The 60948-nt window shown below is 38.4% G+C and overlaps 1 protein-coding gene across 2 annotated transcripts; it reads left to right on the top strand.

Moving 5' to 3' along the window:
* Nucleotides 1-14814: 14814 nt before the first annotated feature.
* LOC127527415 (putative defense protein 3) lies at nucleotides 14815-60323 on the top strand. 2 transcript variants are annotated; one of them, XM_051926093.1, is made up of 6 exons: nucleotides 14815-15095; nucleotides 20049-20231; nucleotides 28781-29203; nucleotides 45973-46085; nucleotides 51538-51647; nucleotides 60148-60323. In XM_051926093.1, the coding sequence occupies exons 3-6, from the start codon at nucleotides 29017-29019 to the stop codon at nucleotides 60230-60232; spliced, it is 495 nt and encodes a 164-aa protein (XP_051782053.1). In that variant the 5' UTR covers nucleotides 14815-15095; nucleotides 20049-20231; nucleotides 28781-29016; the 3' UTR covers nucleotides 60233-60323. The 2 variants fall into 2 exon arrangements, with proteins under 2 accessions (XP_051782053.1, XP_051782054.1); XM_051926094.1 differs by having other exon boundaries at nucleotides 20049-20223.
* The last annotated feature ends 625 nt before the right edge of the window (nucleotides 60324-60948 follow it).

The raw sequence follows: 60948 nt of genomic DNA on the forward strand, positions 1-60948 counted from the left end.
GGGGCAAATAGTTTTTCACACCACTGTATATAAGATATATTTATATATAGATAGAAAGATATAAGATAATATTTGTGTGCTGCTCAGATTGGTTTGTTTTAAGTTATGATGTACACAGTAAACTGTAATGTCTGAACACAAGCTACACCTAATGACTCTGCTTATAGCATTAGCTTTTCCAGTTGGCTGGTTATGACTATCAATCTTTCCACACTTTCAAAAAGTATCAAACATTCATTAAATAACATTTTTTAAAGCACCAGTCATTTTCTGTCTATCACCTCAAGTGCACTGCAACTAAGCAAAGCATTATAAAACTTCAGGTATGTGTAAGAGTGAGTTTCCATGTTTGCAAGTGACTCTGTTATTTCTGAGAAGAAAAGAGAGGGAACTATTAAGGCAGGACTGTTTGAGATCAGTCTAGTCAGGTCTACCAGCGGAGCTGAGAGAGTTTCATTCTGCATACACCTACTACAGTGCCTACGTATATTGATGTTAATTATATGTTTCCAGCGCTGGTTCATTTGCTGGAAATCGGTGCCATGTTGTCTGTATTAACAGCAACTGCTGAAGTTTTTCTAAACTTAATTTGACCAATTCCAGACTCAGAAATCTATGTGGACAAGAAAAGCTTCTGATTCTGACCATAGAAAAAAAATTTTGGAAGTCTATAAAAAAATACAAGATCTTAAAGGAAACATTTATTATATATAAAGCCCAAAATCTAACAACACTGTAAAACGGTTATTATTTTTCCTGTCCTGTAAAAATTCCCCTTTTGAGCCACTGCCCACCAAAAGGTCTGTGCACATCGTTGGTTTTAATTGACCCATAACCTTTCATAGACACGCAGAGCATTAAAAAAACATTATCACAGAAATAGAGCATTCAGATTTGGGAGGCAGCAGTTCTAAACACTGCAGCACTGGACCTCCCCAACATGACATGTTAGCCCAAGGTGGTAAGGAAGAGGTTTGTTCCAGCATGGATGTAAATTCCTACTGAAGCCACTAGTAGATCGATATAATTAACGGTATAATTAATTCAGGTACAGAGAGTATCACTAAACAAGTGTTCCGGAAACAGGAGTAAGGAGTACCTCAGGTAAGCTGATGCATGTTTTGTATTCAGGGCTGCCCTTCGCCAATCTGGGACTCTGAATCTTCTTCTTATCCAATCCCACTCTGAATCCTGCATTAATATTTCTTATAACAGCTTTAATTTGAACATGAAGTATACAAATAACGTTTCCTCAATGCAACAACAGTCAGAGCACTTCACATTTCAACTAACGTTAGCAGCCTCTAATAATGTTTATAAGTCCTGAGGTGTATATGATCATAATAAATTATCCTCAGTCTTGTGACACCTAGGTACTGTAACATCAGGTAATATTTGATAAAAGAACTCAATATCAAAACTATTGCACATTATGCTACTTCATTGCTACTCTAGTAAACTGCTAGTTTAGTATAGTGGCAACTAATGCAATGTTACAGTAGCTAGGTAACTGCAACTCAGACAAATTTCAATTTCTAAACACTGCTGCGAGTGCAGAATGAGCTGCTTCTGCTTGCTTTTTTTGTTCTTTGCTGTAATTTTGACTGGTGTTGACTTGAAGCCATCACTCTACTTGAAAATGGAAAATTATCATCAACTGTGACTGTCAATGACATTAATTTGTGACGTTAATTCATGAAACAGCAAGAACAGTCTTAGGCAGGGCCCAGGGTTGGGTTTCTCATAAGGCTAACCTAGGCCATGGCCTAGGGCGCAGCAGTCAGGGAGGGCGTATATACAGAAGAAATAACCAAATATTTACAAATTTTTCTGTATTATTTTGAAAGGGCCATATAAAATGCTGTTTTTTAAATTTACATCCATGTACATTAAATAAATTGAGTGGTACATTTACGTTGCCCGTCTCTACAGCTTGCACTGTCTTGCTCAGTCACAGGCAAAAAGCATTTGCTATTTCTCTCTCACACACTCAGCGTAAACCACGTGTTAAAGGAAAATTCCAAATTTGCCGTTAGGGTGCAGACCTATAAATACCTAGGAGTGCAGCTGGACGATAAATTAGACTGGACTGCCAATACTGATTCTCTGTGCAAGAAAGGACAGAGCCGCCTGTACTTCCTTAGAAGACTGGCATCCTTCAACATCTGCAGTAAGATGCTGCAGATGTTCTATCAGATGGTTGTGGCGAGTGCCCTCTTCTACGCAGTGGTGTGCTGGGGAGGCAGCATTAAGAAGAAGGATGCCTCACGCCTGGACAAACTGGTGAGGAAGGCAGGCTCTATTGTTGGCATAGAGCTGGACGGTCTGACATCCGTAGCAGAGCAACGGGCACTCAGCAGGCTCCTATCAATTATGGAGAATCCACTACATCCATTAAACAGTGTCATCTCCAGACAGAGGAGCAGTTTCAGTGACAGACTGCTGTCACTGTCCTGCTCCACTGACAGACTGAGAAGATCATTCCTCCCCCAAACTATGCGACTCTTCAATTCCACCAGAGGGGGTAAACGTTGAACATTATTCAAGTTATTGTCTGTTTTTTTATCTGCATTTTTTATTACTCTTTAATTTAATATTTTTGCTGCTGGAATATGTGAATTTCCCCCTGGGATTAATAAAGTATCTATCTATCTATCTATCTATCTATCTATCTATCTATCTATCTATCTATCTATCTATCTATCTATCTATCTATCTATCTATCTATCTATCTATCTATCTATCTATCAATAGTGATTCCAAGTGACTCATTATGCTCATATCACTTGACTTCTACATATCTACTGATAGTAGGTATGTAAAATATATTGCTACTACTTTTAAATACTGTTTAGTTTACTCAGGGCCGTAAGCCTGAAAGCCGTAAGCAGAAAAGTTGATGGGGTGTTCGCCAAATTATAAGGGGGGGCTGATATTTTTATTACAAAACATGAAACATACACAACTTTAGTCTTGTTTATGCAGCATCATTTAATGTGGTGTAATGTAAATTTGACACAAAATGCAAAAGATCTCAATAAAATTCTGTAATGTCAGATGAGAATCAATGTAAATCTTTTGCATTTTATGTCACTTTTATTTGCTGTTTTTCGTATTGAATACACCATCTGGGTGAATAATTTGAACTAACCAAAGAAGTAATCTTCGAAGTGGCTACAAGAAAAAGGTCTACAAACAGTTTATCCAAACGTTCACATTTAGTAAAAATGTTTGTCTGTACGCCAGTGACGAATTCCTTGCCTGAAAGGTCTTTTTCTTCTCTGAACAGAATCAAGGATCATGTAAGATCTACGATGCAGCAAAATAAGCTGAATGCCCTTGCACTTCTTTGCATTGAAGCAGATTTAACAAGATCTGTCGACTTCAATGAAACAAGTGAAGCCTTTTCATGGACAAAAGCGCAAAGGAAGAAATTCTAATAGGTATTTAAGACGACTTGAAGAAATTCGATGGAAAGTTTTTTTTGTAGGTGTTAAGGTTATACAATTTCATAAGTAGTGTAGTAGTGTAGTTTTGAATTAAAAATATAATGTGGTTCAAGATTATAAAGGTTGTATTAAGTGCTATATGTTTCAAAATTAAACTATTACATATTAAATTGAAAATTATAAATCAACTTTTTGAGTGGGGGAGGGGCGCGTTATTATGTGCTTTGGCCTAGGGCGTAGAAATGTGTAAATCCGGCCCTGTCAGGGCCCTCCCCACATCATAGTGCTGAATGAAGCCCCTATGGAGCCCTAGACAGTGGCTGGAGGATCAGGATCCATAGCACAGGCCTGGTTGTTGGGTGTAAAAGTCCAATTGAGTTGCATAAATGGTGCACCTCAGTGTCCATAGTGCACATTCAACATTTCTAGACTTCCAGGATGGCGGATTGCCTCGCGGTGTCCAGATCATGCACTCCTTCAGTTACTAGAACAGCACCACTGGGTTAATTTTCATAAATGGTGGCCACCTAATGGATTGACTGGCTCTGCCACATCAGTCCTTCAGTCTCAGGACCCCATGTGTGATGTGTGATGTGCGTTTCGGAAAGGGTGACTCTGTTTGTGTTCAATAAAATGAGGTTCTGTATTTTGGTCACTTGTTGCATGTTGGTCAGATGTCCAAGTAACAGCTTTGCTGCACTCTCTACATGTAAAAAAATAGGGTGGACCATAAACCAAAGCAAAGAATTAATGTTTGTAGAATCAGTTTCTCCACAAGGCGCATTTTTGACCAGTAGGAATAGCTTCTAAACCTGTGAAATTTCAGTCTGATTGTGAAATATTTAAAGATCACTCCATTCCGAACATTTAATGTGTATTGTCAAAACATCTGTACTCTTGCATAGGGTTCATATCTGGCTAAACGACTAGCAAACATTTAAAAAGAAAATGGATCATATAACATTCTAGTACTAAGGTGGAGTTCCCAGAACATTCTAGTAGTAAGCGGAAGTTTCCAGAACATTCTAGTATTAAGTAATAATTTCAAGAACATTCTAATATTAAGAAGGAGTTTTTATTTTGTGATTAGTTTATTTGGGGTCTGCACAGAAAGTGTCTGATAATGACTGTTGCCAATATAAAGTGTTGAAAACTTCACAACTGATAAGTCATTGCACACAACAACCAGCAACACAGGGTATCATAAGGGAGCATGCATTAGAATTGAACAAGCTCTAGGAACTGAAATGGTCTGGATTGTATGCTGTCATCTCATTACGGAAGTAGTGCTGTCAGACATCTTCTCATGTTTATTCGGTCAAGGCCGTCAACTGCATTGTTCAAGTGATTTCGAAAAGAATGACCATCAGTAAAGCAAGATGCATATACTGTGGCTACTGATGACCTGTTTGAGGACCCAGTAATGTGTAATCTGCACATGAAATGCTTGACTACTTACCACATGCTCTTGAAACCCAGCAGCCAATGGACAATTCTCAGGAATGTCTACGTTTATCTCTCTTGTTTTATGGTGTACACAAAGGCAGTGAGTCCTTTCAAGCTTCAGGTCTAACACGTCACGGCAGGTGGATGGGATATGGCCTTTAAGCATTGAAAATATACTGGTTTTAAGGCTCAGTTCAGGATGACCGCAAGTGAATCCAAGAATATTTCAGATTTTGCTCTGCCAGTCTTCATCAGTTCTTAACACTTAAACAAACCAGACTGTTGCTGGTAATGGATATGCAGCACTTTCAAAGGTACCTTTGTTTTTTTTTTTGTCTGAAAATTTGATAGGCTTAGCACTTCAGTAGAGACAAAGGAAAAAATTGCATAAAGCCTGCAGTGTCCAATGTTAACAGAAATTCCTCAATATCTGAAGCTGACAAATTGATCTGAACAGCTGATGTTAAAGGATCTGGTAACAGAAAGAACAACATCCTTCTTTGATGTCCACATGGAAAACTGCAAAGATAGATCTCATTTAATTTTCAAGATACCACCAGAATAGTGGAGAGATGATCCAATCTTCAACAAATGTCATGAATTGTTAGCACACATGACAATAGTGAACAACACAACTGAAAGAGGAATAAGTCTCATCAAAACATACAATAACATAGTGACAAATAGGAGGAACAGGAACAGTTTATTCTTCAAATGGCTGCAAATCATTTCCAACTTCATCAATGACAGTACTGATGCTGTAGACCTAAAACTGTGGAACAGTTGTCTGCTGTTCAGTTCAATTCAGATGACATAAAAGCTGCCAAATGGAGTGACCCCTGTGAAATGATTAGACTCGACAAACTCAAAAAGGTTTGGGGAAGCCACCCGTGTATTATCCCAGGCTGCAGTGGGTTTGAAAATCAGACAAAAGTGTCTTCAATGGAGTCCAAAAGCGAACTGAGTACATGTTGTAAAAATGGCGGCTTTAAATGCCAGGATGGTAAGTGACATATAGGGACTGGAAGTGACCTTCTTCTGATGTCATAACCGGAAGTGGCATCGTCCTAGGCACCCAAACCAGAATCCAATCCTCTACAAAACTTTATGGCTCCCATTCTCTAGAAACCTTTCTATATTTTGGCTCAGTAAGAGAGACTCCAGCATGACCAACATTCTAATCACACATGAAAAGTTCATGTTTTCTTTTGTTGCATTTTACTTAGTGGCTATTTTATTAGTTAAATCACAAATCTATGTCTCTTGAGACTTTAACCAGAGCATCATATGTACAGAGAATGCCTTTTAAAGCAGATATTCAGAAATTAATGGGGTATGTATCGGATTCAAAGGGAGAATGGAAAAATGTAATTATTTGTTGCTGAATGTGTCATGGTAATAAAAGACAAACAGGAGTGTTTACCCACCCTGACTATGTGGGTCATGCTGGCAAAAAAATCCAGGATCTACATGCATAGAGTGGAACTGAGACACAAAATCTGTAATTTTGTTGCTATTCTGGGAGGGACAGTTGTGTTGAAGACTGGGCTAAAATCAATAAACAACATCCTTACATTGTAATTTTTAACAGTGTCCAAGTTGGAAAAGGGGATTGTAACACCTGGGAAGTGGCATCATCTTTTAATCTTTTTGCATACTGTACTATGCAAACTGAAATAGAACATTGTCTTTAGGAGAGCAGGGGCAGATGTGGTTCTTATTCGGACGTTCTAAGCATTTCATAATTACTGAGGTGATCCTTTTGAAGCAATCAGGCACTTACAGGCAGGGCCAGAGATTTGTTAAATATAGTGGTAAACACAGGTGTTAGCTGGTTAGCACAGACCTTCAGCACGTGACGTTTTTAACCATCAGGCCTGCAGCTTTACTGGTGTTCACTCATATCAGAGCTCTTTTCACATTGTGCTTAGATACAGGAAAAAGCTGGTTACTTCTGTCTATCGTTACAACTCCATCGGCCATGTCAGGGTTATCTGGCAGGCTGCTGTTGCTATGATCAGCCTCAAACTGTGCACAGTATAAGTTCAGCTCCTCAGCTAGGGTAATGTAAGTGTTTGCCATTGTAGGGGGTCTTCTACGATTTGCCACAAGTGTCGGGAGTCATGCTGGTCCCTCTGCTCTTCCACCTTATCTCTGTATCGTTGTTTTGCCTGCTTCACTGCCCATCTTGACCTGTATGATGCCACCTTGTATTTCTCTATGTCTGCTGATACAAACCAGAATTAAGCTTTCAAAGCAATCTATCAACCCACAGTTTCTTTTATTTATTTATTTATTTATTTATTTATTTATTTATTTATTTATTTTTGATCTTTTATTGAATTTATTAAAAACATATAACATTCCATAAAATCAAGTTAAAACTTAACAAAACTAAATTAAATTCAAATAAACCCCCACTCATGTCAACCCAAAATTTCTGATTAGGAAAGCTCCTAATGTTAACCGATAGGACAATTTTTTCTTTCATCATTGCTATGAAAGCTCATCACCAATTCCATAAACCCGACATCAGTTGAGCTGGATTGGAACATGTCCCTTGCCAGCAAAACTCAGAAACGGTATATCTACAGTGGGCTAATAAAATAATCTACTAATCTAAAAATAATCCACTGACAGACTGAGAAGATCGTTCCTCCCCCAAACTATGCGACTCTTCAATTCCACCCGGGGGGTAAACGTTAACATTATTCAAAGTTATTTTCTGTTTTTTACCTGCATTTTTATTACTCTTTAATTTAATATTGTTTTTTGTATCAGTATGCTGCTGCTGGAGTATGTGAATTTCCCCTTGGGATTAATAAAGTATCTATCTATCTATCTATCTATCTATCTATCTATCTATCTATCTATCTATCTATCTATCTATCTATCTATCTATCTATCTATCTATCTATCTATCTATCTATCTATCTATCTATCTATCTATCTATCTATCTATCTATCTATCTATCTATCTATCTATCTATCTAATCATGGTGCACTGGAAAACCTGGCTTGCTGAATCCTGGTTCCTGCTAATTCAGGATGGTGGAAGCACAACAATACAGAAAATACCCAGTGAATCATTGGATCCATCTTTGCAAAGTGTCAACAAGAGTGAAACTTTAAAAACTGTGTGTGTGTTGTCATACATGTGAGATTGGGAGACATCTAAAGGGCTTGAATAATAGTAGTACCACACCACACCAGGGGGTGGAGAGCTGCACGGCCTTTCTCTCTCAATCCTCTGCAGGTCATCCATGGGAAATCCCACTAGGCCCCGGCACCACTGATGACATCACTCCCGGTACTGGTACAGATGATGATGTCACTTCCAGTGCTGGCGTCAGTGATGACGTCACTTCTGATCTTGAAGACACCACTTCCGGTTCTGGTCCCCGATGACATCACTTCCTGTCCTGGCCTTTAAAGCTGCCATATTCTCACACTCAATCAGTTCTGTTTTGGACTCAAACCTGTGAACATCTCAAACAAAATCACCCATTTGCAGCCAGGGCACAATATACGTGTGGATGCCCCAAACCTTTTTCTATGTCTTTGGACTGTTATTGTGACAGTGTATTCTTGGCATATATCGGATCCTATGATAAACTCAGACCATTTGAATTTCAGTGGATATCTGAGTTTTGTTACCAATTAAGTGCATTACTAATGGAAGCAATGTACCAAACTGAAACCTGAATATTTTTTATCAGTAGAATGCCTTATGACATAAAGCTAGAGATATCCTGGAATGGTTCTAGGATTCTAAGCCAGAATTTAGCTTAATGCTTTGATGTATTCAGTCACTACATCTCAATCAAAGTGCTCATATCCACACTTTTTGGAAAAGAAGTCCACCTCTATTTTGAACAACAGTTGTGCACCTTGAGTCAACACATTTTTGAGTCCACTCTTCATCAAGATGTTTTGATACCAAATGTGGAATAAGTTGATAGTGTAAGGTGTACTATTTAAAATGATAATTAGAATCACAATTCACTTTATTTGGACAGGTATACTAAAAAATACTAGATATTTGTCTCAGTAGTATCAATGCATACAAGGACAAAACAAAATATGAAAAAAAGATTAAATTTGATGTAGCATAACAGGACAACACAAAATATAAAGGGATCAAATTGGAAATGCATATAAAAATTTAATCCAGGTAGTTTGGTGTATACATAGATGCTGAGTAGAAGCTCAGACTTGCTACTCAGAATAACTGTTTGTGGAAAAAAACTGTTTGTAGGTGACGTGTTGTTTTAGCTTTCACTGCACAAAGGCGTTTGCCAGAGGGAAGTCTTTGGAATAGGTGATGTCCTGGGTGAGCTGGATCAGGAATGTGACCCACCTTCTTACTCTGGACTCATGTAGGAGTTGAATGTGTGAGGTAAGTTATAACCTCCAATCTTTTCACAGGTTCTGATGATGCACTGCAAATTGAGCTTAATCTGAACAGAGACCAAACCAGACAGTTACAGATGAGGTCAGAATGGACTCAGTGTTGGCTGATGACCAATATTGCTTGGTGGAGATTAAATTTCCTCAGCTGACACAAAAAGGACATTCTCTTATGGGCTTTCTTAATAATAAATGTAATGTTACTGTCCCATTTAAGGTTTTGTGACATCACAGTGGTCAAGAACTTAAACCACTCTGTTATCCAAACAGCTGAGCCATTTGAAGCAAGTGATAGGTGAGCAGGTGGCTGTTTCCTGAAATCTATTATCACCTCCGGTCTAAATTGTTATGGTTGCACCATACAGCCAGATGTTCCACCTCTCATTTGTATATACACTTATCATTGTTTGAAAAGAGGCCTATTAACGTGATGTTATTAAGATGTCACCTTCTGAATGTTTAAAGGGATTTCAACCTCGGTTATTAATCTTTTCATCCATTTTTGACTTTGGCACCCAGCATCACAGACCATCTCTGTAATGTACATGCTAAATGGCGGTTGGTTTGAGAGAACCTTAAGATGGCAGGTGACTCTGCCAAGCAGTTTCCAGACTATCAAATGAGAGCTTCTCCTGTGTACAAAATTGGCCAGAGAGTGTGGCTTGCAATGTGAGATATATGCTTGCAGGTTTCATCCTGTAAATTAGCACCTAGGTATATAGGTCCCTATGTTATTCAAAGACTTGTGGGTCTGGCCTCATATACCTTGGCTTTACCAGCCCATTTCAAGATTCATTCCACTTTTCATGTTTCTAGATTATAATCAGTAAGGCATAATCCATGCTATATTTAAAACCCCCCATTTTGATTGATGGTTCTGAGGAATTCGAAATCCAATCTATTTTGGATTCCCATTGTCGATGTAACATTATGGAATATTTTGTCCACTGGAAAGGGTATGGTCCTAAGGAATGTTCATGGGCTAGTCTGTATGATTTTCATGCCCTTAAGTTGCTGTCCAGATCCCATCTTTGGCTCCCTAATTAACCAGATGGTCGCATGTCATGACTGACATTTTCTATAAATTTTCCTCAATTCTCTGTATGTTCGTAAATTATATTTTACATGTTTTTTGGGAATTTTCATACGCATAATTAATTTCTGTGATTAGTTTCTTGATTGGAAACTTTATTTAAAAATGTATGATATTTTAGCATCAATCTTAAAACCATTTTGTTTTGCTGATGGACATCACTGTTTTCTGATGTTTGTGTCACCTGTTTCTATGGAAACAATCTCATAATGCATTGGGGGCAGTGTGGAGATAACTTCACCAGCACCCTGGTATAAAAGTTTCCAGAGCTGTTCCACAATATCTGAAATATAATTTTCTACTTTTTTGATTCTTTTGGTATTATTCATTTTTTACTTTGATTAAGAAAACAAGAAGCAATTCAAAACAGAGAAAGCAGTTGTTTAAGACTTAATGAGGCAGTTAAGAGTTGGAAACTTAACATAATATCAGAAATTTGACAAATGAGAGGAGACCAGCCACCCAAGCTTGTTTGTTTAGCTCATAGCCAAACTGTTTCAGATATTTCTTAAAGGTTGTCAAGGTTTCATATTCAAATATACGCCTCGGTAGTTTATTCCAGGTTCCCTTTGCATAAAACAGTGTTTCCTGGCTAAATATATTTCCTCTTAATTTCCACTGGTGTCCTCAAGTACATGATTCACTATTAATCTGCTTTATCAATCAGTTTAATTCTCTAAGTCTGTCAGAGACTTAAGTCCTGGGATTCACCTGATTACTCTCCTTTGCACAGCTTCAAGTACTGCTGTGTCTTTCTTGTAGCGTGGTGACCAGAACTGCACACAATGCTCTAAATTTGATCGCTCTAGCGCATTATATAGTATGAGCATAATCTTGCTCGATTTCTGTTCAACAGTTTTCGTGATATAACCATTTATTTGCCATTTTAATTGCTTCTGCACATTGCCTAGATGATGAAAATATTGTGTCAACATAAATTCCTAGATCCTTTTCAGAGGTTGCTTCATGTAGGACACTGTCTCCCATCTTTTGTTTATATTTAATGTTTCTTTTTTGCCCATGTGTAGCACTTTGCACTTTAACAATTAAATCAACTAAATAAAGCACAAAAATGTTGCTTGAACAATATTTTTTAGAAAAATTGTTAAAATTGGTTTGGGTCAAAAAGTTGTAACTGCTGTGGCCCTCCAGGGCTGCACTCGTGGACCCTGTCATTGTATTATCATTTTACCAGAGTGAAATTATGAAGACACGGCACATTAGAACAGTCAAGATGGGAACAAGTCATTCAGACCAACAAAGCTCACCAGTCCACTTAATTCTTCCAAAATAACATCAAGTTGAGTTTTGAAGGTCCCTAAAGTCATACGGTCTACCACACTACTTGTTAGCTTATTCTATGTGTCTATGCTTCTATGTGTGAAGAAACACTTCCTAATTGACCTGTAACAAGTTTCCAACTGTGTCCCCGTGTTCTCACTGAACTCACTTAAAATTATCAGTCTCGATTCACTGTACTAATTCCTTTCATAATTTTAAACACATTCCAGCATGCCGTTGCTTAATCTCCTTTTGCTTAAACTGAAAAGGTTCAGCTCCTTTAATATTTCTTCATAATTCATCCCCTGTAGTCCTGGAATCAACCTAGTGACTTTTTTGCTAGCGCTGCTATGTTCTTTTTGTAGCCTGTGTCATTAAAATACTGTCTTCAGTCAGTGTCCGCTAGTAGTTCATAGCCGGATGGCACTCAAGGTACCCCAAAACCCAGATAAGGTACAAAGTCTCTTGAAATCAAATGTCACCAATGTTTATTGCGAAAAAAATGATAAACCAGTATTTGTGGGTGAGATAAAGGACAAAATCCACAACAACAAAAAAAAACAAATAATAAAATGTAACAATCCAGAAGAACAAAATAGTCGAATCCAACAAACCGGACAAATTCAATAAATTACTGAAAAAATTTGTGCATAGTAATGAATAATGAACCTTTACAATACGCAGAATAGCGACACCTATCCTCAACCCTCTCCTCTTACTAATGGCACTGAGCATTTTAAGTATTTCCTTCCCAGTTGCTTAAAGGTAATGGGTTTCTACCATTCAGACAGAGGGAGAGGAATACCTCCTTATCCTTACTTTAATCTTACATATACACCATTTTACATACATCTCACACATCCCCGGGGATTACATCGAAATTCATAAACAACAACAAGACATAAAATACATGAACAAATGGAGTAAAACTATTACCATACCCACATTGCGATTGCTTTCCTCCTTTCCCGTTTTATTCTTCCTGACTATTGCGAAATCAGCTGCTTGCCAGCTTTTAGCAGTATAGAGGGAGTACACAGCCACGCGTGTGTAGAATGAAAACTGCCCATCAACTGACCACTAACGTTGCTAGTCCGCTTAAGAAGAGGACTCCGCTATGCCGTTAAGTGAAGGCATTATCTAAAATCAAAAAATATATAAATCTGATATTTACCGGAATGATGTGCTAACATTAAATGCCTTATGGGGAATCTTCACTTTTCAAATCTTTCAGTACTGTGCCTGTCAACTGTTTACTGTACTTTATTTGGTTAAATAGCAGCTGCTGCTGGTTCTTCCGGCTCCCCACACCGACAAAAGACCCAGTGACGGCTCTACTATCGTCACAGCCTGGAGACCAAAACTGCACACAGTACTCCAGATGAGGCCTCACCAGTGCATTATAAAGCTTGAACATAACCTCCTTGGATTTGTACTCTACGCATCGTGCTATATAACCTAACATTCTGTTTGCCTTCTTAATGGCTTCTGAACACTGTCTGGAAGTTGGTAGTGTAAAGTCCACTACGACTCCTAAATCCTCCTCATAAGGTGTACTTTCGATTTTCAGTTCTCCCATTATGTATTCAAACCTAACATTTTTACTTCCTGCACATAATACTTAACATTTACTTACATTAAATTTCATCTGCTACAAATCAGCCCAAGCCTGTATGTTGTATGCTATAAACCTCTGTAATGGTTTGATGGATTCTAGATAATCTGCCAATTCACCTAGCTTGGTGTCATCTGCAAATCTACCAGCTTGTTACTTATAGTCCTAAAAATAGCAGCGGCCCTAGCACTGACCCCTGTGGAACACCACTCTTAACATCACCCATTTCAGATAAGGTTCCTTGCACTATACCCCTCTGCTTTCCTGTGTCTGAGCCAATTCTGCACTCATCTACAAACATCACCCTGAACTCCCACTTCTTTTAGGCTGATGTCCAACCTCTCATGTGACACCTTATCAAATGCTTTCTGAATGTCACGATAAATAATATGCTCCACATTGATCATGCCCTTTTGTTGCTTCCTCATAGAATTTCAGTATCTTAGTAAAACACGACCCTCCCTCTTCTGAACCCTGCTGACTGTTTAGTAAAACTCTTGTTCTTTCCATGTGTTGTCCCATCTTTTCCTTAATAATTCCTTGCATTAATTTACCTGTTATGCACATTAGGCTTACTAGCCTATAATTGCATAGATCTGCCCGATATCCCTTTTTGTATAACAGGATAATATTTGCCATTTTACAGTCTTTCAGAATTTCCCCAGTAAGATAAATAAGGCTGACGCTGGGCCATTAATTTTGTCCAGTTTATTCACTGGGAACATCAAGTTCTAGAGCTGATTTCTTTAGCAAAGGACTGACAATATCCATTTTAAGGGAAATCAAGATTATCAATACATATGTATTGGTTATTTTAAGCATGGACATAACAAATTCTGTTTGTTTTTTGACAGCCTGATTAGAATTGATTTCAATGGAGAGAAACTGCAGTTTGCTACTTATGTAGGTACAAAATCCTGTTCTGTTATCTTAAGAAATTAAATAATCTTAATTCAGGATGCTTACAGCATCTGCTTCTGTGTCTTTGGGCTTCTTAAGATTATGTTATCACTTTTATAGTTATTTAGACAGGAGTGCCGTAAACTCAGTCAATAACGAGCAGTGTAATGTCAGAAATGTGTGGTTTAATACAATTTTTGATCTGGTTTTAAATCTAAAAGTATCACTGGAAATGATGTAACCTTAGAAAGAACACAGTATGTGAGTACACACGGTCATTATCTATATCCAAGTTCATCCTTTACTAACAACAAATTAAAAAAAAATGTTTGTTTTTTCAGGCAAACCAAAGATACATGAAGTATATCTGCTTTGATCTGTGGCTTATTTAATCTTCTCTATGCTTTAAACCTTACAGTAGTATCCTGAATAACCTTTGCCAGTCCTTTTGAATGTCATATATATTATAATTTACACAGTCACACACTCATGCACTTCAGGTGGGCTGATGAGAGCAGATTATTTTAGCCCACTTAACTCAAAGGTGGTCTGCCACTTACCTTCAAAGATGTGTGAATGAAACGTAAAGATCACTAGGCCTTCAAACAAGAAAGCTCAGTTTGACTTTTCAGTTTTCCCTTTCATTTGTGGACGACTTGATCATTGTCAGAAACGAACCAGCTAGCCCGGGTGTTTAAGTAAGAATGTGTGTCAATCAGTTTAGGCATGGGATGCACTCCGTCGAAATCTAAAACTACCTACACCCACAATAAAATCTGGAGAGACTTTGATACAAGCTCCACCATTCTTTCTGGCCTAAAAAGTTCTGTATCGACTCCTGAAAGGCCACCTCAGCGAGCCTCTTTAGAAAGCAACAAAATTGGTCAAAACCTTTTGAGTGGTAAGTAATTTACATATATAAATATTCATAGTAAATTAAAGATTTTACTATTTTTACAGTATACTTCTATCTGAATGCATTAGGTATTAGGTATGAATGCTGTATGGTATCCTGAGATCTTTTGGTATTTTTTAGATTTTATAAAGAAAGTAATCTAATATGTGCCAGCTTTTGGAATGTGCCTAAAAGTGAAGATTTAGGCAATAGTAAAGAATTTAGACCTTCATGAAAGAAAATAACATGGCTATCATTACATGGTAGTGTCTACTATTTAAAATTTCATGATAAAAAAGAATGGAAAGTCTTTTATTCTTGGTAGTATAGTGTTTGCTAAGATGCTAAAGAAAAAAATCAGTGTGTGCAAATCAGTTCAATTTAATTCTTATTTGTAATTCTTGTAAATCACAAATTAACAGAACCCAACTTTTCTGACCATACAAGTTTATAACAAAGAAATCTTCTCACTGTGTAATTCACATGGTTCTCATTTACATCCTGATAATCAATATCAAGGGTAATACAAAAGCTCATTCTGTTTTCATCAATGAAAGCTCTGTTATTTGGGTATGTAAAAACCAAAAGGAAATAGAAACGGCTAGGCTTATCAGATTTATCACACTTTCTCAATTTGTATTACAATAGTGAGATGTAAAAATATATTGTCTGATTTGACCAATACATAAAAATGTAATTTAAAATATAGTGTATTTTTGTAAGGATTACAGATAATGTAAAAATATTGAAAGGAATTTAGAAATGAGACGGTACAAGAGCAAAATTAATTCTTGAATCATCCATTCATTTGTTTTTAAATGTCATCTTATTTTTGAATTCTTAACACATTTCACTTTATAGTCTTCAGTGATAGATAGATAGATAGATAGATAGATAGATAGATAGATAGATAGATAGATAGATAGATAGATAGATAGATAGATAGATAGATAGATAGATAGATAGATGGTACTGTGCAGCCCTAGACTTTTTAATAAGAATTATGTTTTTGAAATTTATTTTGTTGTCTGTATTAGTGTGTCAGTAGAATAAAACAAGTTTCAGATTTCATTCATTTATCAAAACATTAATGTTAGAGAAAGTTGTGTATTTTGTTAAAGAAATTAACATCTTAACTAATACACCACTTTTCAAATAAAAAATTAATTACTACACCAGATCATAATTAAACAAAGCTTCTAATGATCAATGACATTAATCAGAAATACTGCTGAATCACATTAGGTTTAGAACGAATCATACTGGGGACCGTACATCCAAACTAAAATGTGAGGGTGTCATAAAGGCGACAGTTTAACTTTCAAATCATTCATTCTTACACTGTGGCAAGAGTGAGAATAACAATAAGATACACAAATGGTCATTTTGCATTAGCAAGACATTCTGTGTCAGACAGGAGTGTCAAGATGTGCTGTCCAAGATCTTTTGAAGAAGCATAAGAAATTGGCAAGGCTGAGGACCAAAAACACTGTGGTCGGACACAGGAGCTGAGAGCAACCAACAAGAGATGTAGTATAGTAAATTGGCATCTCTTCAAAATTGAAAGAAGTACAGCTGAAACCACTGAAACTCATGTGCTTACCTAGTTCGCACCTCTAAACTTCAGCAAATCTTGTCAGAAGTGGTCTTTATGGAAGAGTTGCTGCCAAAACACATTTTTCTGAAATGAAAAGAAACCCAAGGGACTTACCTATGCACAAAAACTCAAGGACTGGGGTGATGAACAATGGTAGTAAGTCTTATATGAATCTACAAGTCAACGTATTTAATATATAGGTCAAACAGAATTCAGATTTTGTTGTAGACCAGGGGTGGGCAGATTCAGTCCTGGAGGGCCGCAGTGGTTGCAGGTTTTTGTTCCAACCCAGTTGCTTAATTAAAAACCAATCCTTGTCAATTATTTAATTTCATGGCTTTTTAGTGCTTTAACTTTGTCATGTCAGGTCATTCTCATATCCTAGATTTATTTTCCTTTCTAAGGATATCATCCAAATGATTTGAAGTCTAAAACAGATGAGTAATTCTCAGTGCTTCAGTTTTTTCTCTTCACTTTCCTTCCAAGTATTAAATTAAACCAAATAGTGCATGATAAATACACACAGGTGTAAATGAAAACAAGCTAAATGGAGAAATGCTGGTCTCTTTTGTCATTTGCATGGTATTGCTAATTAGGAGCAATTAAAAACCAAGAATACAGCTGTTTAAGACTAAAATAAGCAATAAGGGTTCAAAATCTTAACAAGCGAGACAACTAAAGTGAAGCTGAAGTGTTACTTGAGCAATAAGGGCTTCTTATTAAGCAATTGGGTTGGAACAAAAACCTGCAGCCACTGCGGCCCTCCAGGACTGAATCTGCCCACCCCTGTTGTAGACAACCTGAAGATTGCTAAATGAATGTCTTCAGCCAACACTGAAACATGCAGAAGGTTCCCTGCTAATTTTCAGCTGCATTTCAGAAAAAAGGAAATGGTGATCTGGGCAGAATTAATGGCATCCTCAATGCTGAGAATTATAAACAGATTCTAATCCATCACACAGGGAGGCATCTGAAGGGTCTCAACTTCATTCTGCAGCAGGACAATGAACACCCAACAAATGGCCACGCTCATAAACAACAATCTGCATCAAACATAAGAACAAAGAGTTCTGCAATAGATGTTATGACCTTCAGAGTACCCTGATCGTAACGTCATTGAAGCTATTGGATATTAACTGGAGAAACAAAAGCAAGTGAGACTACCAAGGTCTACAGAAAAATTGTGTCTTGTTCTCCAAGGTGCAACCTACCAGTTGATTTTTTATAAAACTCCACAATAGTGGACCAAAGTGAACTGATATAGTTTGAAAGGCAAATGTGGTCATACCAAGTATTTATATGATTTAGTTTTTTTCTCCTTACTGCTCAGTCAGTCAGTCAGTCATTTTCCAACCTGCTATATCCTAACTCAGGGTCATGGGGGTCTGCTGGAGCCAATTCCAGCCAGCACAGGGTGCAAGGTTGGAACAAATCCCGGACAGGGCGCCATCACACTGCAGGACACACGCACACACACCCACATCCCATGCACGCACTAGGTACAATTTAGGATCGCCAATGCACCTAACCTACATGTCATTGGACTGTGGGAGAAAATCGGAGCACCCGGAGGAAACCCACACAGACACGGGGAGACCATGTAAACTCCACACAGGGAGGACCCGGGAAGCGAACCCAGGCCTCCTTACTGTGAGGCAGCAGCGCTACCACTGTGCTGCCCTGCCCCAATATACTGATGCATAAATAAAGCACACTTGCAACCATAGACTAACACAACATACAGTAGGTAGAAATGTTCCATCTATGCCACATGATCTGAGCATTCAAAGGAAATAAAGTTGACTCTAGCATTTTTTTTATTACAAGTTTCATGGGTTGAGCTCCAAATCAAATTTTAGTCCCAGTAGCATCACAGGGTCTTGTATACCTAGAGTACCTCACTTCTGCTCCCTGGAAGTAAGAGAAACTAACTTTACCTGAAGTCCTCAACCACCATCTGCCTTGGCTTTGAGAACACTGAGCAGCAGATGGTTCAAAATGCACAACTTACATGGCATCAACAAGCCCTCTTGCATTCCTCCTTCTATGTACTACTTAAAATTCCATGATTAAACATTCATTTAAAAAGTTTAGTGGGTTGCATGCCTACAAATTGTATTTGAAGTATAGCATATATAAAATGAACAGGATGGAAACTAGGACAGTTCTTTTTGTGGAGGTTCTTATGTTGTAACTCATAAAATAAATCAAAAAATACAATAAATTGGGTGGATAAAGAATATATAGTTACTTGCTGGGACACTGGTTTATGGCCTGCATGCGACTTGACATTCATAATTCTTTGCTAAATTTATTCTGGGTCATTGATTTAGCCATTCAAAAACATTTGATTGCATTCTTTAGTCACTACACGTCTTTAGCTGTGTGTTTAGGGTTTTTGTTGAATGATAAAACTTCTTTCCCAACTTTTATTTTCTTGCAGATGGCAGAAAGCTTTACATAAAATTTGAAATTTGCTCCATCAAGTGTACCTTCTATCCTGACAAATGCTGAAACACCCTCAATAACAGAAGGTCGCATCAACTGTGTTATGTAGTAGTAAACTTTTGGGTGATGCACACTGTAATATATTTCTTAAAAAACATTTAGTAATATTCTTTTAGGCCAAAAACATGTGGAGTCATTGGATCACAAAATGTTTTCCTCATGTCACAGGAATCTACAGATTGTTTATTTCCATTCTTCAAGCAAGTCTCAATTTGAACATTTTCATTGCTTTTTCTTCTACACCCACACTTACCATCCAGCACAGTGGAAAGCTTGAAATACTGCTCTAACTTTCATTCATATACATTATAATCACATTTTTTTTTTTTTTTTTTTTAAGGGCGCCTCCTTACTGCTCATTATAATTATTATTTCATTCTTTTTGGAAGCATATTCACTTTACACACTATTTTTGCATGTGCATAAGACTATCACACCATACTGGTATCCTAATCATGTGAATTGCCTTTGCTAAAGATGTCTGCTAAATTTAAAAATTGAAATACACAGTATAATGACATTTTTAATTGCGTTTCTCCCATAAGTACTAAAATACCAACTGCAGACAATGAATACAAACATAAAGACTGCAATATCAGATATTACAGAAAATACAGTATCAGACAATGAATAAAGGAAACAGTCAGACAGATTTCAGAAAGAGTGGCTGTTGAGTATTTGTCCATTATGACATGATGTCGTGGATAAAAACTGTCTCTGAATCCAATGGTGGAGAATGGTAAAGATCCAGTATTGTTACAATAATAATAATACTAATCATAATACAAAGATTGCTTTGTTTCATACTAAAACAGAAAACCTCTTCAAACTGAGTACTTTCTCATTCTCTGCAGTTCCTTGTCACGACTATGCTGGTCGAAGATTAAGCCAGTTGAGCAGTCCTGATGTGTGGAGCCCAATGTCCAGCCAGAGCAACAGCAGTCCCCTCATCAAACCTCGACAAAGACTGAAAGCAAGCAGCAGTGATATGGACTCCTCTGACAGCGAATCTCCTGGCCTTTATAAAAGGTGATAAGGTACTATAGGACATTCTGCTGCCACCTTTAATCTTTGAATTCTCTTTTTATAAAACCTGAAACTACAAATTTCTGTCTTTGTAACTTGAGGTATGTTGGAAATAATGATCACTATATCACTATTTGAGTATACATGCAGTTATTCAAAATGATATATATTCACTTATTTCACTGCACAAATATCACATTTTCAAGAAATATAAATTTTTCAACTATTGTGCCATCTGCTATTAGAAGATGTTGAGTTTTGTAACGCATGTATTTATCAGATTTTGAAATTAAAGTGCTTTTGGCAGGTCAATGGGTATTCATTATTTGTCAATGCATAACCTAATTATATTTATTTAACCAACTACATTTATTGTGGATTTGTTGATCACATGCTACTGAATTAATTAGTTATTTTCTATATGACATAGAATCAGAAAAAAAACAAATGAATATGCATTCTTGAATTATTTTTCTAATAACATAACCTCTTTGAATCCACTCAGTCCAAATCAGGGCTGCAGGTGGCTTGAGGCCATCCCAGAAGAACTGGTCATAAGACCCCTCCAGTCTACCACATGACCTAATCACATTCTCATCCATTTCGCATTCTCCAGTGAACCCAAATGGCATTTATTTGGACAAGTTGGGGGAGAAACAAAGTCTCTGGAGGAAAAACCCATGGGAAATAACGAGAACACAAAAACATCATGTGGACAGAGATTGGACATGGGAGTCAAACCGGGCACTGTGTGGCAGCAGCACAAATCACTATGCCACTGCAATGGCATATTTTAAAGTGCTGTATAATGTTCGACAACTAATATTTATAATATGGTTTTGTACACATTAACCTGAAACAAAGAGTGTTTTTTCTGAAAGAACAATGTTTCTTAAACTTTTGCTTAACCATTATGTACCCAAGTTTTTTTAAAACAAATATGAAAAAGTTATTTACATCAAATTAATTATAAATGGAATGGATTAAAGGACAATAGTGTTTTTAAGAAGCTGTCCTCTTAAAAGGACACTGGGATATAATGTGTTAATTATCATTCACTAAATAAATACTGACTTCCGCTTTTGTAAATTTTCAAATGTATTCACTGCATTTGTATAAAAATATCAAAGACCTGCTAATAATAAATTTTTACTTTTTAATGTGTTATAGTATTTATGTTTAAATTAAGTTTCAACAATAAATGTCCTTGTTTGGGTTCCTTGAGGGCACTCTCGAGCTAACCCCATACCTAGATTAAGGTTAATTCTCTTCCAGAATTCAACAAAAAAGTGATTCTTGGGGAACGCAAGGCATCCAGGAAGAGAATAAGTGAACTGAAAGAACAGAAAAGAAATAAACACAATGAAGACAAAGATTGCACCCCTCATGGTCCTAACTAAACACAACTCTTGCATGCCTTCCTACCTCAAGCTTTGTTCCATTACTGTGGCCATTCCTTATCCTCCTTCTCCTTCTCCATACTTGCTTCTATGCCGCTCTCGACTCTAAGCTCATCTGTTAGAAGTGCCAGGCATCTTTTTAAGTACTGATGGAGTGTGAGGGCATAACTTGTGTCATGTCTACACTGCCAAAAAGTACTTTTGGGACAGCGCAGACATCTTATGAGAAGCAAATCCACTCACCAGAAGCTCCCTCAGATGCTTCCACCTCCCCAGTGGACTTCTTACTATTAAAAGACCAACTTTCTGGCTCAAAGACTGAGTTTCAATCCTACATTGTCCTGCAGCACTCTTTTATTAGTTTTAATCGTGTCCAGGAAGTGCTCTCAACAACTTCCCTGGTAAGGCTTTGTTTTGTTCCATCCAGGGAGTATTCTCAGTAACCTCCATGTTAAATCAGCCTAGTCTGTGGAATGGCTGTGTTTCAAAATGTCAAAGTATAATGTTTATAACATAATGTAATTTAATGACGTGTTCCTCTAAATTGTTACATAAGTTTGTGTGCTTTAACTATTTGTTGTATCCTAGTCGATTCCATAACTATGATTACATTTCAGTATCTTACATATTTTATCGCAAACATTCGTTTTATGTATTTTTGCTATGCTGATATCTTATATTATTATTACAATAACTAATCTGCTGTGTGCAGCTGGAAGTGAAGGACATTATTCCATCATTGCTGGTGTATCATCAACCCCATTAAATGCAATCACATTAATAAAAATGCACTAAACTAGATGCATTTCTTGTTTGCACAGAGCTCTGCATGTGGCACAGATTTCCAGCAGCAGTGGCATCAGTTTGAACGTTGCATGTTCAATGGCACTGTGAGCGTCATTGTCTCTGTATGCTATATTTGTATTTTTGGATAACACTTTAGTTCAGGTACAGCAACAAATGCATCTATTACTTATTTATATGTAGCAAGACCTTATCAAAGGCGTCTTTTGGTTTCATAACAATTATAAAACATCAGTAGCTAGGTTATTCACCTCTGTGCAGTGTGGCAAATTGACATGATGGTAAAATTACTTGTTAACTGCTCTGTGATATCAAAAGAAATGTGTCTCCGTTAAGCCACCTCAGGCCATTCCAAAGTGAAGTTTTGTTATTAGGTCACATTGCAGAGATGAATAAACATTTTACAGATGCTTTGTAAGTGTTATGATGACCCAAACAAGTACAGTATATGCTAAAGTCTTTTTACATAAGAGTAAATGAGAAATGGATGCACAAGCTAAACTAAAGTGCTACCTTTATTTTTTATTGAATTCTGGCCAGGTTTGGTTCCTGCATTGCATTCTGGGATGGCTACTCCTTCCATGATCATCAACTAAAATAAACAAGTCCAACAATGGAGAAATTAGTGAGGAGGAGCAGAGATTAACACGAACAAATATAAGGTGTATAGTTTTAGTTCCAAATGCTTATGCCAAACATATTAGGGTGAATCTGACACATACATTAGAAAAATAAGGTGGCATTATTATTTATCAGTCAATCAATCTTCATTTAATATAGCACCTTTAACAGCATGCCCCATCACGGTGCATTGCAAATCAAATATAACAGTTAAAGAGTTCCAATAAAATCAGAAAGTAAATACAGAGCCAAAAAAGTTGAAAATATATTTGAAACAGCAAGAGCTGGATGCTGTCAGAGAGGCACGCTATAAAATGACAAATAGGACAATTGGCAGTAATAACAGAAAGAAAAAGATTACATAAGACAGTACATAAAAGAATATAAAAGAAAGAAATAATGAAAATAAACACTAATACATTTCGAATGCATTTTACATCTCTAAATGAATTGCAGTTGCCTGATAATAAATTTCAGTGCTGCCATGGTGGATGCTGTTTTCACAAGGATCCAGCATTCTGAGTTCAAATCCTGCATCTGGCTGCTGTCTGAATGTAGTGTGCAAATTTTCCCCATGTCTATGTGGATTTTCCTGTGAGTTCTCCCGTTTTTGTCCCACATCCCCAAATATGTATGCTGTAGATGGATTGATGATTCTAAAATCTCCCCAACATTGCTATATTTGTGTGTGTGCACAGCAATGAACTGGCATCCCATTTAGGGTTGATTGCCTTGTACCCAGTGCTTTCAGAACAGTCTTTGTACCCCTAAGAGGCTGAATTTTCTTAATCAGATTTCAGAATGTAAGTGGGCATGGTAAGATATCTCAAATGTGAGTCATTATGTTTACTTTGAAGTATCTCACCTGCATATAACAATAACTTTGTGAATTTCTAGATATCTTGAAATAACTTTGGGAAATTTATTTGAGATAGCTTAAAATACCCTCATCTTTGTTTACCTGTGATATCTCAAAATAACTTCCTGCTCACTGTAGGAAATCTCAAGTGAGCTTCAAAATATCCTGAATCATGGTGATTCCGCACAGAGTGAACAGGAGTCCCTTGTATTGTGAAATGGCATTGCAGACCCTTTGTCATCAAGACTGCTGCCTAATCCACATGTTCATTTGAATATTTACCTGTTTCTTTGAAATTATTTACTAGACATACCTTTACATTTGCCTGACTTGAACTTAATTTTGTCGAATTATACCTTTTTCTATTTTCGAACGGAGACAATTGTGAATAGTACAAATCCAGGTTATTCTTATTGTATTTCAGAGCTCATTGTTCCGACTTTTTCATTTGTGGCAAATGCATGAATAGCTTTCACTTCTTCTCAGGTTTCCCAGTGTGTATCACTATTATATCTTTAAATGTACACATTCTTGTTTTTGTATGTTTAATAACAGTGAAAAGTGATATTGCTGCTGTCTAATAGTTTCCTTAACTTCTCATACATAAAAAGTGTCACGTCATAGATATTGTGCATTTACTGTATAGTAGTTTGCCATGAACTGGGGGTAAAATGAACCATTGTCATCACAGTTTCTATAACAGGTACTGCTGCATCTCCAGCTTGTTTAATGTGTGTCAGTTCATCATAAATCAATGAATTCAGTCTAACACTGAAACATCATCCATCCCTGAATCCATTTTTGCCAAAGTTTAATCCAAATCATTGTTTCTGAAGAAAAGAATGGGATGCCATTCAGTCACAATGCGTAATAGACATTTGAAAATATTTGGTGTGTGTTTTTTTTTTAAAGAGTTCATTACTTTTGTTTGATATGGTAGCTTAGCAGTTAAAGCATTAATTCTACCTGTATATGTTGACCCACAATTAGTTATGTATATGGGCTTGGATATATGCTCACCCTGCCATAGATTGCCATCTCAACCAGATTTAATTTCGGCTGAGGTCTAAATCAGTTCAGCCCTACTCCATATAAATATTCTGACCAGAAGTGACTTATCAGCATGGAGTTTCTAGATGTATTTTTTTTTTCTTTGTTTTTTTTTAAACGTATTATTTGCAAAGAGCCATTAAGCTATATCTATAGCTCTGAGACACCACTGAAACATAGTCTGAATGATGTAATAACAATGAAGCTCCAGTAAGCACAAAAGCAATAGCAATTGCCCAAAGCAATAAGGCAATCCAATACAACCAAAAGTCCCAATTTGTCAAAAATATGGTAACTATAAAACCACAAGAACTCACCACTCCTAAGCACATTCAAAATGAACCGCCAGGAATTGTGGATTTAAAGGGTGGAAGGTAGCTACACCTCCTGGGGGACCACCCACAAACACGTGGAACATAACAAAGGCAGCTTACATTCTGTACATAGACAAAATGAACAATAGCACACAAGATCAACATACACAAAAGAATAAAGAATGAACAAAAGAGACATAAGACATAAATTTCAACCAAACCCAGAAGAAGGATCCCTGGCTGATGTTTGACACTATAAAAGGATCCTTCAAAAGATTTTCAGGCCATCAATCTGTGAGTTGAACCTTAAGTACAACTAGATCTTGGAGAAAAGTAATAAGCTGAAACAAAGAATTCATAATCAGGATGGTGTAAGAGTTTGAGTGACTAAGGCTGGACCTGAAAAACTTCATGCTTAAAAACCCACCAATGTCTGGGCAAGGAAGTGCGAATCACAAATCCTTCTTAATTCTGTAAGAGACTGAGCAATAACTACAGGAAACATTGGGTTGCAGTTATGCTTAACTTTAATGTAAACTGTTACTGCAGTAAAAAAAAAACAATTTTAGCAGTAGTACTGGTATTGTTATGTATAGAGTATAGTGAAATTCTTATTTCCATGCATGACCAACATGCAACACATTGCCACGTTCTGATGACATGAATAACATGAACTTTATTTTATTTAAGAAAAACACTACAAAACTTACCTGATGAACTTCTTACCCACATAAAAATCCATAATTGTATGTGTAAAAATCATTGTAGGTGTTATGATCATTGAATATTGTACAGCTTTAATAAACATGTATTAAAATATATACAGCATAAATATGGTATATACATTTAAAGCATATAAAATGTTGTGTTCGATATTCACAAAGGAGCATTATTATCTACTATAATGTTTTGACTGAAGATCAGATATTATCTATTCATTCATCCATCCACAAATTCCAGCTTTTGATCATGTACTGTAGAACCAGTATCTATCCCAGCAGCTTAAGTGATTAAAGTAAAATTCAACTTTGGTTTTCACATATCTCATACATCTGGGATATGGAAGTGGGAAACTGGTATATATCTCCAGAATAATACACATTGACATCGGGAAAATAAACAAGTCGGTGAAGCACGCAGTGTTGTATTATTTCTGGTCAGATCAAATACAGCCTTTCTATTAATCTGGAGAGCGAAGTAAAAAAACATTTAAGAGGGCATTATATATCAAAGATTTAAATATATGAAGAAGGCAGGTGATGGTTTGACACGCCAAATTAAATATCTAATTGAATGGTCACATTCCCGATACTGTCTCAGAAAGATGTACTCCTTTGAACGTTACCAATGTCAACTAGACAGTAGATGTTGAGGAAATGCTAGTTTTGTTTTTTTGTTTATGGAGTCCCCAACTTTCATGTAGTAAAGGAAGTGTTTTGGTGAAAGGTTATACTTGAGGCTCACTTCATCAAATGATGCAGATACATATACAGTATGATCGCTAGCCTATGTTACCTGCAATTTTCCAGATACATTTCTTTGCAATTTACTTTCCGTTTCTGAACTCCTGCTATCTAGACTCTGCAAGCTTCCCTGGATCTATAAAGGTACCATTATGATAAAGTTTTGACAATGGTATGGTGTTCTCTGGGCTGAAGCCATCCATAGTTATGATGCAATGAACTTCACAGAGTTTATTCTTCACCTTTAGGTCAGTGTGTGCAGTATACCTTCAGTTGGCCATCCAATTTCTACTGATAGTTCTTTAACAAGCTCATGGTCACGGATTCATAGATTCCGATTTCTTGCATCAAATTTGGGGACAACATAAAATCAAAATCATGCAGGCAGATTTCAGAATGTGATCTGGGAAGCATACATTTATTAGGACTATCCAAAATTCTAAGTCCAAAAACCAGAAGAGTAGTTTTGACTAGATCAGGTCAATTTCTTATTTTTACAAAATGTTAATGAGTTTAGAGTTGAAGAACTTGAAAGTGCTGGCTTCAACTACACTACTTACTAACTTGTTCTCTGCACAAAGAAATGTTTGCTCCAGTTTTAACTCTTCATCACATTGATGAGCGCCTTAGTGTTTTGTTAAGAAACACAATTTAATGTATTAGCCTGCATCCAACCTGTTAGCTTCCATTTAAGATATTTCAATTATGTCATTACCTACTTCTCACCAGTGAAGCCTGTTCCCTCATCATTTTGCTACAAGAGAAATTTCACTTATAAAGACCCCAAAATCTATAATTATTTACTCGAATAAATAAATAATAACATTAAATTTACACGGGTGGCACGGTGGCGCAGTGGGTAGTGCTGCTGCCTCGCAGTTAGGAGACCTGGGTTCACTTCCCAGGTCCTCCCTACGTGGAGTTTGCATGTTCTCCCCGTGTCTGCGTGGGTTTCCTCCCACAGTCCAAAGACATGCAGGTTAGGTGCATCAGCAATTCTAAATTGTCCCTAGTGTGTGCTTGGTGTGTGTGTGTGTGTGCGCCCTTCGGTGGGCTGGGATTGGCTCCAGCAGACCCCCGTGACCCTGTAGTTAGGATATAGCAGGTTGGATAATGGATGGATGGATGGATTAAATTTACACATGGACCATCATAGCTTCTCTGTTAGGATTAGGACTTGTTGATCACTCCTCATGTAAATCTTCATTAAATTACACACATTATGCCACTCTGTAGACAGGGATACAAGTGTAGACATCCTTTTATCATCACAAAGGAATGCAGAGTATCTATAGCCACTCTTAGATTACATGGAAACTGATAGACAACAGATAGACACGTAGTGTCTGGAACAGACAGGTTAACTTCTTGTGAAGGGATCTCTGTTTCATACACAACAATAGAAATAATTGATTATCTTAAACATTTTGGAAAAAAAAATGAAGTAACATATCATAATGGATTCTTTTTGATTTTATGGCAATGGAGAGTGGTGAGGTATTGCATATTTGCCGGATGCCTCAGTAAGCATTTCATTGTGCTCTGTACAAATGAGTATACTACTACTGCTACGACTTACACTACTTATGAAGATTTACTATGTTTTATTATTAACCAGATAATAGCTAAGACCTTAAAGATTTGTTGCCATTATAAATGTTAGATTCTACTTGTCACTTGTCAAACAATGCCCTGCCAACTGCCCGTCTGAAACTTTCAACAGTCAACTATCACCTTATTCAGCACAATCGGTACACCCCATCCTCTGGAGGCATAGGTGGTGTGTTATGTATCCGTCAACATTTTATTATTTTGATCAAACGTTTTTTCCAGATTGGCTATGCCAAGGGCTGGTACCACAGATTTGAAAAATAAAATTATGCGTGGAATACAAAAAAAGTATGACTCTAGCATTTCTTTTTTTCTTTTTCCAGTAATTCATTCTTAGTTTTTGCTTCTTTTTTTGCCCTTTGTTGTGTTTAAAGGAAAACTTATTTTTTCATCAAGATCATAATGACGCTTTGTTTTTTGTTTTTGCTTTTTTTTTAGATTTTTCTTGCCAAGTGGCACATCGCCAAAGGTAGCTCTGAGGCTCTGTCTAGGATATCAGGTCTCAGTGCCATGTCTATTTATCCCCATGCCCCTGTGTATCCTCTCGGTTTAATTCCACTTGTTCATGCCAGCTCATCACACCTGCCAGTGACACCTGTGCCAATATAAAGGAGCCTGCCACTCCAAAGCAGACCTGTCTTTTGGAAGGAAAGAGGAAAAATAGCCATATAAAAATGATGTTCAATTGTCTGATTTATTTGCTGTTTTATGTTCCTGGAGTATTGTCTTATTCAACAGGAGCTCCGAGTATCCAGTGCAGAGACATGATGCCAGGTCATGATGTTCTAGCTTCATCGAGCACTCCTGTCTACAATGTTAGCATCACTGTGAGCACCTACAGACCGGGCCAGACTGTTTCAGGTAGGGGCAGACATTGAGTGTCAGCTGTAAAACTGTACCAGTATACTGTATGTAAAGGATTTATTAGAGTGGGATTCAGCGGGTTGGAAAATGGATGGATGGATGGATGGATGGAAAATGGATGGATGGATGGATGGTATAAAAATTGCTAACACTTCATAAAGACTTTGATTGATAAATCTTAACAGTTGTAGTGTAAATTAGGCACAGCAAAAAGATCTACAGATCAATGGATAAATGGTTAACAATTAATGAATGTTATTATAAAGTATTACCAACATTTAAATAATTATTTAATGACATATAACTATTTTAACGTGCATAAAACAATAATCTGTTCAATATTACTCTAATGTTTCCCGGGTCCTCCCTGCGTGGAGTTTGCATGTTCTCCCCGTGTCTGCGTGGGTTTCCTCCGGGCGCTCCGGTTTCCTCCCACAGTCCAAAGACATGCAGGTTAGGTGGATTAGCAATTCTAATTCCTGCCTTGTGCCCTGTGTTGGCTGGGATTGGCTCCAGCAGACCCCCGTGACCCTGTGTTTGGATTCAGCGGGTTAGAAAATGGATGGATGGATGGATGTTTCTTAATGAAAATTATTATAAAATGTAATCATGTTGAAGATACACACCCCACAGAAATGCCCAAGTGAAGCAAAAAGTGATACTCCTTTGTGTAAACTAAAACGGTATTTTTTTATGAACTGAAATATGTATCATTTTTCTTTAAAAGATTACTATCAAAGTTTTGGTGATATATAAGCACCATTTAGTCACTAAAAGATATATTTTGTTTAGTGAAGTGATGCATAAAGGGAATTGTGCTTTGAGATCTAATTTTGGTGTATTTTATAGATATTAACAAGTAATAATTGATTTTATTCCCCTATTCTACAGTCATTTTTGTGTTTAATTTAAAGGGGTAAAATTTCTATCAGGTTAGTGATCAGTTTTATTTAAATTTTCCTGGATGTTAGTAGTAGGTTGACTGGTATAGTGGTTAGCACTTCTGTCTCACAGGTAATGGGGTCAATAACCTGGCTGGGCCTCATCCATGTAGAGTTTGCAAGTTCCATCAGTGTCCTTGTAGGCATTCTCCAGTACTCTAATTTCATGAGGTTTCAGATATTGACAAGTAAATTGGCACATAATAAATCAGTGTAAGTATGCTTAATTTTCTATTAGTGTCCTGTTGAGGCCTTGTTTTTGTTTTCCATCCAGCTCTGTGGGGATAGGTTCCTACTTGTCACAACCCTGGATTGGAAAAAGTGAGTGAGAAAGTTTTGACCAAAATAGCTTCTCTTGAAATATGCTAGATATAATGAATAGATCATTTTTGAAACTCCTCAAACTTCGGGTGCGCAGTGGTAGCACTGCTGTCTCTCAGTCAGGAGACCTGGGTTCACTTCCCGGGTCCTCCCTGCGTAGAGTTTGCATGTTCTCCCCGTGTGGGTTTCCTCTGGGTAATCTGGTTTCCTCCTACAGTCCAAAGACATGCAGGTTAGGTGCATTGGCGATCCTAGATTGTCCCTAGTATGTGTGTGTGTCCTGCAGTAGGCTGGCACCCTGCCTTGCGCTCTGTGTTGGCTAGGATTGGCTCCAGCAGACCCCCGTGACCCTGTGTTCAGATATAGCGGGCTGGTTGATGGATGGATCAAAACCTCTTCATGCTTTTTATGCCCAATGTGTGCTTCACTTTAACACACCAACAATGGAGGAGAGCATTATTGTAAACCAGCACAATTAATACTTATTTTGGCAGTATGTACCTGAATCCAGCAGGAGGCGGTAGCCCCCTGGTTGGAATAAATTCTTTTGCAATTGCAGCATGTTACATATCTCGAAACTAGTGATACAGCGGTAAGAAATCACATAGGAAAAATAACTTAGCTTTCTTTAATGACGGTTTATGCGGCATAACAGATGAGGAAGCCATGACAAGACCATCATCAAAGTGGGTGCCCGATGTATACAGTCTGCCATTTTCGGCGCTGTGTTGGAAATATTTTCCGGATCGGATGACAGTATCTCCCATCTGTCCGTCAACTTAAAAGGTGTGCCGGGCAATGTTCCAAGCCTTTATACTCTTTCTCCATGTGCAGGCCCCCACTTAGGTAAATCATGCCATTCCACACAAGGAAAAGAAGATCCAATGTCATGCTGACTCTGACAAACAGAAATAGAACAATGCCCATTTCGCAGTTGTCCCTTTCTTGTCTTCTAATACTTGCCTGGCAGTTCTAAATGATGAGCCCCTGTGTGCTAAATCTGCCCTTGTGTTAGCTGTACATGTGAGTGGATTTATAAAATATTTTTTGTACAGAGCACAGTGACATATTAAACTTATATACTATATACTTATTACAGTACCTAATAAGTGCCACATGTACAGACTACAGTGAATTTCTTACCTGCATGTATCACAAACATGTAACATCTTCACATAGGCACAAGTCTTGTAAAATGCCTCAAAAATAAGCCTTCCATCTCTGTCCTTCCCACTGCCAGTCAACATAAACTGTACTTCCACAGGTCAACCTGTTCATTTTCATGCCATAAATGGATTGATTTGACTTGGCCCTGGGCATCACACATGTTTTTAAATCCAAAAACCTCAACAATCTTTAGACCCTTGACCAACCTTTCTATATAATTAAAACAGTCTACTTCACCTTGAAGTTCTCAGGACTCCAGACTTACCTGCTTTGAATTATAATTTTTTCCCAGATGGACAGTAAATAAGCTGACGAGATGGGAAGCTAAAAGGGGTACAGGCCACATAATAATGAGATTAGCTTGGCAGCACACCGAATTCACAAACAAACATGAGATCCTCTGCAGTACATTTTCCTAAATCCAAAGCTCTTGGTGATACTATTTTTGGGGTCTCACATGGATACTCTTTTTCTACTGATTCATAGTGGATTACAAAAGTCATTGATTGTAATATGAACACATAAATGTGAAGTATATCACAATCAGTGGTGGCTGTTAGCTTTTGAAACAGGGGAAGCTCATATTAGGCCTTCCATCCATCCATCCATCCATTGTCTCCCGCTTATCCGAGGTCGGGTCGCGGGGGCAGCAGCTTGAGCAGAGATGCCCAGACTTCCCTCTCCCCGGCCACTTCTTCTAGCTCTTCCGGGAGAATCCCAAGGCATTCCCAGACCAGTCGAGAGACATAGTCCCTCCAACGTGTCCTGGGTCTTCCCCGGAGCCTCCTCCCGGTTAGACGTGCCTGGAACACCTCACCAGGGAGGCGTCCAGGAGGCATCCTGATCAGATGCCCGAGCCACCTCATCTGACTCCTCTCGATGCGGAGGAGCAGCGGCTCTACTCTGAGCCCCTCCCGGATGACTGAGCTTCTCACCCTATCTTTAAGGGAAAGCCCAGACACCCTGCGGAGGAAACTCATTTCAGCCGCTTGTATTCGCGATCTCGTTCTTTCGGTCACTACCCATAGCTCATGACCATAGGTGAGGGTAGGAACATAGATCGACTGGTAAATTGAGAGCTTCGCCTTGCGGCTCAGCTCCCTTTTTCACCACAACAAACCGATGCAGCGCCCGCATTACTGCGGATGCCGCACCGATCCGCCTATCGATCTCACGCTCCATTCTTCCCTCACTCGTGAACAAGACCCCGAGATACTTGAACTCCTCCACTTGGGGCAGGATCTCGCTACCAACCCTGAGAGGGCACTCCACCCTTTTCCAGCTGAGGACCACGGTCTCAGATTTGGAGGTGCTGATTCTCATCCCAGCCGCTTCACACTCGGCTGCGAACCGATCCAGAGAGAGCTGAAGATCACGGCCTGATGAAGCAAACAGGACAACATCATCTGCAAAAAGCAGTGACCCAATCCTGAGCCCACTAAACCGGACCCCCTCAACGCCCTGGCTGCGCCTAGAAATTCTGTCCATAAAAGTTATGAACAGAATCGGTGACAAAGGGCAGCCCTGGCGGAGTCCAACTCTCAATGGAAATGGGTTCGACTTACTGCCGGCAATGCGGACCAAGCTCTGGCACCGATCGTACAGGGACCGAACAGCCCTTATCAGGGGGGCCGGTACCCCATACTCTCGGAGTACCCCCCACAGGATTCCCCGAGGGACACGGTCGAATGCCTTTTCCAAGTCCACAAAACACATGTAGACTGGTTGGGCAAACTCCCATACACCCTCCAGGACCCTGCTAAGGGTATAGAGCTGGTCCACTGTTCCGCGACCAGGACGAAAACCACACTGTTACTCCTGAATCCGAGGCTCGACTATCCGACGGACCCTCCTCTCCAGGACCCCTGAATAGACTTTTCCAGGGAGGCTGAGGAGTTCATATTAGGCCTTCATCATAAAATTCATTATGTTATTTGTACGTAAATTCTGCCCTCCGTTCCTTTTGCAGAAAATGGTCTGTGACCCTGTCGTACCAAAAGACCTGTTATTTTTTCCTGATTTTTGCACCAGATCAATCTTGGGCGTTGGTCTGCCGTTTAATTCTGAGTCTCTCCTCGTAAGGAAGACTACTAAATGGTTTTGCCAAAAGCAGGTCAACAATATTAGCACTGTTTGCGTCTGCCATTATGCACAGCTTGCTAGCTGGCTAGTTTCCCCTTCCACAAGCTACTTTAATTATATGAACGAACTAACTTTACAATGCTGAAACAAAGAGCAAAGTCAAGAACGCTATAATATTTTTTTTATTATTTAAAGAATGATTTGTACAAACAAAAATGGTTTATATCACCAGCAAACAATACAGAGTGCAGCAGTTTATCGTACGACTTCACCTGCAAATCCGCATGGGATTGAACTCGAATCTCTGTAGTGCTGATGTATACTTAAGACATGCTGTCAATCAAAAAAGGGGTTAGCTTCTCCAATCATCATGCAGCAGCCCAGCATCCTGGCCCGCCCACTGCTCCATTCACTCCCAGAGAAGCTGAGCTTCCCTGGAAGTGACGATTTTGTTGCATTTATCCAATTACCGTCCAGCTTTTCTGCAGTGAAAAAAGCTCCTCTGTGCTTGCCCATAGAGCCCCAGTGAAGCTGGGCTTCAGGAGGGTTTAACGCGCTGTGCTGCACAGAAATGTATGACAAGAAAATCGCGTCAAACAATCTACAATAAATACCTGATACTGAACGAGCTAGTCATGAAGTTGAACGCGTTCTAGCGCACTTTTATTAAAACCAATATAAATATGACAGTGCATATATGAGCATTTATTTTCTGACATAGTAGAGGAAGCGGAGCTTCCCTTGTAGTCTTAGAGCAGTTGCCACTGATCACAATGTTGCACTGGATAAAAAGGTAGCCAGCTTATATATTGGACTCCAACAGAAGAAACACATGGGGAAACGGACTCGAAACTTTAGCATTTGTCCTTCTTGCAAACACCTTTGTTCTGTGCATTGAAGGATAGTTAATAAGAATTCAGTGAAGAAGTAGCTTCACATTGTGCAGCCCCTGACATTTATATGTCACCCTACATAAATTGTGGGACACCAGAGAGCAACTGGTGTCAGAATTTTCTAAAACAGTGGCGAAGACCTAAGAAGTTAAAAAACAGTACTGAAGTTTACTTTTCAAACAGCTCACAAGTCATATGCTATATTGGATATTGAACGCACGGCTGAACAATTAGCTAAAATATACCAAAGATTTAAATCACCTTACCATGTGAAGATGAACCCAAAGTATTTTACGAATGCAATTCATCTACTAATTTTTTTAAATATGTTGTCACTAGTATAAGGTTTTCAGGAAGACACCTTATCTCATCCATAAAGCAGAAACCAATTTAAAAAGCTAACAATTCATAACCAGATTCATTAAATCACTCATAAAATCACTCAGGCCAGGGTAGCATAAAAGTGCCAATCAGCCATCTTGCTAATTTTTAAACAGCAGTTTGTATTTATGTACGTTGAAAGTAAAGGGTTACTAGATGGATGTAGATAGCAAAGGGTGCTACTAATAGAAGTCTTACCAAGCCCCATAATAACAACAGGAGTTATAGGACATATTGCTCATGTGGCTATAATAGTAAGCTGGAAGATAGTTTGCTGTTGAGATATTTTTTTGCAGGGTCCCCCAAATCAATTCTAAAAGGGGCACAGAAAGAGAAAAAGTAAATGAATGGGTTCCTGTGAACTAAAACTTGCTATTAATCAGTATGGACAATCTACTTTGGGGTTATTTGGATCTTTAAGTGTGAGCCTCTGCGGTGGGTTGGCACCCTGCCCAGGATTGGTTCCTGCCTTGTGCCCTGTGTTGGCTGGGATTGGCTCCAGCAGACCCCCGTGACCCTGTGTTCGGATTCAGCAGGTTGGAAAATGGATGGATGGATGGAAGTGTGAGCCTGGGCTACTGTAGCTCAATTGAGATCCTGGAAGCAACTATGGAAATTACCACAAAAGTGGGCACAGGATGAGGATGAAAGTTGCCTCATCTCTAGATGCTAACTAAACTTGCAGTCTACAGCACAAGGGTTCAACAGGTCAGAAGGATAGAGGCCAGAGAGTGAAGAGAAAGGTATGGAAAGGTGATAAAGAAGTGTTTAATTGTAGCATTTTGGTGGGCTCCGCCACTACACTATAAAGGCAGGATTTTGTCCTAATATGTATGAATGGTCAAAGAGACAACGGAATTTCATATTTTTTAGTATGTACTTTTTGATATTTTTATACTATTACTCTTCCTTGTATTGTTTTATGTCTAATAGCTGAAGTACATTGCCTGAGTATATTTTTATGATAGGTTAAGATAATAAAGCAAATATGTATGTGCTTCTTAAATGTTGGATATTCTGTCAGTGCTATCTGAAAGTGTCGCATCCATCATCTTCACTACCTGCCCGTCAATTTCTCTATTCACATGAGTCGAGAATTTGTTCTTTTTGTGTATGTTTGGATTCTATAATCTCAGTAATTATTTGCTGGTTAAAAACTCAATTTCTGTTTCTTTGTATTTTCAGTTTTAGTGTGTTTTATCATACATTTAAAAGATGGATGGTTTGTTGAATAACTGAATCCATGGGTTGAGGAAAGCACTTAAATTAGGCTGAGGATGGGGATGATTGAGGGTCACAGACATCACTCCAGGACTCTTCCCTATTACAAGAGACATTATCAGTGGTGGTATTTGATAATGTTATAAAGATTAATTAAATTTCATTCATTCAACTTTGATTTAAAATCGCTACAAATCATAATACTGTATTGGCATCAAAGCCTAAAATTATTTCTGCCTCAATATAAAATTGACTTACTGTAAATAAATGACTTACATCAAGAAACAGTAAAAGTTACTAAAATCATCCTGTCTTTTTTTGTACTATTTTCTGAACAGCAGTTCAGCATGTGCTAAAAAAACGACAGCTTCTGGCCTCTGTAAATTTAAAAATGGATTAAGAAGCTGCAGACAGAGATTGTATCTGAAGTAAAGATACAAGATACAAGATAAAGCTTGTATACCATGCAACACATATGATGGTGGCTGTACAGCCAAAATATTGAGCCCTGTATCTTCTTTCCTTTCAGCGTGGAAATACTGTATCCTTTAACTTTTTTTTTTTTTTACTTTGCAGATGCGCACTGATGCAACCTTTCTTTATACAGTACAGTATATACATATAGATTGTGACTAAAAGGTGGTGTCACTGAGCCCCAGGCCTCAAACACAATATCACTCAACACATTCCTGGGTTCAAAAAAATTTTTTACTACAAATAAATCACCAATTATTCACAAACAACCAAACCACAATTACAAAGCAAATTAATCTTCATTCTCTCCTTCTACTCCTTTTGTTGAGTGTTGCCTCACATGGATGAGTAAGGAGGCAGGGTGCTCCAGTGCCTCCAGTGCCATAGTGTGTCCTCTTGGAAACACTTTGTCATGTGAAAGGTACACAGGGCATATTACAATGATTTTCGGAATATATAAAGTCAGCGTTGAAATATATAAAGTCATTCCTGCATATATAAAGTCAAAACGTGAATATATAAAGTCATTCCTGAATATATAAAGTCAGCATTGGAATATATAAAATCATTCCTGAATATATGAAGTCAGTATCCGAATATATAAAGTCAAAACTTGAATATATAAAGTCAGCGTCAGAATATATAAAGTCATTCCTGATTATATAAAATGTCAAAGCCTGAGTATATAAAGTCAGCGTTGGAATATATAAAGTCATTCCTGAATATATAAATTTAAAGTCAGATTATATTGATATTGATTGAAACGACTCAGGCACAATTTTAGTAAACTCAATGAGTTCCTGATACAACCTAATGAAATAAGTTAACAAAAACTTCTTCAGAAAAATATATAAAAAAAAAACACTGTTCAGTTAATGTATTCAAAATAATGTATATGTCTGGCATTTTGAACACTATATTTATTTATTCTTTTTGTATGGATGCATTTTTGGATGAAACTTACAAGCCCAATCAACTCTGAGTGGCTTCTGTTGAAGTTTACCTTTCACCAGAATAAAATCACAAGCACAGAAATTAGAGAATATTTAATGGAAGTGCAGTAATCCCTCACCTATCGTGGGGGTTACGTTCCAGAGCCCCCCGCGATACGTGAAAATCCGCGAAGTAGCAACCTATATTTATTTTATTATTTATACATATTTTAAGGCTTTATAAACCCTTCCCACACTCTTATAAACCTTTCTCACTCTCTTGTTAACCTTTCCCACACTCTTATAAACACTTCCTATGCTCTTAAACACTTTCTACATTCTTAAACACCGCAGACCAACACTGCACACTGCACGCAGCGATCAGACGTCGATCTGTCTGCACTCGCTTTGTGAAGGGGGGCAGCTGAACTCACGCTGAGCAGAAATTGACTTTGTGCTGCTTCTGCCAAAATGCCTGCTTGTCGCTCTGCACGTTTGGAAGGAGGAGGAGTGTGTGTGTGGGTGTGTGAGGGCTGAACGCACGTTCGCTCAAACCCCCCTCCCCGGAGGCGCAGTTCACATTGTCAAGGGGGTGGGGAGCTGAATGAACGCTAAGGAGAAGTGGACTTTGTGCTGGCTTTGTGCTGCTTGTCGCTCTGCCTGTCAATAATTTAAAAGCCTGTACATCACCAATTTTCCTGTCTCACTGTCTTGTCTTGCGTGAAGTTAAAATGTTTTATAATAGTGAGATGTTACTCATATCCTTAGCCCGACATCCACATATCATATGTGTTAACAAAGTGTGTTTTATAAGTTTACATGTGTTTAAAGCATGTGGGATGGTATTTTAAGGCTTAAACTATAAAAATGTTTATTTATATGGTCTTTCTATATCGCGGATTTTCTCCTGTTGCTGATGGGTCTGGAACATAACTTCCGCGATAGGCAGGCAATCACTTGTATTTAAAAACCCGCGAAGTCGTGAATCTGCGAAAAGTGAACCGCGAAGTAGCGAGGGATTACTGTAGACCTTTTTATTTGTGAATTGTTCTAACTTTATATATTTGGGAATGATTTTATATATTTAGACCAGGGGTAGGCAACGTCGGTCCTGGTGAGCCGCAGTGACTACAGGTTTTCATTCCAACCCAATTGCTTAATTAGAAACCAATCATTGCCAATCTCAGACCTTATTTAATTTTATGGCTTGTTAGTCTGTGCAATGTAAGGCTCTTATATCGTAGATTGTTTTCCTTTCCAAGGATATCATCCAAATGATATGAAGCCTAAAACAGATCATTTTCAGTCTGTCACATTTTTCTATTAAGTGTTTTATTAAATCAAACCGTGCATGATGAACACACACAGATGTAATTGGAAAAAAGCTAGCTGGAGAACTGCTGGCTGCTTTGTCTTTTACATCTTATTGCTAATAAGGAGCAATTAAAACACTGAATGCAGCAGTTTAAGATTGAAATAAGCAATTAAGGTTGGAGAACCTTAACAAGCGAGACCACTAAAATGAAGCATTAAAATGTCACTTAAGCAATATGTGCTTCATCAACAATAATTGAGTTCTCGTTAAGGAACCGGGTTGGAACAAAAACCTGCACATACTGCGGCTCACCAGGACCGACGTTGCCTACCCCTGATTTAGATGATGATTTGATATATTCAAGTTTTGACTTTATATATTCCGATGCTGACTTTATATATTCAGGAATAACTTTATATATTCAGAAAATCATTTTTATTGCCTGTTTGGCACCCATATTATGTATATATATATATATATCGTGACAGTTTAAAGGTCCCCGTGACCTTTTTACCCTCAGACTACACGTCAGACACCAGATAAAAGTCCAAATATTGAATTTATTATAATAATAATGTGCACAAAGCACCCTCCTCTCCACAACACTCATATAAATCAATACTCTGTACAATAATCAATTCACCAATCCTCCACTCCCAGACGCTTAGCCACCCTGCCTCCCAACTCAGCTCAACTTCTGGGATTTCCCATCGTCCTTTTATATTCCCTGACCCGGAAGTGGTTCCAATCCTACAGTCCATGATTCCTGATCACTTCCGGGTCAGATTTTCTTCAACCCGGAAGCACGTTGTTTCTTCTGGTCATGTGATCATGACGCACTTACGGGTTATAGGGCACATAGCACTCTGTAAGCCTCCCTACAGCGGGTCCTGGTGGTCCCCATGGTATCCAGCAGGGTTGTTTATAAAAGCTACACCGTCCATAATGCCCTGCTGGAATTTGGGGACCTTCCATGCTGCTGGGAGGACTCCATCTAGTGGCCTGGAGGTGTGGTCGCTCCGGGAAGCCTTTCTTGTATAGCTGCCCCGGCTCGATCGGTCCTTCCCCTGACCACTCGGTTATCATTCCACACTCTCTTGTAGGGCTCGCCGTGGTTTGGCACCCGCTACTTATCAAATGCAGGCCCATTTCACACTGCGTCCCTATTTCATTATATACGGTACCGGCATTTCCTACCTGTACCGCCAAATCATATAACATGGGACGCTCACACCTTAGTCGCTGCAGGTATTCCTCCACCTTTCTAAAAGGCGCTTCGGCTGCTGCTCCCAGATCCCCAACAATCTTCTTTATCGTCGTCACAACCTGTAAGAAACTGTGCACAGGCTGAAGCAACTTCTCCAGCTCGTGCACGTCCACAATATTATTTATTTCGGCCGGAGGCAAGCTTACTTACGTATTCGTCTTACCTGCCGACCGGAAGCCAATGAGCACGCCCGCTCCTGGCACGTGCTCTGACGGGTTCTGCAAGGGAGCCTGGGATTTGGAGTTCATTTCGGAAGTCCGCGGTGCCGCTTTTGGCTGACGCCGATCCGTCTGTTTCAATTTATCGACGGACCACTCAGTCATTTCCCGGACCTCCTTACCTTTTCGTGGGTTGAGCAGTGCTTCGCTCGCCTCCCCTTTCCTTTTCGGAAAAACCAAGTCCGTCTCTTCAGAGACGAAGGCGCAAACAGCGGGAAGTGGACCTCCTCCTTCCCAGATCACACCGGGGTTGATCACGTGTCCCTCGCCGGCCGCCGACATGCGGAAGTTGTCTTTAATGCTCGTCGGCTCGAACAGGAGCGTGCCACTATCTTGGGGAATATCTGCTTTTTCCTGCGGAGCCTCCAAGTGATCTTTTCCGAGGTACATGCACGGGACAAAGTGAGTTATCTTAAATGGATTATTTGTTAAATTCCTAGCACGTACCTCAGAGTGATCGTCTGTACACAGAGGTTTCTCCCGACTTGTGTAGCTGCTCCGTAGCTCCTCCTTAGTGTCAGCCATTACGAGCGTGGCTCTCCCGCTGGCGATGCCGCTCTGCTTGTCCTTCTTCTTCCCCATATCAGACATGGTGAAGGTAGGTTCAGGCGACGTTGCTGCGTTTCTGGACGTTGTCCTCTTAGGGTTCTGTCCACAGTAAAATTTTTTAAATACAGGTCCTCTGCCAAACTGACGGCCAGAGAATCCTGCCGGCTACGCCAACTGTGACAGTTTAAAGGTCCCCGTGACCTCTTTACCCTCAGACTACACGTCAGACACCAGATAAAAGTCCAAATATTGAATTCATTATAATAATAATGTGCACAAAGCACCCTCCTCTCCACAACACTCATATAAATCAATACTCAGTACAATAATCAATTCACCAATCCTCCACTCCCAGACGCTTAGCCACCCTGCCTCCCAACTCAGCTCAACTTCTGGGATTTCCCATCGTCCTTTTATATTCCCTGACCCGTAAGTGGTTCCAATCCTATAGTCCATGATTCCTGATCACTTCCGGGTCAGATTAAAAGTCCTTTTCTTCAACCCGGAAGCACGTCGTTTCTTCTGGTCATGTGATCATGACGCACTTCTGGGTTATAGGGCACGTAGCACTCTGTAAACCTCCCTACAGCAGCTCCTGGTGGTCCCTATGGTATACAGCAGGGTTGTTTATAAAAACTACACCGTCCATAATGCCCTGCTGGAATTTGGGGACCTTCCATGCTTTTGGGAGGACTCCATCTAGTGGCCTGGAAGTGTGGACCAGAATACTCGGCCGGCCATCCCTCACAATATATATATATACTAGCAAAATACCCGCGCTTCGCAGCGGAGAAGTAGTGTGTTAAAGAGGTTATGAAAAAAAAAAAAGGAAACATTTTAAAAATAACGTAACATGATTGTCAATGTAATTGTGTTGTCATTGTTATGAGTGTTGCTGTCTTTTATATATATAATATACACACACACACACATAAACATATATATACATATACATATATATACATATCTACATATACACATATCTACATATACATACGTATATACACATATACACATCCACATAAACATATATATACATATACAAATTTTACATATCTACATATATATATATATAGACATACATATATACATACATACATTCACTATATATATATTATATATATATATATATATATATATATATATATATATATATACTGTATATATACATATCTACTTATTGGCTCCTGTATTTAGGATATAGCAGGTTGGATAATGGACGGATGGACATTTGTATGCATAGCCCCATTTGCCCGTTTTCATTTTTTTTTCTTTCTTCAGTAATATTTCAGCAAACCCGGAGCTTGTCAGTTCAAATCCTGGTACTGACACCACTGTGTGACCCTGAGGAAGTCACTTCACCTGCCTGTGCTGCAAAAAACAAAAGTAATGTAACAAATTGTACCTCAGATGTTGTAAGTTGGTGGAATAAAGGCATAAGTAAAATAGATAAATATGTATTATACACATAGGAACTATTCATTTATTTTCAGTTAAGTCATCTGCAGCAAACTTTTATAAATGAGGGTTTCTCCTTTTTAGATAGTGCAAACTGTTTCTTCTTCATTGACGTTTTGTCTTGGAGAGCTTTTTTCATTTCATTGAAAATGAAAGCAGCAGCTGCCAAAATATGTAGCTTTCTTATTAATTTTTCAACATTGTGTAAAATAAATGTATAAAGTAACATAAAAGGTTTAAATACTGGTTATCCTTTTACACTAAAATATTACTAAAGAGATACAAAAAAAGTAAAATGGATATGTTCTTTTTCTTTAAGGAGATTAAATATTACTGAAGAAAGAAAAAAAAAAATTAAACAGCCAAATGGGGCTATGCATACGAACTTAAAAGGTTTAAATAAAACAGAAATATATATTTTATTTTTACTTGCTTAACTTGTGGAGGGTGTATCCTGTAGCAAAACCCTAACTTTTTTCGTGAAAGCCCGTTTCAGTAAATAAGTGTTAAAAACAGGTGTAAAGATATTGACAATAAGCTACGCAAACCCAGGAAGACATGGATCGTTTAAATCAAGTATCATTACATCTTCCTTTCTTAAAGAGAAGTAAGGCAGTACTTATAAGCTTACATATTTATATATAGACATACATATATATATATATATATATATATCTGAAGCCGTGCAAGCACACTCTTGAGAATGCAACGTATAGTTGTACAGAAGAAAAGCAATCTTGCCTCAAATGAATGGCAACCTTTTGTAGGTCTATGAAGTTAATTTAAACTTTAGGTTTACACGGTGCTTTCTTTCCGAAGTACCTGCACTCATGAATATGTCTGTATGTGTCAGTCGGTCAAATCCACGCGCTTCGCACCGGTGAAGTACCGCTTTTAAATTTTTATTAAGAAGAAAAATAAAACGTTTTTAAATTGAGGGGAAATATACTAATAACAGTTTGTTAAGGATCAGTTTTTTTGTGAAGCTGCCTTTACTCGAGTGATCACTTCGACCTGACTTGGTGGCCAAGTATAAGCATTACCTGGTAGCTAACCACCCATACAATCAGATTGTGAATCAGACTACGAATGCCGTGAATGTAATTACACACTCACTGCACTTGCTTGCGGTAATCGAACCTCGGACGTCAGCGCTAGAGGGGCTTAGCAGCGGTGAAGTATTGCTTTTAAATTTTAATTAAGAACAAAAGAAAACCTCAGAGGTTCGATTCCCGAAAGGGAGTGAAGTGAGTGTCCGGTTACCTACCAGGTAACGCTTATGGTTGGACAGCAAGTGACGTAACATCAGCCACGGTGCCTTCAGTTGTGAGAAGCAGATCATAGAATGATTGAAAATAGTTTTGCATTTACCTTTTAGTAAAAGGCGAGCTTTTAAGCCTGAGAAATCACCCCGTAAATGCACACGTTTAATTGCACATGTGTTAATATGTATGGTTACACAGTATTAAAAGACAGTGAAGAACGTGATTTACCTTTGTTCCCGCGTTTCATAAAAGGCGAGCTTTTAAGCCTGAGAAATCACCCCGTAAATGCACACGTTTAATTGCACGTGTTAATACAGTATGTATGCTTACACAGTATTAAAAGACACTCAAAAATTAACGTCATTTACCATCAGCCACGGTGCCTTCAGTTGTGAGAAGCAGATCATAGAATGATTGAAAATAGTTTTGCATTTACCTTTTTAGTAAAAGGCGAGCTTTTAAGCCTGAGAAATCACCCCATAAATGCACACGTTTAATTGCACATGTGTTAATATGTATGGTTACACAGTATTAAAAGACAGTGAACAACGTCAGTTACCTTTGTTCCCGCGTTTGATAAAAGGCGAGCTTTTAAGCCTGAGAAATCACCCCGTAAATGCACACGTTTAATTGCACGTGTTAATATGTATGCTTACACAGTATTAAAAGACAGTCAAAAATTAACGTCATTTACCTTCGTTCCCGCGTTTGACTCGTGCTGTAAATCTCTTCCTTGTTTTTAGTTCACGTGATTACGTAGGAGGCGTGATGACGCGATACGTGACTCCGCCTCCTCCATTACAGTATATGGACAAAAAATATGTTCCAGTTATGACCATTACGCGTAGAATTTCGAAATGAAACCTGCCTAACTTTTGTAAGTAAGCTGTAAGGAATGAGCCCTGCCAAATTTCAGCCTTCCACCTACACGGGAAGTTCGAGAATTAGTGATGAGTGAGTCAGTCAGTCAGTCAGTCAGTCAGTCAGTGAGTCAGTGAGTCAGTGAGGGCTTTGCCTTTTATTAATATGTATAGATATATATATATATATATATATATATATATATATACTGTATATATATATATATATATATATATATATATATATATATATACTGTATATATATATATTGTAAGAATAGACACTGTATAGCGCCCGACCCAACACAGATTGGGCACAGGAGGCACGTGTAAAATAAATAAACTGTTTATTTTTCTTCATCCGTGGGCTACACCTTCCCCATACCCACAGACACAACATAAGCACACAAGTACAAGCACAACTCTATTCTTCCACCACCACTCTTCCTCCCAGGCAACCTTGTCCTCCTCCACCCGACTCTAGTCGCTGAGTGGTGGTCGCTGGCTCCTTTTATAGTTCACCCGGAAGTGCTCCAGGTGCTTGATCACCGAGTTCCGGCTTCACTTCCGGGTGTGATGTATATGCTGCCCACATGGGCTCAGGAGTCCCAAACACAGCACCCCCTGGCGGTGCCTGCGGGACCCAACAGGGCTGCACCCAACTCCAATTCCCAGGGAGCCCTCATCTAGCATCCAGGGGGAGGTATTGCAGTGTCCAGGGCTGCTCCCCCTGAATATAGTGTGCAGGGGTGTATATATATATATACTGTTTGAGAAAGACAAATCAGCTGAATTAGAATTCTGGAGCAGTTGTTTTATATACCAGTCCCATTAAGCATGTGGGTTTACAATACATGAAAGTATTTGTTGTTTTGCAAGGTGTTTCTTGTGACCCATAACAACAGAAAAGGACAGTGGGTGTGTTACATTGTTTGCAATGAATAGGCCCAGTTTTGGATATACAGGGTAACTATATTTGGTGTGTTTGCCTCATTCCTTTCATCTTGGTGACAATGTACACTGTATGTATATATATTGTATATGCAGTATATATCTGTTTTCTGTGTTAATAATGTGTGTTAATAAGGTGTTGGTCCTAACCTGGCAGCAGTGAGCCTAAAGTGTTTGCAAGATAGATACAGTATAGTATTCTAACATGGGGAAATGTTCTTTCTGTTCTTTATTTTTTAATGACTTCAGATGTGCCATGTGACTTGCCCACTTCACAGTTTGGATCTGCCCTGTCACATTTTGTTTCTTTAGATGAGCTATTGATTAAATTACACATATTAATGGTTTATGCAACTTAAAACCGCTTCTCTTTATTCAAATAATAATTGTCCATTCTGGCTTCATCTCGTGTTCAGTTTTTCCCTTAAATAATTTAATGTTGTCACTTTTCCTGATGTTTATCTTTTCAAGTAAAAATAACGGGAGGTCAATACAAAGGACTTCTTCTGGAAGCCAGGGATGGACATACTTCAAATATTGTTGGGAGCTGGAATTCCTCCTCAAATGCCATCAAATTTTTAAATGTAAGTTTATACTTATCTGCTTTTTCTTGCCACTGTGTTCCATTATTAGTTGTCTGGTGTGCAGTACAAAAAGAAACACACAGCCTTTATTCTATTTAGTGCCTTTCTATATTGAACTCTATTATAACTTTAATGCTGTATTTTCTCTGAAAGAAAATAATTGTGTGCTTATTTAAGTTATAGTGTAGTAGACATTGATGTTGGAAGAGTAGCAGCTGATAGTTAACACCAGACTGTTTTTATATATTATCTAAACACACAGTTCTTAAGGCTGAAAATAATAACTGAAAAGCAGTTTCAGAAACCCCAAGGCACTCTTTCCTAGTGGCTTCATTGTTAGAAAGAAAACCACTTGTTTCCTATACATTGACACAAACACAGGTGCCCACTTCTAACCTTTGACCCTTAACACTTAAAATTTTAAGAACAAAACTAAAAGGCAAGAAATCATAGTTTATTACATAACAGTTGTATAACCTATCATTTGTATGAAGAGAAAGCAAACTTTAAAGACCCAAATTGACCTCCCTTTTCCACCTATATTAAATGCTCACTCTATATAAGCACAAAATTTACTATAAACAATATTCTTCAACAGACAAGCACAATAGTTCTCCATTGTGAAGAGACCTGGGTCTCTGTCATAGCAGGTAACTGACTTAGAGACACCTTGGCGTTTGCAGTCCATCCCGTCAGTCACTAGGCCGCACGGTGTTCCTACAGTTATTACAGAGCTGTGACCGCACAAGTTGAGCATCTGTCTTGTACATTATAGTTTTTCTCAATTGCTTTGATGCAATTCACACATTAGAAACGTCATTCTCACCAACACTTTCTCTTAACACTAACTCATCTGTGCAAAGCCACTAAAACTATCATAACCTCATTCCCATGTGTCGAAACATGCAAAGTTACTCAATCACTGCCCCAGTGAATGAATAAATATCAATGTTTGTGATATTTAAATGTAAACCTTAATGACTTTGGAAAAAGAGTACTGCCAAAAATGAAGAGTAGCAAAAATTTTCAGAGCCAAAAGTGAAACATTAATAATTTATTTGTAAGTTTACACAATATAATTGCTGTAACTGAGAAAGACAGAATGATAATCATAGAACAATGTATCATTTGATTTCTTTGGTAAACCATTTTATCAAGACCGACTTACAACATTTGAGATACAATTGGTTACATTTCTTTTGTTTTTTTTTTTTTTAATTGGAGCTCAGCCAGGTGAAGTGACTTGCTTAGGATCACAGAGTGTCAGTGGTGGGATTTGAATCCACAACCTCAGTGTTTAAAGTCCAAAGCCTGCATCAGAAATTGGTCAAAGAAAATTTTACAATAAAACGTAGGACATAACCCCAACTATAGTACAGTAAACTAACATTACATATATATGAATATATGCATATACCTGTATAATTGTATTTATTACTATAAATTGCAAAATCTGAATTGCCTCATGGGGCATCCAGCCTCTCATCTCTGTCAGGCGATATCATTGTGTCTGCTTCACACCTGATATTATCTGTTCTGAGACACAGAGATAAACATCTTTAGGCGTGCCACAGTCAGACCTCTTAAGCCTCAGGTGTGATGTCCTCACAATCAGTATCCACTGACTTCAATAATGACATCTCATTATGAGGCTGGTGATCTTCCAGCTCCAAACCAAGTTGAATTCCTTAATTGAGTTGAGGAATAAAGATTAAAGTGGCAGGGACACCATTACCATGTGTTAGTGGGTTTCAAGCCATTCCCTCACATCGTTGGAGTAATGAAAGCTTTCATTGTCCCAAATCACCACATCACATTGCATGTGGGCCCTCACATCCCCCCTTTCATTCTCCGGAAAGAGGGCATTGTAGAGCTTATCCAAGAAATGAAGGAGCCAAGCTGTGCAGCAGGGCCCATTGGCTGCCGAATTGTGAATTTTCAATTGATGGGCAAATTAACGACTACCACTGACAATGTGTGACTGGCTTCTTGTTCTTTAATACATATTTGAAGAAAGTTTAAAATGACTTGACTTAAGACACTAATGGAATGCAGAACAGTATTAAGGTGTCTATATTTGTGACTGACAAAGAAATGTATACTTCTGACTGACAAACATACAAACTGTTTTCATGATGTGGAACGAGCCCCGGACACAGACAGGCAGACATGTTTTACTCACCACCACACGTTTATGTACACTACTAATATTTAAAAGTTCTGTGCCACACAAACCCCAATCTCCCCCAAAGTCCAGACCAACCACACTATGCCTCTTCTTTGGACCGCCTCCCTCTCTCTCTTCACTGACCTCGTCTGTCTTCCACCCAACTCCAGCCTCTCTGTGAAGGGAGGCGGCCCCTTTTATAAGCACCCGGATGTGCTCCAGGTATGTTCCGGCAATCTCCACCAACACACCCCAGTGTGGTGGAAGTGCCTGCTGTGTACCCGGAAGCACTCCGGGTGTCCCCACTCGTCTTCCCCCAGGAACTTCAAGGTGTGGCGGAAGCGCTGGGGTCCAGGGTTCTCCAGGCATGGGGGCGCCCCCTGGCGGTGACCACGGGCCCCTACAGGGTTGAGCTTCCCAGCTCTGTACCCGTGGCCCCCAAAGGAACCAGGGCGGTCGCCCCCTCGTGGTCTGGAGGAGGCATAAGCCCTCCTTCTGTCTTCCTGGCCATCCCGGGTGGGTGCCACCCCCAGCCGCGTGCCACAATGAGTTGTCAGATTCAGATGAGAAATGCAGAAACACAATGACAAAATGTCTTTAGTAGTGAAATATGTGTAGAAACAATGGCGGCTTGTATAAACACAGTGAGAAATGCTAACATGCGTGTGGAAATGCAGTACTGAATTCATAACTGGATTAAGAGTGAGGAGAATGAAGTTTTTGTGATGTGTGAACTGCTTCTAAGCAATCAAAAAAAACTATATGACTACTGGGAAGACTGGCTGAACTGTACTGGCTGTAGGTGGCAATATTTACTTGATTCAACAGCTGACAATTTAAATAATGTGTAAATTAATTTACTTAAATGTATTATATTGTTTGCAGCTGCTTCAAATAGAATGGCAACCTGTACCATAGATAGATAGATAGATAGATAGATAGATAGATAGATAGATAGATAGATAGATAGATAGATAGATAGATAGATAGATAGATAGATAGATAGATAGATAGATAGATAGATAGTGTGATAAAAACACAGACCAGACATCATAAAAAGGTTTGGAGCAGCCACCCATATAATATCCCTGGCTGCAAAAGGTTTTTAAATTGACAGAGATGTTCGCAATACTGAGTCCAAAACAGAACTGATTTCTTTGTGGTAAGATGGTGGCTTTAAAGGCCCATATAGGAAGTGACGTCATCGAGGGGGCCGGACCCGGAGGTGACATCGTCGAGGGCCCTAGACCCGGAAGTGACATCATCAAGGGGGCCAGACTCAGAAGTCTTCTGAGGTACTGGAACCTGGCAGGATTTCTCGGGAATGGTCTGCAGGGAACTGAGAAAGACAGTTAGTGCACCCTGCCGCCCCTTGGTCGGATGTGACATTACCATTACTTAAGCCCATAAGCTGCCTCCTACTTGCATGTGTGTGACAATAAATAGATAGATAGATAGATAGATAGATAGATAGATAGATAGATAGATAGATAGATAGATAGATAGATAGATAGATAGATAGATAGATAGATGGCATTAATTTAGTCCCTGTGGAAAATTTGGCTTGATACAGAAGCTCAATAAATAAATAAATATTGTAATGACAGACAAATAAACACCAGCATGACTAAAAAGAAACAAAAAAAGTTCTTATTTTGTTAGAGATATAAAAGCACAGTTACATACACAGTGAGATACAGTATTATGCAAGAATATTGCTGTTGGTATAAAGGAACCCCATCAGCATTTTCCTGCTGAATAATTTATTAGCTGAAAGTCCTCAGTGTGAGTGTGTCAGAGAGAGGATGTACAGCATTGTTCATAATGACATTCAGTTTTGTTTACATTCTCTCCTTTGCTATGACCTCCAGGGGGTCCAGAGAGCATCCCATAACTGAGCCTGCCCTTTTAATTAGCTTATTGATTAAGTGATTGGAAGTGATGCTACTAGCCCAGCATACCACAGCATAGACAATCACCCTGGCTGTCACATAATTATAGAAAATGTGAAGAATGTCACTACACACATTAAAGGAATGCAGTTTCCTAAGAAAAAGGAGCCTGCTCTGCCCTTCCGTATGTAGCTTCTCTGTAGTACAAGACCAGTTCAGCCTGTCATTGATGTGGACCCCCAAGTACTTGTAGCAGTGCACCACCTCAACACCCACTCCCTAAATACTGACCGGACATAGAATCTTTTCAGTGTGGTGAAAGTTAATAACCAGTTACTTGGCTTTACTGATGTTAAATTGCAAGCAATTCTCTTTGCACCATATTTCCTCCTGACTTCTATAATCTGTCTCATCTTCCTTGTCAATACACTCCATTAGTGCAGAATCATAAATTTCTAGTCAAAGGTGTACAGGGTGAAAAGAAAAGGTGACAGAACTGTTCCTTGTGTGTTGCTCACATCCGTATCAGAGACATCCATCCATCTATTATCCAACCCACTATATCCTAACTACAGGGTCACGGGGGTACTGCTGGAGCCAATCCCAGCCAACACAGGGCACAAGGCAGGAAACAAACCCCAGGCAGGGTGCCCGCCCACCGCAGGGCACGCACACACACACTCACCCACACACTAGGACCAATTTGGAATCTCCAATCCACCTAACCTGCATGTCTTTGGACTGTGGGAGCAGTACCCAGAGGAAACCCATGCAGACACGGGGAGAACATGCAAACTCCACGCAGGGAGGACCCAGGATCCTATCACATTGTTTTTTTTTTATATTTGGGCACTCCATCAATTGACAACATGGGAAAACAGTTTATTGTGCTGCTGCCTCACATCCGCATGCATTTTTCTGAAGTTTCCAAAAGGTTAGGGTAATAGACAAATATAAATCAGGCTTATGAGATTGGTTGTATGTGAGTGAGTGAATGTCACCCAGCACCTTTTCTGCATTTAGTTTCTGCTTCCCTTCATTGCTAACAAAATTTCTGTTGACCCTCTTTTGGAATTAGCCAACTGAATGAATGAATCTTATGTTGCATATCCAATTATGAGTATTATTTAACATTTTATGCTTTAATAAGGCTTGAACTGTCCCAAGATCACACAATGTGTACGAGATTTGACTTTCCATCTTGTGAGATTAAGCCTGGAAATTGTTAGCCTTGTGGGTGTTCTTTGGGTTATATCAGATTTTGCATTAATATTGGCTGTTCACGATAGAAAAAGGTATTTCTGCAATGAGTATACTTTTTAAAAGTAGTACTATTTATATTCAAAGTTAACAAGATTATTGATAAAATGCATACAATTGTGTTACTTTTTAGTGTGTCTCAAAAAATGATGCTGTGACACATGCTGATAACAGCCAGAAATCAGACTTGGCTTATCAGTGGAAGCCACCAAACTCCAATCTTCCAAACACTGTCATATTTCAGTAAGTATTACATTTATTTTCTTAGCTTTGTTTAAGGTTCAACAAGTCATATCATCATAGTTATTGTCCTGGTGGTCTTTTCCTAAATACAGAAAAGTATTTGTGTCTTAGTATTTACACATTGCACAAGCAGAACAAATAAAAACTGTTAAGAAGACTGTTTATTCTAACTTTTGCGTACATCATTGGGCATGGCATGTTAGTATAAGCATTGTGAGAAAGCCTTCTTCCAGCACCGTGCTCTATATCCAGGAGTGCTCAGCCTACTCTGTGCCATCATGTGCCTTTTCCTTTCTTTTGAAGGAAACTAATGCTTGCTCAGAGGTGTCGACTCAAGTCTTTTTGTCAGTAGGAGTTCTGTATGTCTCTGCATATGACTCCAGGGTCCATCCCTGGTGCAAACTCAGATTGAGGCTCAGATAAAGGTGTGACACTACTGAATTCCTTATATATACATGTAGATTATTCTTTTGATTGGACACCCAATTATCTTGGCCCATTGTCTTCACCCCTCACTGCCTTTGTCTCATCCCACCACTGTCACCAAAGGTGAAGGAATGGATCCGTTCCACACGCCCATAATCCTCTTGAACCTGCATCTGTTGATAGTCATAACCAGGATGATGGGCTGTTGCAAGTGTAGACACACAACATCAGCAAAGGAGGGGTGTAAAAGTGCAAGTGTTTTTGTTACAAGTGCCAAAACAAATCAGTAAAACAGTGCAGCTCTTCCTCCCTTAATAAATAAATAAATAATTCAATATATAAATAAATAATGTGGTGATATTAGTGAAGGTTTAATAATTCAACAAATAGTTTAAAAACCAAAGGTAAAAACATAGGCAGTATCCCCTCATAGAATCCCCAGATTCAAGGCATACGTGCAGCACCTCTCCCTTGTTTTTTTTTATTAATTTTAATTAAAAGCAAATAACAATTCATACAATCAAATCAAACTTAACAAAACCAAAGTTCAATTCCCACCCAAAAGAAAGGAAAGAGAGGAGAGCTAGCCAGCAAAGTAAATCTCTGAAGCAACAAGGAAGGAAGAGTATCCTTTTCCCTGATATTAGAAGTTATCCTAAAATGTTATTGATTAGATCCTACAATATTTTTAAAAACATTTTGAACAGATCCTCTGAGTGAGAATTTCATTTTTTCCAATTTCAGGTAGTATAGGCCAGTGTTTTTCAACCTTTAAGTATTTGCGACCTGAAGTTTTCATAACAGTTTTAATTGTGCCCCCCCTAACATTTTTTTTGAAAGGAGCCCACTAATACCAATTTGTTCTTTTTTAATTAATGTTGTATCATAGATTCATATTTTATTATACCTACTTAACTTTCTGTGTATTGCATTGTATTGACCCCCTTCTTTTCTTTGAACTGCCTTTCCCAAGGTTTCTTCCATTTTTTTCCCTACTAGGGTTTTTTTTTGGGAGTTTTTCCTTGCCTTCTTAGAGAGTCAAGGCTAGGGGGCTGTCAAGAGGCAGGGTCTGTTAAAGCCCATTGTGAGATTTTGGATTATACAAAAATAAGTTGTATTGTATTGTAATTCCAAATAAATGAGGTTATAATTGAATCTAATCTCTCTATTATAAAAGTAAAATCTTGGGAGGGAGACAAGGGAGATGAGATATGATCTTCACGGAAGACACTTTGAAGTCCCGTGAAACTAATTGCACAGAAGACACTTTGAAGTCCCACAAGACTACTTGCACGACACGCCCTACTTACAAACAAATTCTCGGAGACACTTTAACTACAAAATACTACAAATGGTCACAAACTAACAATAAGTGAAAAGATACATGTACAGTAAATCATTGTGCTTACAAAGTTCCAGTCTTGGGGTACACTGCAATGAAGCTGCGGTGTGGAACTGGATCGTTCCATTGTTGGAAATCACAACACCAGGTGCAGCTGGAATTACTTTTTTGCTTCAGTTTTCTGTGCAGATGTTTTGTACCTTTTTCTTCCATGAAGAACGCCTTGTAAACAAGTAACATGTGTTTTCTTTCACTCTGAAGGGGAGGGCTTGGGTAAGGTTTGTTTTGAGATCTGTACCTGGGCACGTGGCTAATTCTGCGTGCAAATTAGCCATGTGGCACTAAGCAGCCAGCACCAGGGATCAGTCTTATATGTTCAGTGGTAGTACTCATAATATTCTCGTTATAGTCAGCTAATATATGCATGCATGCATAAAGGTTCTGTGCATAGGTGCTACAGCTCTGTGATGTCACACTTTCGCTTCACAAAGCATCATGGGTCACTAGAAAAAAATCTTTGATTAAACTGGCCATAGGGCAAATTTTCAGAAAAACATTCAGAGAACAAGGTCACTGGTGAATGCAGCATATTTGCTGCAAAAAAAAACGCTTTGGTGAATTTTGCAGATTAACACTAATTATTACAGATGTTTATCAGTTTCAAATGCATGCAGATATGGCTCTTCATTAGTTACTTCTAGTAGTCCAATTTGATGTTTGGTTGTGATCTGTTGCAATGAACTGGTGCATCATCTAGTGTGATTTCTTAACTTTTGCCTGACAGCATAATGGTGCAATAATTTAGTTAAAATTGTAATATTTACTGCCTTTTATTTTTATGTTCTAGTCATTGTTTTACCCCATTTGTCTGTCTCTTGAGATGATGATGTAATGGTTCCACTTTTTTGGATCTTTTGCTTCCATAATGCTACACATTAGAAAGTGAACTATAAGTGAATGTGGGAGTTACATTGTAGGGTGTAACCTTTTAGTTTTGGCAGTCAACTTATTAAATCTACTCAGTGTATTCTGTCATTTCAAAGAGAGGACTTTTCATTTTACTTGGCAAAATTATTCCTTCTTAATGCACATTTGGAAGTTTGGATTTGACGTTGTTTTGTTTACTACCTCAATTTCATCAAGTCCATTTATTTTTTAATATATATATATAGTATATATATTTTTAGATTTTTGTGTGTTCAACCTTTGTGCTGTCCTACTTTCTTGATTTGCCAGTAAAATAACCCCACATTACTTTTGTAAATATTCCTTGACCCAGAAGCAGATTAAGTGGCTTTTCACAATGTTATATATTATATTATGTCTTGTGTTCTATTATAGACCGTTTCGTGCAACAGTTGAGTGAAGATTCCACATTAACTGAAAGTTTTAAAAATGTTAACATTCAAAGCATACAATTTAACTTTCCATTTTTTACCTTTTCTGGTATTTTAACAATTTAATCATAGCAATTGCATTTGAACTTTTGAAATTTGTATTCATTGTAAATATTGCTGATGCTGGAACAAGTAACAGAGTAACAACATAGCCTGCAGCAGTCAGTCTTACTTGGTTCATTTTCCGCATTTAGAATTTAGCCAAATCTTAGATAGGAAATTAAACAGCTTCCTGGGTCCTATTTTAATGATCTTTATAAATCACTGTGCTGCAACAAAAGTTCTGTCATTTTTAAAACCAATGAAACAAAACTTGCAAGAAATGTAGATACAACAATATTAGCATTTACAAGATCAAAGTTTTGTAGTTTCCACAAAAATGTTATATTTAGTTCTGTATTTAAAACATCCATTACATTTATTAGAAACAAATCTGAAATTTCTTATCGATAAAATTTTTATTTATAAAGGTCCTAAAAGAGAAAGGGGAAAAACAGCCTGCAACCAGATTTCAACATATGTTAAAAATACAACATATATTACTTGTTGTCAATTTTAATAAATAATGGATTGACACTATGGCCAAGGCTAGTGCCTATCTTGCCCCCTATAATCTATTTTGCTAAACAGTTTAGCAGGTAGGATTTTAATCAGCAAGCAGAAAAGAAGTCAGAAACCAGGCCAAGACGATTAACCAAAAAAAAAAGAAACCGATTTGTCGTCTAACCAGAAATGAAGTGTTAACTCATAGTTGTAAAACCAAAGTCTTTTAACCAGGAATACGCTGACAAACACACTCACAAATCTTTTAACCTTTTGATGTAATCTTGGATGAACCTGGAAATGCATGGCATTGAACTTTTTTTCTATGGCACTGATGACAGTGGCATCACGAGATGGTGCTGAAAAAAGATGCAAATGATTCCCAACTACAGTGAAACAAGACACAATCAAAAAACTGATACGAGAATTTGATTCAGAAATACCAAAAACCATAACAACTACTTATTTCAGTTTTGTAAATTCATCCACATGAGAAAAAATGTAATAATGCAAAATATAAAAACACAATCCCGAATTAAATTGAAATGTGTGGATGAATTTAATAAAGGTATGGATGAAAGATGAGTTTTCTAATTACTTTACTCCTCATCAAATGAAGCATATGCAATTCAAATTCTTAGGTCTCTTTACAACACTTTTGTGACAAGAATTTATATTGTCTTATGTGGTACTTTTCTTGTGATCACTATATACTGTGCATGGTGAATTGAGAGTAATCTGAGGGGATGGCAGTTGATTAAGACTTTAGCCTCGCATTCCACACTTACAAATAAAAACACATTAATTTCATCAAAGATTATTTAGATTCTGCCTAAAGTTTAAAAAATGAAAAATCCAAAGAACTAATATCAGGTGATACATTAAAAAGTTGTCTACAAATCGTGAAGTAGACATGACCTTAGTGACACATACATGTGTTGTGATAATTGCTGGGCAAGGACTTTGCATATCCAAATGACCTACAACGTCAATGACAACTTCCAATATACAGATGGAAAGCTTTCTTGATATTAATGCATTGCTAACAAAAGCATCTTGTCATTTTTTTCAGAAATTGCTGAGTTGTGTTCCTTACAGGAGCCATTGCAATGGGATATTGTACGAACAGTTTTTCATGTGTCAGCATAAAGCAGCCCGAATCAACATATAATTCTATAACTGAAATATGCTATTCCAATAAATAAGATGTGTCTCCTCTCCAGCAAGCAGATAAATGTACTAAGGTCAGGTTGGGGAGCATGCACTGGTGCAGTGCATTGCCTCACCCACCACATGAAGAAACAGCTCGGGATCCTGGTTGGCAACTCCCCAGGCAGACACGAAGTCCAGTGTCACCCTCCAGAATTGACCCTCTATCTGCCGCAGCCAGTTGTTATGTGGGCATCCCCTTGGCCTGCTTCAGCCACTCGGGTCCTCAACAATGAGGATCCTGCGAGCTAGATCGCCCTCTGGGAATCGTGCCACATGGCCATAGTGCCATAACTGATGCTCCCACACAATGCAGGTAATGTGCCTCATTCAGGACTCCATGAGCAACCGCTAATTTGAAACAAAGAAACCAGTGGTAAACAAAGATTCTCCGAAGAGACACAGTACCGAAGGAGTCCAGACTTCTTCTGAAGACAGGAAGAACCAGGACTCTAAAGACTTGGACCTTTGTCCTTTTGCATAGATATCAGGAGAGCTATACACCCCTTTCCAGTGACCTCATGACCTCCCATGCTCTCCCAACCCATCTACTTATTTCATAGGAAGAGTCACCATGAATGTCACAGCCACGGTAAGTAATCCTCCCAAGAAGGTCGACTCTCTCTCCGCAGACAGATACACAGCTGATAGCTGTGCCGAAGAGGTCATTAAAGGCCTGGATCTTGGTTTTATCCAGGACACTTGCAAGCCCAGACACTAAAATTCCTCGCTCAGTCTCTCGAGAGCCCCAATCAGAGCCTCTATTGACTCCACGAAAATCACAGCATTGTCGGCAAAATCAAGATCAGTGAATCTTTCCTCACCAACAGATGACCCACAGGTGCTGGACCCCACGACCTTGCCCAACACCCAGTCCATGCAAGCATTGAACAGAGTAGGAGCAAGAACACACCCCTGACGAATCCCAGAATCAACTGGGAAAAACACAATTGTGTTTTAAATGTATAAGTTGTGTTATAAATGTGCTAAGATAGCTAATAAATGTACACAGAGACTAAATTTACTGCTGCGAAAACCAGGACACCCAGTAGTTCAAGAATTAATGATGAACTCTACCTTTATTTCAAGAAAGGCTGTAAATTGTGTCTAAAACAGAGGAGGTGCTATTTGTCATTCTGATGTATAAATGATTAGAGGCTGGTTCTTTCACCACCATGACCATTGACTGGCATTTCTCTGAGGTATTTGTAGAACATTTTAGATTTACTTAATAGTTATTCATCAGTTAATCTGTTCATTTTTCAAGCCTTTATCCCAATAATGTTAGGCCAAGGCAGGAATTTAATCTAGACAAACTTATCAGTGGGCACACTCAATCATACAAATTCCCTCATGTCTACAGGAGTCAATAATCCATCTAAATGTTCTGCTTTAGGAATGTAAAAATATCTGGATTAACTGAAAAAAAAATAAACATCAAAATTAAGGGAATTCCAAAACAGGAATTAGGAATGACAAGGCCCAATTCCAACTGAAGATTCTGGTACTGTAAACACGGCACAACCACTCAATCCTACATCTATATAAATTAAATTTTAAGATGTTTGTATATCTGAACCTGTTTTCATGAAATTTTGTGTGTCTGTTGCCATTGGTACACTTTGAAATATAGGCTATGTGGCATATCTAGAAATTCAAAAACCACAACCGATGTGGGGGCTACAATTATCATAAGACAGCAGGGGTACACTGGGGCTAATGGAAGGACACAGTCATCAACTTTTGTTCTAGTCAAAGCAGAATCTCATCTAAGGCCATAGGTACAGCATTTTCTTCTCAACTAATCATGGTGAAAATGTTATTGTTTCGATTAATTACAGCTTTGACTAAGGCTACATCCACACTACTACATTTCGTTTAAGAACACAGACATTAGTCTCCATCTCCAAAAACATAGACTTTCAAAAATATGAAGACTCTAATTGTGATCTTTTTTGTTCAGACTTAATACATAGCTATTCCCTGATTGAATCTTCATTACATTTCCTCATTCCCTGATTTCTCACCCTTCACAGAGAAAATCATATTCCCAAATAGTGGACATAAAACAGTTGCTTTCTAAGGAGTTTGTTATGTCGTTTACCTTCTATGTATGAAAATTGTATTTTGTACAGTTTGAGTGCTGCATACATGTGCAAAAGGAAAATTATTTACTGGTCACTACAGTTTTATAATAACTACCCTGGCTGATGGTGTTATCATCCCTTTCAAGGATCTGATATGCACATGCCCAGTGTAGGTGAATGTCTATACCATATGTGTTTTGACCATTTTAGTGTGTACAAAGATGCTTTTATAAACAATCTTAAAATGCTAATGTGGATAGAAATTGTTTTTGTTAAAATGAAAACATAACAATTACGACATAGCCTAAGAGCATGCCTTTTTTGTCTCATAATAGATTGTGTTTAGCCATGGTGAGTTACCAAAATATATATTTTTTCATGTTTATTTATACAGTATCTGGGCAGTGGTGGGCATTTTAGTTGATATCCCTAAAGATTACATTTCACCATCTCATGAGTGAATTCCAGGAAGAATATGTATGACAGAAAGACACAAATGTTTTACTCCTGGCTTAAATTTCATAATGTTGTATCACCTCCTGCTTAAAGGAGGTGGAAACTTTGCTTCATCTTGACTAGAAAGTTATCTTAGCAGTTCTATTGTTAGATAGATAGATAGATAGATAGATAGATAGATAGATAGATAGATAGATAGATAGATAGATAGATAGATAGATAGATAGATAGTTACATACTTTATTAATATATTCAAGGGGCGGCACGGTGGCGCAGTGGGTAGCGCTGCTGCCTCGCAGTTGGGAGATCTGGGGACCTGGGTTCGATTCCCGGGTCCTCCCTGCGTGGAGTTTGCATGTTCTCCCCGTGTCTGCGTGGGTTTCCTCCAGGGGCTCCGGTTTCCTCCCACTGTCCAAAGACATGCAGGTTAGGTGGATTGGCGATTCTAAATTGGCCCTAGTGTGTGCTTGGTGTGTGGGTGTGTTTGTGTGTGTCCTGCGGTGGGTTGGCACCCTGCCCAGGATTGTTTCCTGCCTTGTGCCCTGTGTTGGCTGGGATTGGCTCCAGCGGACCCCCGTGACCCTGTGTTCGGATTCAGCGGGTTGGAAAATGGGTGGATGGATATATTCAAACATCTTAAAATTTAATTTATATAGATGTAGGATTACTTTATTGTTACGCAAAGAACTTGAAAGCAACTTGAGTGATGCAGATTCTGTAGTTATACTCTTACAAATTTTAAGTCCTTGATGAGTTCCTTGTCTCTGGTTCAGCTGAAGAGTCATTCTACAAATTCCATCCATGGTTTTCGCTGTGCCAAGTGGTTTAACTCCTATGACCATTAACTTGGCAAGTCTGGAAAAGAGATGAATGAATGGAAATGGTTTAGAAGAAATTCTTTTATTTGATTATGACAATCTTTGGGTAGCCAATCACATACATTAAGATGTGTATACAGTATATGGATTTCTATATTATATTTATAAAGTGTACAGCATGATAAGCTGCCATTTGTAAAGTTCTACCTTTCTTTGATACAGTGCAACCGTTGTTCAGAGTAAAGCAGTTTTCTGGACTATGCTCAAATCACCCAAGCTTCTTCTTGGTAAGTATGTCCCAAAATAATATTTTAAGAGGAGACATGGAGATACAATGGAGGAAATGTAGAAACTATCAATTATTGTCTATCAGGTTCTTCAGTAAGATTCAGAATAAAGAGAAACAAGAACTACACATCAGGTTATGACCACTTTAAAAACAGGAAATAATGTTTGGAAAATAACAGGAAGCATGGTACACTGGTGATTAGGTTACAGAAAAGGCAGAAGAAATTTTGAATTGCCTTTCTCTCTCCACTCACTGAGCCTCTCACATTTGTGCTGCTCCAATCACTTGCAGGCTGCTAGGATAATGTAAAATAGCCTTGAGCCATTTCCTGTACTGGTATTTTGGGTTATACACCAACTTTAGCACTGCAATGATCTTCCGTTGTGATAGTAAGCATCTCAAAAATGGGGCTGGGCTCATAAGCAACTGGATAAAGTGGATGGTAGGATTTCAAAATTTGAATATTACCAATGTAATAATATATATTTGCCTGTATTATAGACACCAGACATTTTTATTACATTATCTAATCTTAAAAGACATTCTCCCAAGTACCAAGACAATGTTTATTTAATAGTTATTTCACTGTCACAGTGGTGGAATATTATCGCCATAGCTTCAAAGTTCTGGGAGACTTGCATCAAATTCTGCCCTGGACACGATCCGTGTGGAGATTACACATTATTCTCATGGTTGTATGAGTTCTCCTTCAGGAACTCCACTTTTTCTCCCAC

Source organism: Erpetoichthys calabaricus, chromosome 4 (genome assembly GCF_900747795.2).
Source record: "Erpetoichthys calabaricus chromosome 4, fErpCal1.3, whole genome shotgun sequence".
NCBI classification, from domain to species: domain Eukaryota; kingdom Metazoa; phylum Chordata; class Cladistia; order Polypteriformes; family Polypteridae; genus Erpetoichthys; species Erpetoichthys calabaricus.

What these genes read in the sequence shown, in the direction of transcription:
- LOC127527415 (XM_051926093.1), top strand. Translation starts at nt 29,017, where the DNA reads ATGATGTTCAATTGTCTGATTTATTTGCTGTTTTATGTTCCTGGAGTA. An exon ending in ACCGGGCCAGACTGTTTCAG is followed by an intron (nt 29,204 to 45,972) that starts GTAGGGGCAGAC and finishes TATCTTTTCAAG; the next exon opens with TAAAAATAACGGGAGGTCAA. An exon ending in ATGCCATCAAATTTTTAAAT is followed by an intron (nt 46,086 to 51,537) that starts GTAAGTTTATAC and finishes GTTACTTTTTAG; the next exon opens with TGTGTCTCAAAAAATGATGC.